This window comes from Ylistrum balloti, unplaced genomic scaffold (genome assembly GCF_031769215.1).
Source record: "Ylistrum balloti isolate Yb309-2 unplaced genomic scaffold, AGI_CSIRO_Ybal_v1 Utg369656, whole genome shotgun sequence".
NCBI classification, from domain to species: domain Eukaryota; kingdom Metazoa; phylum Mollusca; class Bivalvia; order Pectinida; family Pectinidae; genus Ylistrum; species Ylistrum balloti.
Window position 1 is genome coordinate 64,234 of NW_026781909.1, and position 72,089 is coordinate 136,322.

A 72,089-nucleotide genomic window follows, 5' to 3' on the forward strand; every position below is an offset into this window, starting at 1 on the left:
CTTGATGATGACTCGTGTTGACGTCATGGAACCCTGATAAAGGCCCGCTAGCAAAAACCTTTTTGTTGCCTACCATTCTGGAACTATTCCATTCTTTTGATTGTTTTATGACCTATTTAAGATTTATGTAGCATGTGTCTGAGGCGACGAAGTGGACCATGTTGAAAGTCAACATAAAACCCTTATAAAAGCAAGTTGGCCCAGTTATCGAAAACTTCTAGCGTCGGAAATGTTGGTAATTAAGTTAGAAATCCAAATTGGTTTTTGCTAAATAAATATTTAGCTTGCATTTGCCGCACAAAAGAACAAGTTACATCAAATCGCTGATAGATACTTAGAGCCCTATGGACTAGGTAATTCCCTGTGTCAGATTTAGATTTTTCTATAGATGGCATTAGTGTTTGCTTACGTCGATTTTTGCGGTAGTTTACCGTCTTCCCGATATTTCTTAGATAAGATTAACACGGATTTACCCAAAACATTTCGAAGTTTCTCAAATGATTTTGGGAGTATTTCATTAAGACTTGGTGATCTATTTCCGTCCAGTTTCAACAGACGTTTCCTGATTATATCTGCGTTGCAGAGTGCGTCCTCCAACGGTTGATTAATGAGTCTATCTCCGAAGAGCATTGTGTTTGGTCGCCATTCAGTCCTTTTTTTTTCAATTCGAAAAGCCTAATCATTCTTTCCTGTTTGCACTTACAAATTTCCGAACAACGATTAGGCTGGTGTTTATCATTCCCTGCAATTTCTTTATATATATCCTTCTTTACTTTCCTTAATTCCCATTTGACTTGGTGCCCTCATCTTGCATAAACCTTGTATAATGTTGATATTGTCCCCTTTGTGGTAATTACGTCAAGATCTGGGTATTCTCGATTCTTTCGCTGAAAATGCAAATCTAGAGAATAATACAAAGTGCTGATTCCAAAAGTTCATTCTTAGTTTATATAACTGGCAATCTCTTTTCCATCGCTTAAGATATTTGACTCGTTTACAGTGCTGAGTCGGTACACTTAATAACATAGTGATATGAATAATTATCTCTCCACGTTTATATAAAGCAGCCGACTTATCCCTCTTTCATGACTCTATATTCCATGTATTATTGTTACTACCTTCATTTTAGTATTGCCAAAGGGGGCATTAGGATGTTTATTACTGACAAAAGCAGAACAAGAATACTTTGATTTCTATCAATCTGTATGATAAGTATGACCATTTTATTTTAACTTTGCTTAGAAAGCAACATCCCTGCTTCTACACCTTATTGCATTTTCATAAAAAATGTTCGATATTCGATTATTTGACTCAATATAAAAATTCCGAGGAAGCGTGTCGACAGCTGACAGATAAAATCCGCGAAAGACACATAAGTGGATGGCACCTTTCAAGACATAACCAATATATGCCGACACGGTAGAGCCACATAACATTAAGATTGTATAACCAATATATGCCGACACGGTAGAGCCACATAACATTAAGATTATACCATACATTGGTTTCATGCTCCTTAGACTCGCTAGTGGTTGTAACGTATAATGCTACTTAGAAAAGTAACGATCGAGAGAAATGTCCAAACTTAGATGAGAAGATGAAGTCATAAAGTATATTTTTCAGAAGAATGTTTGTACATTTGTGCATTCTAATTCTGCCATTATTCGAATTAATAATTAAAATTCATTTGTCTACAGCGCCATTAATTTCGCAAGCTGCATCATGCAGTTGTACAAAATGCTGAGAGATCCATGTTGATGAAGACTATGGGTATTTTATGGTCGTAACCATGCTGATATTAACCGTAGTTGTGTCGGGTTACAGGATTAATGCACGGATAATGTCAGCAGGGCGATCAAATATCCTAGTTTGACAAGAAAATAAGGAGTTAATATTTACAATATATACACTCATCATCATCATGATCGATCACTATGTCGGTAGCTCATTGCCTGCGCGTCGTAACTGCAGATTATCATTTTTCATATATTGAAAAAATTAGCATTTGCAAATTCCGTTTCAAATAGTAGCGCTTTTTTGTTTTGAATAATTCAGTTTTCAAAAAAAGTTTTAGGGATAGCGCAACCCGCATCTAGAATTTGACATCTTTTTCAACCAATATTGAATATCCTCAGTCATCTCATAGGTAAAGGAGAATTTAGAGTATTTCTCGTTTGGAGCTGATGCCGACTTCACAGCTCTATAACAGATGTACTGCCAAAGGCCTTAGCAGGGTAACCCACACGATCACATTATTTATTATAACCAGTCGTTACAATACCGTAATGCTGAACATGAAGCAGAGAGTAGTAAATATAAAGAAAAAAGCAAAAACTTCCTAACAGGGGCGATCGACTAAAGACTAAACATACAGCAATACCAAAAGAGACATTAAGAAGAAGGAGAAAAAAAACAGTGGCGTAGAAATTATGTTTGATTGTATTCTGAAACATACACTCGAATTCAACTGAGATATTTTTCTTACGGTTATTTTTACTTTACTTCATCCCAGACCCAACACCGAGACGTTGCCCCCGGACCCTCTCTTGAAAGCGTACACTCCTAAAAGCATTTGCTACGCCACTGAAAGATTACATTCAAAGTCCATTCGCCCTTTTACTATCAGTCATTAGAGGTAGCAGAGCATTCGCAAACTATGGAAATCCGACTTTATCTTTACACGCTGGTAGGACAAATCCCCAACCGTTATATTATTGGAAGATTGATAAGTTTACTTGTTTACGTCTTTCCAACAACGGGGATCAAATGAAGGCTGATATTTAGGGAGACGCCAACGACCTGGGTCATGAGAAGGCGAATGTCTAGAAAGACACCAACAATCGGGGTCATATGAGGACGGATGTCAAGGGAGGCACCAACAGTTAAGGTCAAAGGTGAATAAGGTCTAAGGAGACATCAACAGCCAGGGTCAAATGAGGACAAATGTCTAGAGAGACAACAATAACCAGGAATATATGAGGATGAACGTCTAGTGGACACCAACAACCACGGTCGTGTAAGGACGAATGTCGAGGGAGACACCAGAAATCAGGAACATGTGAGGAGTCTAGGAGAAAAACAAGAGTAGACAAGTGGAATGGAAAGTATAAATTCCAAAAGGACCATCCAACAATTTTCGTTTCTTCAGCTCTCCACTTAAGAATTCAACGATTAATTGCAGCGGCGGTTGCGGAGTCAGTTGGCGCGCAATAGTGCTTGTTTAGCGGAGAAAGGAGCAACGGGTCGCAACAGCGTCACACCGTCACAAGAGCCTCCCGTTTCGAAGGGAGACGAAGATTATGGCAGACATCCAGGTATTACACTGTCCTCTGTCCCACGGCCAGTAACCTCTTTGTTACCACCTCGAGAAGTACTTTACGACCCAGGGGAGCTCTGCATTATCGGACGCCGACTAGGGATGTAGCCGTCCAGTACACTCTTATCCGTGACCGCGACTTCGTTGCCAGTGACTGGAGATCGAGATAACGAAAGTGCGAGTAGTGAACGACGACAAAACAGTAGCGGAAAGATCAAGACGATATGCATCGTGGATCGACATTAATGGCCGCAACGATGACGGCGACAGCGATAATAATACAAAGTGAAATGAGAAACTTGGTTGTAAACAGTGGGTACAAGGGGCATTTTGAAAAGAAACAGTGGGTACAAGGGGCATTTTGAAAAGAAACAGTGGGTACAAGGGACATTTTGAAAAGAAACAGTGGGTACAAGGGGCATTTTGAAAAGAAACAGTGGGTACAAGGGGCATTTTGAAAAGAAACAGTGGGAACAAGGGGCATTTTGAAAAGAAACAGTGGGTACAAGGGACATTTTGAAAAGAAACAGTGGGTACAAGGGACATTTTGAAAAGAAACAGAGGGTACAAGGGTCATTTTGAAAAGAAACAGTGGGTACAAGGGACATTTTGAAAAGAAACAGTGGGTACAAGGGACATTTTGAAAAGAAACAGTGGGTACAAGGGACATTTTGAAAAGAAACAGTGGGTACAAGGGACATTTTGAAAAGAAACAGTGGGTACAAGGGGCATTTTGAAAAGAAACAGTGGGTACAAGGGGCATTTTGAAAAGAAACAGTGGGTACAAGGGGCATTTTGAAAAGAAACAGTGGGTACAAGGGACATTTTGAAAAGAAACAGTGGGTACAACGGGCATTTTGAAAAGAAACAGTGGGTACAAGGGGCATTTTGAAAAGAAACAGTGGGTACAAGGGACATTTTGAAAAGAAACAGTGGGTATCAGGAACGTGTTGGATTTGTTATTGTAGGGACGACAACCTGAAAGGAGAGGACAATGTAGTCAATTTGTAATGTCTAATTACGATTTTTTATGAATATTGGGCTTACTATGGTGATATAATTTACCTACGATCCATTGATATAAAACGGAGAGTATTTGAATGATATTTGTTTAGGATTAAAATGAAAATATGCATGTGATACGATAACTATCCTGTAGTATAGAAGGTTCCCATGAGAAAAAAAAATATATATATATATATATATGACAGGACTCCTGCCTATTTTGTAATTTTTGTGTAGGCTGTGGTCATACCAGAAGTTTTTTTTAAAAAAAGTTATCTAAATTATATTTGGTGTCGACAACCATAAAATAACACAATGGTATTACATTTTATGAAGCATTAGTAATAAATTCACATTGCAATGATAATAAAACAGGGGAGTATTTGTATATAAATACATTATATTAGATACATTCTTGTTCTGTTTCATTTCACGTTTTGCCAAACCACACGATAACTGTATTGATAGTAGGTTTGGTAAAATATATTAATTTGAAAATAATCAAATACCTAGTCATCGGCGGAAAAGTATCAGTTTTGACGAAAACGGATAAAACAACATATGGAGTTTAACCTACATGTACGTTTATACTGTATTCAATATCAGGATTGTATTCAGTTTTGAAAGTATTGTTAAGGTTAATCCAAGCTACAGTTCAATATGGATACAGAGATAGAGGGTCAGGTTTCAACAAGACAATAGCTTCATCTAGTGATATCTAATGGACTTGCACGACTTTGATGATTTTGTGTTAGTGAAATCGGTACCAGGAAGGTTTGGAGGCATGAGACGATAGCCAATGATAGCCATACAGATAACATTATCGCTGACAAAAGGCCAGGATTCAGGTCAATTCTAAAGCTCTAGTGGACGTATATTTGTAAGGTCTTAGCTAGTGATAGTTTAAAGAATATGCCATAGTTAACAGTGGAGAATTTTGCTGAATAAGTACCCTTTTTACATTCTTTGGAAAGAAAAATGTTACCTTTGTCTATTTCAGGCAACGGAGGCAATTTACAGTTTATAACTGCACATTCGATTTTTGATGTAAGGAAAAAGTTTGTTTGAATAAACAATATGGAGAATCAGTTTGAATCAAAAGAGGAAATGTTTTCAGTTGAGGAGCTCTAGGGTAATCCTATCAAGAAAAGCATTTCCAGAAACAAAAAACTGGACTGAAGCCTCAGATGTATTTGTTCTACAGCTTCATGTGCTTCATGTATTCTCTATCTTACATAGTGTTCAATATGAACAGGATTTTTGTTTTGTAAAGTAAAAGTGAAGTAAACATAAAGTGAATTAAATGATTACATAGTGCTTGATGAAAATTATTGGTAAAAATTCACCTTGTACAAATTTTAACCATGACAACTGTACGTATGTATTATGTACATGTAGGTATATATATTATAACTGTGAATGCTGTCTTGCAGTGAAAACTTGGGAAAACGCAAAAATGCACCCCTCTCCCCTCCAAAAATTACTAAATCAATGAAAAATAAAAAAAATTCAATACAATCGTTACAATTCAAAATGGAGATGGATGAATCACATTGCTATTGTCATGAAGTGTGAATAGATTCGCGTCAACTGTTTCGCGAGATTTGGCTTTTCACGTGGACCATATGAACTGTTAGATATGTTTTGACTGTACATAAGCAATACCTAGACTATGTTTTTGTTTGTACTTTATGATCACGTGACATTGTACAGCATATATTTAGTATTGTCTATTGTTTGGAGACAATAGTATTGTTATAATAGCATTATCAGAGCACAGAAGTATACAAAGAGAGTCATTTCTAAACATTTCTAAAATGTTTCTAAACTCTGGATATCTTAACTTGTGTAGCTAATATTATGTTGTATTGTTAAACTGATTTTATTTTGTATTACATGTTATGTAACTATGTTGTTGACTTGCTAATAAAGTTGGAATAGTGTGGATTTTTCTCTTGTGCTATATTTCAATTTGCAGAAACTTTAAAGTTAAGTAGAAGCTTAGTTTAACCATTCTTTTGAACACGATATGAATGGAAAGCTGACTCACTGTAATTTTTTGCCGTAAAGGATCTATCGACTAGTTAAACGTATCCTAATTTAATAAGAACAAGGTATAAAACAACGGAACCAACAGGTAAACTAACAAGCATCAAACACATCCAGCTTCATATCACACAACGGAACCAACAAACAAACTAACATCAAACACATCCAGCTTCATATCACACAACGGAACCAACAGACAAACTAACGAGCATCAAATACATCCAGCTTCATATCTCACAACGGAACCAACAGGTAAGCAAACAAACATCAAACACATCCAGCTTCTTATCTCACAACGGAACCAACAGGTAAACTAACAAGCATCAAACACATCCAGTTTCATATCACACAACGGAACCAACAGACAAACTAACGAGCATCAAATACGTCCAGCTTCATATCTCACAACGGAACCAACAGGTAAACTAACAAACATCAAACACATCCAGTTTCATATCACACAACGGAACCAACAGACAAACTAACAAACATCAAACACATCCAGCTTCATATCACACAACGGAAACAACAAACAAACTAACAAACATCAAACACATCCAGCTTCATATCACACAACGGAACCAACAGGTAAACTAACGAGCATCAAACACATCCAGTTTCATATCACACAACGGAACCAACAGGTAAACTAACAAACATCAAACACATCCAGCTTCATATCTCACAACGGAACCAACAGGTAAACTAACAAGCATCAAACACATCCAGTTTCATATCACACAACGGAAACAACAAACAAACTAACAAACATCAAACACATCCAGCTTCATATCACACAACGGAACCAACAGGTAAACTAACAAACATCAAACACATCCAGCTTCATATCACACAACGGAAACAACAAACAAACTAACAAACATCAAACACATCCAGCTTCATATCACACAACGGAACCAACAGGTAAACTAACAAACATCAAACACATCCAGCTTCATATCACACAACGGAACCAACAGGTAAACTAACAAACATCAAACACATCCAGCTTCATATCACACAACGGAACCAACAGGTAAACTAACAAACATCAAACACATCCAGCTTCATATCTCACACAGAAATATACATTATTTATGGAAAAATCACAAAGACGACCTTAAAATTTCCTCATATTTTTCAACAACTTGCATCTTTTGAAACTTTGTGGTACGAGTTTGTCCGCCAGGTGACGACTTCTTGAAGTATAGTTTCTCCAAACAGATCATTGTAATAATCTTTTCCACTAACCTGTAATAGGTGAAACACGCTTGTCCTGTATTTCCCTCGGACTCTGTCGGGAATATCCGTGTCAAGAATTCTTTTGTTTACATTTTGCCCATGATTCATCGAATTTGAACTTGAATTAAAATTATGTTTACATGTTCAATTTGATATTTGAGTCTGTATATGAGCCACCATTTCGGATTTATTGTCGGATTTATTGTCAGATTTATTGACCGATTTATTTTACTAGCATTGCCTGAATAACAACATCAACAGATAAGCGATCTAGCAGAATGTCGGTCAACAATAACCTTGACACGTTCTAAATATATCTCTATATCTATTTATAACAAAACTTTTGTATACACACAACCGTGTACATGTATGACGTCATGAATGGGAAGAATACTGGGCCAGCCCGATGTATACGTTGCTCGGGGTTAAGTGGTCATTTGTACTTTGACGATTTATTTATAGACTATCCTGGTTGAGAGTGTGGTACAGGTGGTCGTGATTCTACTATTTCTCGGGAGTTTATAGGATTCGGAAGAATCATTTTGTCATCTGAATAATGTAAGTTAATTTTATTTGAAGGCTTTAGTTGAATGTTGAATAATACTACACAATTACATGTATGTAACCCATGTGTCCACATGTGGTATTTTAATAACAATGTAGCATAGATGCATACTCAGGTATCATATTGTAAATGTCCTTGTTACTGTTTTGTGAATGTGCACGTGACGTTACTAAGTATATGTACACGTGACATGTTGTTTACGTCTCATGTATTGTCCAGTGGAATGTGTGGTATGTGGCCGAACTAGTCCGACGTGACATGGACTTCAACGTGAACGCAACTCAGCACTTCTAACACCTGCATTTGTACTGCATGCTAATTGCGTTCTCCACACCTGTTTACGTCACTTCCTTTGGTTTTCTTTCTATCTGTCTCTCTCTGTCCTGGCACTCTACTGCTGGACGTCAGCGCGAGCGGTCCAGCAAGATCATATATCATACACATATACTATACGTATCACTTCGTATGGTGCGGGGCCAGTGAAGCCTGGTAAGTTGACAATGCTGTGGAAGTTGATTGTATCCGGCGCGTTCGTGATTGGTGAGTGTTTGTTTCGAAAGAAGCTTGGAGTCTAAATGTTTGTCTTGTCTTTTCAGGTTCTTTTTCCCTTCAGAAATAAATCATCGAACAAATTTGAAATCAGAGTGATTTGTATCTATATATATATACCCAACCACACCCCGGTGACATGTACAAATACACCTATTATAAGATCCTATAGTGTACAGTCAAGGATAGTTTACCTCCGACCTTTACTGAATCGTTAGATAAGCCATCTATTAAAGAGGGATATGCCTTTGAACTCATTATATCAGTTTATCTGGCAATTATTGTAAATACGTTTCAAAAATATATTATCAACTCAAAAACGTTCATAGCGTTGTCATAAGCGGGAAAATGTGCATATTTGACCACCGTAAACATGTCATAAACCGAACGTTGCGCAACCTTGATCTCCGTAAACATGTCATAAACCGAACGTTGTGCAGCTGCATTTGATCACCGTAAACATGTTATAAACCGAACGCTGTTCAGCTATACTTAACTACCGTAAACATGTAGCACTTGCCACACGACTATATATCCTTATTATACTGTATATTAGTCTATGCTTTATCATTGTAAAATTCATTTACGGCTGTTGAAAAAGACGATTAATAGTATTTATAGTAGATAAGGACAAATCGCCAACAAAAAACGTGTAATCTATAACATACCATTACGTGCCCACATTTATATCTCGCGCTCAGAGACTGCTTGCGCCGGGTGTAGATACCTGAGCGAGGAATACACGGGAAAAACATGATCTCGTGAGGTAACAATAGGAGCGTATGTGTAGCGTTACCTACTGCAAATATCTATATATTGAGCATTTCCTTGCAAACTACTGCTTGCATTATGTCCAGTGAGGACTAATAAAGCTTATATACCAGACATTAGTCTATGGACGATCTGGCGGCTCAAGACAATGGATAGGGATATGATGAGGTATTCTAATGTGTTAAAGAGTTCCATGGTGGACTGGTGGATCAGGAAAATGACCAGGATAGGGATATGATGAGGTATTCTGGTGTGTTAAGGAGTTCCATGGTGGACTGGTGGATCAGTAAAATGACCTGGATAGGGATGTGATGATGTATTCTGATGTGTTAAGGAGTTCCATGGTGGACTGGTGGATCAGGAAAATGACCAGGATAGGGATGTGATGAGGTATTCTGATGTGTCAAGGAGTTCCATGGTGGACTGGTGGATCAGGAAAATGACCAGGATAGGGATGTGATGAGGTATTCTGATGTGTCAAGGAGTTCCATGGTGGACTGGTGGATCAGGAAAATGACCAGGATAGGGATAGGATGATGTATTCTGATGTGTTAAGGAGTTCCATGGTGGACTGGTGGATCAGGAAAATGACCAGGATAGGGATAGGATGATGTATTCTGATGTGTTAAGGAGTTCCATGGTGAACTGGTGTAGATACTTAGTATTTAGACACAGCCAGACCGTTGATGGAGTGGAACTGTGTCCTTTGATATCCTTAGTGGTACCGACGATGTGGTATCAATGACGTGGTGTGGTGACATGGTGTTGTGACGTGGCGTTGTGACGTGGTGTTGTGACGTGGTGTTGTGACTTGCTCCGAGGTGGAATGCTGCCCGCCGATATTGACTATTTTAGAGTGTATTACTATAATGGAAGACAGCCCATTAATGAACTGTTATTACTTAGTGTGATGCTTATAACGTCTGTGTTGTATTCTTAGATTTATGTGTGAATGCGAGTGTAAATGGTGAAAATGTTTGTAACTATAGTTCATATTGTACATAGGAACTAAATGTTGTAAATAATGTGTTTTGCCTTGCTGACACTGCTGTCACACGGACAGCATGCTCATCCCGGTATATAAACCTGCAATGCTGACCTATTATACCAAAGAAGAGACTTGTTATCATATTCAAACTATATATATATATATGCCCCATAGATCTATACAACATAAGGCGGGGTATCAGATAATAGGTGGTACATCCGGTATTTCTACAAACAATGCAAATATTCTGTCTGTTTATAGTTTGTGTAGTTTATTCACAGGTAAGATATATGTAGTTGGGGGGTTAAATCCCAGGAAAATACACAGGAGTTTTAGTGTTGATCTGTTTCTTAATGCTAGGGAAGAGAGGCAACGGGTTGATCAATGCTAATTCTCGGTTGTGCGCATTTATACTCAGTCTGGGAAAAGCAGGACACGGCTAGATAAACATATGTGTTGTATCATTCAATGAAGTCTGAATGGTTAATTATATGTACTGTCTGCTGAGGACAATAGGGATACGTTGTACGAATGTGCTGATACATATTCATCGTTAATATTTTACATTACAGCTTCATTTTAAAATTCTGGACATTGGTAGTACGTGATGAATCCAGATTATCCTGAGGTATGTACTGAATATCATTAGTCAAAAACTTAACCTGCTCAAATTTGATGCGTTTTATTTGGGAATAGATGCCTTATTACATGACACAATAATTCGCTAATACATCAAACAAGATGATACTATGAAGCTATTGGTTCGTACATTTTATTTACTTTAATGTTACCTAAACAGACGACACAAACAAGAATGTTAAATAAATGTATTATATGTCATTAATAATGAACACATTGCAATGAATACATTCATAAATCATAGAACGACGGTCATCTTATTTATTTCGTTACAGCCATATGATATCTATAGCTACAACCTCGTGTGTTATGTCCTATTGTGACGTCATATTATAATGAAATTGACCGCTCCTTTTGAAGTAACTCCGTGGTATGTAATGACGTCAGAAAAGATGCAATTGACGTAGAACCAAGATGATGTCATGAATGGCATAGGAAGGCATTCAAAATGTTACTGTTAAACATCAGTTTTGCGAGAAGTATTTTGTGTTTTGTATTTTGTAATGTTTTTTTTTTCATTTCACATTTGCCTCATTAAGTTGTAAAAACCGGACTACTTTTTATAGATGTAACATACGAGGGCTGATTGATAAGTGGTGAGCTTCATAGTTACGGTTTTGACTTTTGGCGGTCATATTGCATTATTTTTCAACATAACCCCTTCCGTTTCTATACATGTTTTGACAGCGATGTTAAAGGATCTAAATGCCATTTTTAAAAAAGTCCTTCTCTTGACTGTTCAGAAAGTACTTCACTGCATGTTTGACGTCATCATCCGACCAAACTTGTGTACAGGAAAAGGCCTTTTTGCAATTTTGGAAATGCATGAAAGTCTGATTGACCGAGATCCAGCGGATAAGGCGGATGCTCAAAGCCACATTCCTTAATGACAGCCTTGGCAATGACAGACTTGTGAACAGAGGCATTTTCCGGATGGACTAACACACCTTTATTGAGTTTTCCGCGGCGCTTGAGCTTCATTTTCTCTTAGCGACCTAAGAAATGCATAAAATTCGTCATCGATTGCTTGCCCTTTCTCATTTCCGTAAGATTGGAATGTACTGTGAAATCCCAACTTTACTGGCTATATATCTCTCTGGAACTCGCCTGTCAGCCATAACAATGCCATGGGCATATTGGTAATTTTGCAACAGTGGCAGTCGTTCTAGGACGGGCGTCAAACACAAATCTCTGTCTGCCATTCTTAATTCCGCCAACCACCTTTTTTCACTGTAGCATATGGAAGGGGAATCGTCTCCTGGTGTTGTAACCATTTCTGTTTGGATACCCTTAGATGATAAACCTTTCTAATGCAAAGCGAATATGTTCATTTTACAAAATTCTCTTGCCTTGTTTACTTTTACCTTTTCGACATAAAGTCACCAAATGGTACCAGAAGTCGGATACACAGACTCAAATAGTTAGGAACTAGTAGGTCTGAAAAAAGACATCTCTGTTTAACTTCTTCAACAGAAGGCTCTAAACTTATCAATCACCTATCGTACCTGATAAATTTTCGTCATAATTTTTTTTTTAGCTTAATATAATGTAATTGTTAATCCTTATACAGTATAACATTTTTTTTTCATCATGCTATGTAATTATTTGTCATCATACAATGTGAGTATTTTTATTCATCATACCATGTAATTATTTGTCACCATACAATGTATTTTTATTCCTCATACCATTCACTTATGTATAATCATATAATACAAGGAATTATCAGACAATATTATTATTTATCAATATGTAATATCGCTACCCACTACCATACCATATCGCTACCCACTACCATACAATATCGCTACCCACTACCATACAATATCGTGTTGTATCACCATACAATGTCGTTATGTATCATCATACAATGTTGCTATGTATCATCATACAATGTCGTGTTGTATCATCATACAATGTCGAGTTGTATCACCATACAATGTCGTTATGTATCATCATACAATGTTGCTATGTATCATCATACAATGTCGTGTTGTATCATCATACAATGTATCATCATACAATGTATCATCATACAATGTTGTATCATCATATGTATCATCATACGTTATGTATCATCATACAATGTCGTTATGTATCATCATACAATGTCGTGTTGTATCATCAAACAATGTCGCTATGTATCATCATACAATGTCGTGTTGTATCATCATACAATGTCGTGTTGTATCATCATACAATGTCGTTATGTATCATCATACAATGTTGCTATGTATCATCATACAATGTCGTTATGTATCATCATACAATGTCGTTATGTATAGCATACAATGTCGTGTTGTATCATCATACAATGTTGTGTTGTACATCTTACAATGTCGTTATGTATCATCATACAATGTCGCTATGTATCATCATACAATGTCGTTATGTATCATCATACAATGTCGTTATGTATCATCATACAATGTCGTGTTGTATCATCATACAATGTCGTGTTGTATCATCATACAATGTCGTTATGTATAGCATACAATGTCGTGTTGTATCATCATACAATGTTGCTATGTATCATCATACAATGTGTTGTATCATCATACAATGTCGTTATGTATCATCATACAATGTCGTGTTGTATCATCATACAATGTCGTTATGTATCATTATACAATGTTATGTATAGCATACAATGTCGTGTTGTATCATACAATGTTGTGTTGTACATACAATGTCAATGTCGCTATGTATCATCATACAATGTCGTTATGTCATCATGTATCATCATACATACAATGTATCATCATACAATGTCTATGTATCATCATACAATGTCGTTATGTATCATCATACAATGTCGTTTTGTATCATCATACAATGTCGTTATGTATCAACATCATACAATGTCTTTTTGTATCATCATACAATGTCGTTATGTATCATCATACAATGTCGTTATGTATCATCATACAATGTCGTGTTGTATCATGTACAAGTATGTATCATCATACATCATACAATGTCGTGTTGTACAATGTCGTTATGTATCATCATACAATGTCTATGTATCATCATATGTATCATCATCAATGTTGTGTTGTACTACAATGTCGTTATGTATCATCATACAATGTCGTCATCATACAATGTATCATCATACAATGTCGTGTATGTATCATCATACAATGTTGTGTTGTATCATCATACAATGTCGTTATGTATCATCATACAATGTCGTGTTGTATCATCATACAATGTCGTTATGTATCATCATACAATGTCGTTATGTATCATCATACAATGTCGTTATGTATCATCATACAATGTCGTTATGTATCATCATACAATGTCGCTATGTATCATCATACAATGTCGTATGTATCATCATATGTATCATCATACAATGTCGTTATGTATCATCATACAATGTCGCGTTGTATCATCATACAATGTCGTTATGTATCATCATACAATGTCGCTATGTATCATCATACAATGTCGTTATGTATCATCATACAATGTCGTTATGTATCATCATACAATGTCGTTATGTATCATCATACAATGTCGTGTTGTATCATCATACAATGTCGTTATGTATCATCATACAATGTCGTGTTGTATCATCATACAATGTCGTGTTGTATAGCATACAATTCCGCTATGTACCCTCACACAATTTTAAGAAAATAAATAAAATAATGTAATTTGCCATGATGTCGTATAAGTTGATTGTTTATAATCACATTGTAATCACATAGATCATACATACTATGTTACCATGTAAATCATATATGGTCTACCTTTTATAGAATGTTCAGTGTGTTACTTTTTAGATATGAGTAAATCAAGTCATGTATACCTTCATAAAATGTAATTTACATGACACACCTTTTAGATATTTGTTAGTATCATGCAAAGAAAGTCTCATTATCACATGTTTATGGTATTACTTTATCGTCACAGGATATGAGGAGTCTTAATCATACCCAAGGGATAAAGAAACGCAGGGTGACATTATTTACAATATCTTATGAAGGTGTTGTTAAAAAAACAATGATTATCGGTCAAGCAACTCTCTAGGATACAGTGTACGTGGTCCTGTATCAAATGTTGCATTATTGTATTACATGACGATGTCTTCCAGGGAAAGCACGAAACAGGAAAATATCATGTACAGCAGTGTTGTGACATTGAGTTACACTGCTGGGTATACCATTACGTAGTCTTCATAGAGACATATTATTTTCCGATATTTTTATTAATTTCTAATAGCATTATAACAATGGTGGAAGTATAAAGGGGTCAAGCGATTATTATGCAAGGTCAAATGCCCTTCAATTACTCCTAAATCACTTACCAGATACAAATCGTTGATTTTGCAGTTTGTTCTGTATGGAATAATCTTCATTCTTACTTTAAAATATTGAACATTATACTCGACGTCTTGCCTAGAATCATCTTCAAAGTGTACCCTGCGTTTCTTTATCCCTTGAGTATATTACAAAACTGATTTCGTCGTCTTGCAATCTAAATTAGTTAAATGAAAATGACTAGTGTGTGTTTGTTACATCCGATATTTCCGTATCGCCTGATATCGAACTATAACCATTTGACCTTGTCCGACTTTTCTTAGACCTTAAAATCTCTTATCGACAATGACCCCGTAGTTCAAGGCCTTGGCGTTAATCTAAAGAGAGTATAGGGTGTAGCTGTATCATCAGATAGCACACATTCCTCATTTTGGAAGTGTTATCTTTAAAGCAGAATATAATATATAGTAATATATATAATATATAGTGGAAACTCTGGGAAGAAAATGATTTCATATATTGAATCATAAATACACATATATATATATTGAAGAGTTGTGACCAGGTAGAGAAGAAACCATTATGTTTGAACTTTCTTGTGTCACCGTAAATGGCTGATGTGTTAGACGCAAAAGACAATAAACAAATATAAAATGAGTTCGTTGCTGCTATAACAAGTACGTACCAAGTCATTTTCCTTACATTAAACAAGTTAAGGCGAGTATTGATTTATAATGTAACAAGTTTGTAATGTATTATAAATTGATTGCACTACTTTCCTGTCATGATTCTCATTATACATTTAAAGGATCACCCGCGGAATATCATTCCAGAGTTATGCCGTCTTTATTACAATAATGGGTGGATGCCAGGTTCCGGGGGCAGTCTCAGCATTAAATACGGGTACCTCACTTATCCTATTATTTACCCTTCTAATATTTTTTTGTTTTATTGTATTCTTGATTAAAGTAGAATAAACGTTGACATATGATACTGGGACAATAAATTTATTTCGATGAGTTTCACCGTCATTGATGGAATTCAACAACACGTCGACCTTTTTACATTTCTCAGAAAATCATTCATTACATATAAGTTACGAGATTAAATCAATAGAATCGTACACCGTTTTTTCCACATTTTGAACAATAGTATTGATATATCATTCCTTATTTCTATTCTCTACTGACAATAACTCACATGTATGTTTTTTTCTGTTGAAGAGAGGAAATTTACATCACACCTTCGGGCGTCCAAAAGGAACGTATCCAGGTATGAAACTGAATTCTTCTAATTTCTTCTAATTGTTTGAAGTCAATGGTGTGTGTCTTTATCCTATTACCAACCTTGTTTTGAAATGGCACGTTTTAAATGTATTTAAGAAATAACATGAGGAACCAGAAACCAGCCGGTCACCATATCTATATCTTATAATCTATAAACCTCATAATATCTTCAATGACCATGTATAACACATCTTAATTTACATGTAGTATTAACACATCACAATTTACATGTAGCATTAACACATTACGATTACCATGAAGTATTAAGACATCACAATTTACATGTTGTATTAACACATCACAACTTACATGTAGCATTAACACATGACAATTTACATGTAGCATTAACACATCACAATTTACATGTAGCATTAACACATCACAATTTACATGTAGTATTACCACATCACACTTAATATGTAGTATAAACACATCACAATTTACATGTAGTATTAACACATCACAATTTACATGTAGCATTAACACATGACAATTTACATGTAGCATGTTCACATCACAATTTACATGTAATATTAACACATGACAATTTACATGTAGCATGTTCACATCACAATTTACATGTAATATTAACACATGACAATTTACATGTAGCATGTTCACATCACAATTTACATGTAATATTAACACATGACAATTTACATGTAGCATTAACACATGACAATTTACATGTAGTATTAACACATGACAATTTACATGTAGTATTAACACATGACAATTTACATGTAGTATTAACACATGACAATTTACATGTAATATTAACACATGACAATTTACATGTAGCATTAACACATCACAGTTTACATGTAGCATTAACACATCACAGTTTACATGTAGTATTAACACATGACAATTTACATGTAGTATTAACACATGACAATTTACATGTAGAATTAACACATCACAATTTACATGTAGTATTAACACATGACAATTTACATGTAGTATTAACACATCACAATTTACATGTAGTATTAACACATCACAATTTACATGTAGTATAACACATCACAATTTACATGTAGCATTAACACATCACAATTTACATGTAGCATTAACACATCACAATTTACATGTAGTATTAACACATCACAATTTACATGTAGCATTAACACATCACAATTTACATGTAGCATTAACACATCACAATTTACATGTAGCATTAACACATCACAATTTACATGTAGCATTAACACATCACAATTTACATGTAGCATTAACACATCACAATTTACATGTAATATTAACACATGACAATTTACATGTAGCATGTTCACATCACAATTTACATGTAGTATAAACACATCATAATTTACAGGTAGTATTAACACATCACAACTTACATGTAGCATTAACACATGACAATTTACATGTAGCATTAACACATGACAATTTACATGTAGTATTAACACATCACAATTTACATGTAGCATTAACACATCACAATTTACATGTAGCATTAACACATCACAATTTACATGTAATATTAACACATGACAATTTACATGTAGCATGTTCACATCACAATTTACATGTAGTATAAACACATCATAATTTACAGGTAGTATTAACACATCACAATTTACATGTAGCATTAACACATCACAATTTACATGTAGTATTAACACATAATAATTTACATGTAGTAGTACTACATCACACTTAATATGTAGTATAAACACATCACAATTTACATGTGGTATTAAAAGCTTCAGATTGAAATCGCGATTAAACAAAAGATACCTCGAAATAAAAATTATAAAAAAAACTAGCTTTTATCCATTTCCAAATGCGGAAAAAAATTAATAAATCAATTTTAAAAGAAAGATATGAAAAATATCTTTTACAGTAGTTAGTTTTGTAAAATTTGACGAAGATGCTAAAGATAACGTGGAGGGAAGTATTTTTTGTGCTTTGTGTAGCTTTCCTTGGTTTTGTTTCTGTCATTGTATCATATGTGGACAATAGAAATTAGCGTGAAATAAACGCATCTTCTGAGGGAAAGCCGAATCTAAAAAGTCGGGCTAAATAAAACCCCGACGTTGGCAATGAACAGGTGCTTTATCCTCACAATTTTTGTCACAAAGTTAATATTTATCCTTTAATAATGAATGACTTATCCAGTGGACAATATCAGTTTAAGTCAAATCAGTCTATGTTGACTTTTATCATTACAGCCTGAAGACTTGTTTGTTCAGACATCCGAGGGCGAGGATATTTCCGGTCCACCGTCTAGCAAGGGATTAAGGAAATCACAATGTTCCCCAGTGTTTCTGAATATATACCGGCTCAAAGGTAATTGATGTTAAATTACATGGTTTAGTTTTTATATTGTTAAACGTTCCATCGACAGCTACGGTCATTCAAGGATTACTTCCCTTTGTAGCGAGTTGCATGAATGAGTAGTGTGCGCTTGTTTATGGGAGACTGCTATTTCTTATGTAAACTTTGTGATGGTGCGGATCTGAAACCACTTTATAGTGCTACCTCACTGAAGCATACTGCCAACGGCCTTGTCCTGCAGTTCTGTGGAGGCTAATTGATCTTATCGAGTGTTGCATATCGACACAATTCTGTTACCATTACTACTTGTGTTATTTTGTTACTTCTCTTTTCAGCTCAAGCTCATTCTTTCTTCTGTGAGCGCAGTTTTATCCTTAGACCTTTATATCTAGTTTGCCATTTTCAATGCACCATCATATTAGAGAATTCGCTGATGTCATACAAGGCGAAGAGTAATACCTTGTTTATTACAATGATATTTTTACATTAATTATTTATTGCCTATTATAGGTCCTGGAGCAGTATTTCATTTACATTCGAAGTCCTCTGTTCTGGCATCACTACTCACTGACGGCAACACTGTCCACCTCTCTAACTTACAAATGATTAAAGGAATTCGTAAATGGACAACAGGTAAGTTAGGTATCTTAAGGACATTTATACATGTAATATCATTTGTGTACCTTGATGGCAGTTTGAGAACCTATCCTGACCTATAAGGCGTCGATATCTGGTCCTCTTTTCAGGATTTATTTTGAGCTACTAAGCTCTATAACAACCGATGATATATTTTCAAATGTGGTCTTGTCTAAATATCTTCTGCCAAATGTATTTTTTTCTCGAAAATAGTTTAACGTTTCATATTAATATAGCCATGACAGTAACAAACTTTCATTTGAACTGAAAATCAATGCATTGAAGAATAAACCTATAAGTATTATATAGGTTTTAGCTTTAGAGAAAGTGTAAGCGGTTGACCTGATCACATAGCTGTAGATATATAAGAGACACTGATGCTTAGAATTCGTTTGGTACTTCAGATTTTATTCATTCGTTTGGTACTTCAGATTTTATTCATTCGTAAATATATTTTAAATGATTTGCAAACAGTATATCTTCCGAATTCGCTGAACCTACAAGTATTGTTAAATCCTCGCAACAGCTTGTGGTCAAATAATAATGGTGTCCATGGAGACAGCTGTAAAGCATATTTAAGATTGCCCAAAAGGTCCTCATCACCAGTTTTCTAAATTTAGATACAGTAAAGTCAAAACAATTAACATATCAGTTATATCAAATGCATTAGGGGAACAACATATCTGAAAATATCTTTTTTCTTCATATTCTCGCCTCGCTGGGGTCACGGACATAAAGATAAATCATATATATGAATGTTTAACAGTTTGAGAGCATTGCCTCAGTTATCATTCGTTATAACTACAAAACAAAATGAAAAATACCAACATGTCAACATAATCATAATCCAAACTCAAATTCAATAAAACTGTAGCAAAATATGAACCGAAGAAAGATTTACACGCATACTTCTGAAAAAAGTACATCTTTTGCTTCATCAACGACACCCGCCACTGTAAACCTTGGTAAATCCAGGTAGTAATGTCATATTCTCAAATGAGAACAGCGTATACAGCAATTGAACCAACATGCAAACACATAAAAACCAACAAAATAAGTGAATTTCATGAGGAAGATTACTCCAATAATGTTGTTATACGAAAGGATTGTGCATTTACAAGCTTTAGCAAATTTAGATACAAATCTAAAATTAGATGTAGGAAGTCCAGAGGATGAAGTGAACTGTATCATATTGCTATTTCCTCCTTCTAGGATACACCACTGATAGGTGATTGACGAAAATCTAAATCTGGTCTAAATAAATTCTATAATATTGATTGGAATATACACAAGTCTCAAAAATCAATAAACTCTCCGATATCAATATCGGATGCTGTCGAATGGACGTCCATTACATTTGTATAAACCGATACGTGCTATTTTTGTTATTATAATCAGTCATGCAGGGTTGAACTAAATTCATTAAATCGGTATATGTTTCCATTAATAGGAGGAAACCACAAATTTACAGACGATGTACAGATTCCTATAATTGACAACACACACACAGAGGATGGACTTGTAGTAAGAACTGCTTAAAATACTCCTATTGACTCTCAAACATATGAGACGATACCAAGGTTTTTAAAGAATTCCCTCTGACTTAACTTGCCCTCTTTTGCAGTCATGCAGGGTGTTTTCGATAACGATGGATTCGACGATCACACTTTTATATGTATATGTACTGTGTAGAGATTGATATCTTTGTAGTTCGAATTTTCTTGGATTTACAGGTAATGTAACGAGAAGTCTGTATAACCGTAAATCGATCAGAAAGTGGATATTCCATGAAATGAAGATTTTGTTTGAAATTCATGTTGTACACAAAAGCTGAGAACATTAATAAAATTTGTCATGGATATTCAAATATGAGACGTACTTCCATTGGAAAATGAGCAATTTTGTCAAGTCACAGATCTCGTAACGGAGTTCAAGAACATTAAATGGTATACATTTGCTACTATGTACCGGTGTACAATTTTTCTTTTGGTGACAGGACGGTATGGTGAAGGCTATGAACGATTATCCGGATACCTGCGCCATCATTGTCCGTGGCCATGGAATCTACGCTTGGGGACAGACGTGGCAACAGACGAAGCTGGTGTACGTAACTACAACAGAAATGATATTTCAAAAAATGAAAATATAGAGTGAAGAGATACATTTATGCGACGAAATCGGAAAATTATCCTGAGAGAGATAAATTGGCACCATACATATCTGCTTATTATGAACCAAGTTTCAATATAATTGCCTGAAAGCGGTAAATTTAATAATACATATTTATGTAGGTATATAATAATTATGTAACGGACAATGTTATTGTTTATATGAATGAAACTTGTCTTGGTTGTAGATGTGAGTCATACGATTACCTCTTCGACATCATGCTACAGCTTAGAGCTGCGGGGATACAGGAGATACGATAAAATCGAGAGAGGCCAGTAGGTGAACCGGAGGCATGTCCTGAGTACAGCAGATCAATTAAAGGAAGCTGGAGTCCGAGAAAGCTTAAAAAATTAAATTAAAAAACCATCCGGAGATTCAAATCGAGGAAACGAGGATCAAATCAGGGAAGGCGAGTCCTTGAAATCATATGATTGCCTCCGCAGAATGGAGGAATGTCTGGACCCGGAGTCCGGGAGATTAACTGTTTTCACGTCAGAACAGTTCCAGAAGTTGCCTCCCTTCAGTAATGATTAAGTTAGAAAAATTCTTCGCCTGCAATAACATACTATCATTTATTTCACTATAGTCCAGACGAATACAAACTTGTGATAGCAATGTGTGTGACAAAGATTATTTAGAAGTAAATTCGATGGTTATGTCCATATAACATATATGTTCAGGTGATTAAACAAGGGTTTCCAATTCATTGGAGATTTGTAAAATGAGCTTTCCTACTTATTGATTTACTAAGTTTATCAAATTCATCAAACTTGTCATAAATCGTTTTTGAAAAGGTTATTTTCCACGAAAAGGTCGCTCATCCTTGCGAATAATCCGGCTTCACAACATCGCTTTTAATAATTAATAATTGACCAATTTTATGCAATATTTTGAAACGCAAGCATTATCATTTCAACGTTTCATATGATAAGAATTGATTTAAACATATATAAATGATATTACAAATAATCAATATACTGCACGTGACACACATTTATATTGTAATTCGTAGACGTACAATTGTAAGTTTCTATAATTTTGTCAAAAGAAGGAAAAGATGAGATGATAGGATTGAAAGAAAAGAAGAGAAAAAGAGATAGTATAGATTTTATATCAATTTTATATCAATTCTATATCAATTCAGTGCCGACTACAAACAGTTCATAATTAGGTAGTGTTAACACGCTTTGTTTGTTTTATAAACTTTTGAACAGATTTATCAATATTACAATTAGTTTCATATGAGTAAACATCACTGTCGCCCTATATGATAGTTTCTATATTAAAATCTACGTCCACATCATACAAAGTATCAAACAATATGCCTCTACCATTAGAAAATAATGAACATGTAATGAAATAATGACTTGTGTCTTCAATTCCATTACCACACGAACACTAATAATAATATAATAAATTATAATAATTCTTACACAGAAAATATATATTACTTCACTTACTAGCACTAACATACTGTACAAATACAAATAACACATTTGTTTACCGTTATTTCAGATGATGACACCAGTAATCTGAAATCAAGTTTTATTGTACATGTGATGTATGTGAAGACACAAAAGTGTTTATGTAATAGATGCTCCTCCCATTGTGAAGTGTTTTACTTGATGAATATGTTTGTAACTCATGTATACAAGTGCGCGCGTATGATGGTTGAATGGGGTCAGCGGTGTGAACGGAATGCACGGGTGGCCGGAGCCCTGTCATGTCCCCAACCCAGAACTCACCATTCATTCATCTACTTGACACTGATGAGGTCACGTCAAAACACATCTTTATGTATCTCTGTGTCCTGGTAAGTGTACTTTACATTGTCGTGTAACAATTATATGTTATTGTTACGTCGTGTGTAATTGTTCTGGTCAATGTACATGTGAAATATATGCGTCGTCTACACCTAATTTCTGTATACGTGTGTATTGCAGGTTTTACCGCGATGTATTAAATCATTGTCTGCAACAAGACGTTTGGTTATTACTTAAACCGCCAGCGGTCTACATGTTTTATAATCAGTGACTACAAATCTAAACTGGACTGATAATGGTCACTTCTGACCTCGACCGATCCCGGTATGTGGTAAATGAGACATAAGAAATGAGGAATGTATGCAAAACTAGATATCGACTTTTTGGTTTAAAACCTCTGATTTGGGAAATAAAAACATGCGTTTAGCAACTCATTTAAAATATTAAAGAATGGAACTATAATTTTATTTTCCCAGATGTCTTCCTTGACCAACGTCTTTAGTGTCTGACGGACTAATTATGGAATGTATATTTTAAGAACACTTTTAAATCTGTGTCGTCTACAAAACTAATTTTAAAAGACATGTTAAAGTCGTAATGGCTGTATTTGATTTTGATTAATTAAAAAAAAATAATTTCTATAATTTCATTGATGATAGAAATTTATACTTTTTGCTTCTCTTGTTCAACCTCCCTAAGTCAGCATTGCTGATTCTTCGCGTGACATGAAGAACAACAGCCTATTTGTTAAGTACACTATTAAACTCTATGTTTTGGTAAATATCTACTCTCTGTTCTCTGTACGACCTGAGAGTCGATGTATTGTTTTGTATTTCAGTCATAAGGTACTAATCCTAGCAAGATTCCCTGACAAACTTAAGCATGATCCTTTGAATTACTAAAACATTCTCATCGTCTCGATTACATCCTGTAATATCTCGAATGCTCGTCCAAAGTAGTTTACTTACTCTGTATAAATTGCGATTTCTCTCCCCCACCATTTCCCTCCCCCCCTCCCCCTCTCTCTCTCTCTCTCTCTCTCTCTCTCTCTCTCTCTCTCTCTCTCTCTCTCTCTCTCTCTCTCTCTCTCTCTCTCTCTCTCTCTCTCTCTCTCTCTCTCTCTCTCTCTCTCTCTCTCTCTCTCTCTCTCTCTCTCCACATAAGATATATCATTTACTATTATCATTTACGTTAATTGCTAATTTGATTTACTGCTTGTACTTATGTATTTTGAAGGTAAAATAATTGATCAGTTGTTAAAATGATTTATTATATTGTAACTATTTATTTGCATTAACACATGCTTAAATAAAACAAATATTTTAAAAAAAACGTTATAATATTTTGCTAAGTGTGTTAGCAGAATGCAAATACCTGTCATGATCGCCAGTTTCTCGAGGTTATATTGAATATGCCTATATCAATCAATCTCAATGACATAACCCTGACATTCACACTTAGGGATCTTAGATCATACAGACAGTATTATTATTGTCTTTATTTCCTTCAAAGATGAAGAGCATACATACAAATTACAAAATAAATCAACTTGAAAAGCATACAATTAAGGTGGAAATTAATGTAGACAAATTATGATTATACATACAATATGTTAGTTTTATGTAATTCATACTCCGTCAAGAATTATCTTGCAAGTTATAATGTTATGAAATAATTACATACCAAGTATATATATCACAACAATAGGTTTTAAGTGTATATAACACAGAAGGACTCCTGGCGCACTATACATAGCCATATAGTTCGAGCATCCTTTTTATAGAACATGCTGACTTCAGTCTAAATTGTTCAAAATCATGTTTGTCTAACTGATATGCCAGAGGACCTCCTAGTGGAATCGCACATCTTATATATTTTATCTTCATGCACAGAAAATAACGGACATGCATTATTAGATACCAAATAAGGACACTTTCACCATGCGTTCATTAGGATTACCTATGGTGTACAAAACCACAGCAGACCGTAACGGACATACCACGGCCACATCTATATAGGCGATTAGTAATAGGTATAAGTAGAACACTATTACCGTGAGCTTTGTTCACGTGACAATCCAGACTTGCTAGGAAAGTCACACTTGGACTTCTATTTGAAGACGTGTTTTCATCCCGCTTTTGTGTTCTATATATACAGTTGAAAAAATCTTAAACGCAGTGTTTCAAATCTATTCATTTCAAAAAACACTAATTTACGAATAGCAACCGAAATCAGACACAGCACTAATGTCGATAATTACATTTTATAAATTGTGAAATTAACTTTCGATCTTTACCTATGTTTAACTTATTGTATTCAATTATTTTAACATGCTATCATTGTGTATCACAGGAAAGGTAACGTATATTGAACGTATGTAAAACAGATCCGCTACACCAAAATCCAATAACTTCAAAATCTCACCATACTTCAGTTTTTTCGTGAAAATATTGCTATGTAGTTTGTTATTCTAAACATGAATACCTCTCGATATGGTTGTTTTATTTGTTGCATTGAATCATGTATGCATATGAGCATATACCTATACAGACGACTTTATGAACCAATATTAGATATACACCAAAGTGTGGATGGTGGGCGTGTCTTTGCCTCAACAAGAGTTCTTCTAAACGTCACTATATATCCGTTTTCACGTTATCAGTTTTACCGGTTTATCCCGAAAGAAAAGCGTCAGGTACTATCATCAGTGAAATGATCGGGTTTTATGCTTGACAGGAAATTACGAAACTGTCGAGCAGTTCAAGCATCACATATGTGTGCGTTCGTGTATTGTGGGATAATCCCAGACCACATGAATGCTTCAACCGGGGTACGCGAAAGTAGCCTCGGGCCAATTCCGAAAACTCTATGTATGACAAGGAACTATATGTTATAAAAGTAATCAACAAGGACTAGAAAGGCTAGGTTTTAATTTGCGGATGATTGACACATCGAGAAAAGTATATTTACTTATTACATTTTCACTTTCTGTTCAAAATTTTGATGTATCTAATCAGTAATTGTTGTTTTATCCTGTCACGAAGTAGTGACAATATAATACAATTGTTGGTTAAGTGAGTTATTTTTATTTATAAAACTGTTTAATGGTATATTTGTATGGATAGGAAAATGTAAGGTTATTTACGGTAATTTAACTTTGAGACAAAATTATGTATAACATAGTTGTTTACTACATGCATTACGGTATGTTATGGGGTTCAAGTATATTACAGCAGGGCAGTCTACTTATATATGATTGGTCAGTGCTCAGAATGTTAACCAATCAGAGCACACCTTACACTGGGTTTGGGAAGCACATGGAGAGATCATGGCGAGAGAAGGACGGCCAGATTTGGGGGCCAAAAAGTCCAAAATAATGCAGGGCTAAAGGGGTAACGGGACATTCACAGGGATGAGTCCGGATCTTTTAATCATGTGTTCTTCATTGATAATAGTTGCTCAAGCTGTCATTCCATATTTTTGTATATTTTGAATAATTCGACTTTATTAGGATTTTTATTAGGATATTTAATGGACGCAGGCACACAGTGCCTCTATATCCATATCAATAATAATCATACAATTAAATTATATAGTCACTTCCGATTAGTGAATTGCAACGAGCCAGATAGTTAAATTTCAGTTCGAGAATTTTCCAATGATTGTCCAAATTAATTTCAAAGTCTCTGATTGTTGATGATTGGATTACTTTTTCTGGTAGACTGTTCCATAGGTCTGTATTCTTAGTCCAAATGAGTATTTCCGAATGTCCAGATTACATGATTTCTTTTTCAGTTTCTTTGAGTGGCCTCTTGTTTTAGAATTTTCGTCTCGATCAAACATGCCTTTGGTGACTTTTTCATCGTGAAATTTATCCATAATTTTGAAAACGTTTATCATATCTCCCCTCAATCTACGGTATGCCAATGTCGGGAGTCCGAGTTTCTTGAGACGGTCGCTGTAGGATAGTTCTTTCAGCCCCGGTATAAGCTTAGTTGCCCGTCTCTGCACGCGCTCTATTGATTCAATATCCTTTATTTTGTATGGGTTCCAGACGCTTGCGGCATATTCTAAGTGTGGGCGGATTAATGCCTTGAACAGTTGTTTAAAAGACACTTCATCTAAGTATACAAAGGACCTTCTAATAAGACCAACAATACTGTTGGCTTTGTTTACAGCTTGTTGCATATGCATAGAGAAATTTAGATCTTTATCCACCGTTACGCCAATATCTTTTTCTGAAGTTATGTTTTCCAACGCCACGTTGTCCTCTGCTCCTGCCATATGGTATGTCCATGTTTCTTTCCTTTTTTGTTTTATTGTTAATACTTTGCATTTTAGTGGATGGAATTTTAGAAGCCATTTGTTAGACCATTCTTGCAGTTTATCCAAGTCTTGTTGCATTGCCTTCCTGTCCTCATCACTTTTTATTTCTCTATAAATCTTAGTGTCATCAGCAAATAGGTAGGTGTTCGAAGAAGTATAATCTGGCAGATCATTTATATAGATTACAAATAGAATTGGGCCAAGTACGCTGCCCTGGGGGATCCCACTTAATACCGGGTGGTCTTTGGATGCTTTTCCATTAACTAGTACTCTCTGCTTCCTTTCGTGTAGAAAGTTTTCTACCCAGTTGACGACTTGGTCTGCTATTCCGTAGCTTCTTAATTTTTCAATTAACCTGCGATGTGGTACCTTGTCAAAGGCCTTCATAAAGTCCATATATATAACATCAATTTCCCCACCGTGATCTAGCATATCCGTCCAATCCTCAAGCACCATAAGGAGCTGGAGAACTGTGGACCGTTTCGCGATAAATCCAAATTGCTTGTTGCTAAAAAGATCATTGTTTTCCATATGATTAACGATGGAATTTCGCACAATTTTTTCCATGGTTTTTCCAACTATGCTGGTGAGGCTTACGGGACGATAATTCCCTGGGTCCGATTTTGATCCTTTCTTGAATATTGCTGTGATGTTGGCCTCTTTCCATGCAGATGGAACTTGACTATCCTCCAATGATTTGTTGAAAATAATACTTAGCGGTTTGTTTATGATCGATTTTAGTTCCTTCATAACCTTTGGGTGCATTTGGTCAGGTCCTTGAGACTTACTGCCATCCAAGTCTGAGAGGAGTTTTCCGACACTTTCTTCAGTGCATATGATATCTCGAAATGGGTATTTTATTATTTTATTATGCATTTTTGGTGTGTCGCCTGGTGGTTCCTCTGTGAATACACTACTGAAAAATGTAGCCAAAACATCTGCTTTATCCTTGTCTTGTGTGGCAATTTTTGATATGTTATCATCTAGTCCCTTCAAGTCCGAAATTCCTGTTTTTACTTTTCGTTTGGAGTTGATGTATTTCCAGAATTGTTTGGGGTTTTCCTTAACCTTTCCGGCGATCTCTCTCTCCATTTCACGACGTGCTTTTCTTAGCATACTTTTTACTTGATTTCTTAACCTTGTGTAGTCCTTGTATTTGGCTTCTGTTCTTGTTTCCATATATCTTTGCCATGCCCTATATTTTTTTTAAATCTTAATTCTCACAGCATCGTTCAGCGGAAGATGATTTTTGTCCTTAGATATACGTTGTTTGTTTTCTTTTCTTACTGGGATATTTTTGTCGGCGCTCTCATGTGTCCGGATCACCTTTCAAAACTTCGTCCCATTTGATCTCATCCAATTCGTTTTTTATCCTTTCATAGTCTCCTTTGTTGTACAATTTACGGGATATAGAACTTTCTGGATAATGTTTGTAACATATATAATCAAACTTCATCACAAAGTGATCGCTGTGACCAAGGGGACTTTGGTAGTTGATATCTTTCACCATCTCATCCTCGTTTGTTATTATCAGGTCCAAAATACTTGGTTCATGACCTTTCCTCATTCTTGTAAAATTTCTGGTATGTTGCGTGAGAAAATTATCCCTTAGGCATTCTATGAAGTTATCGCTTTCTTCATCATTCTTCGCCGAGATTAAATTCAATCAATTTTTGGCAAATTAAAGTCTCCCATTATTAGTATATGTGAATATTTATTATTTAGTGTAGATATTGAGTTTATAAGTTTATAAAGTTCTTCAACATTTTCTTTCTTACTATTGGGGCTTTTATATACACACACAATCAGAAGACAGTCTTTCTCGTTTAGCTTGACTTTTACCCAGATACTTTCCTTGAATGATGTGTTCATGTTTACCTCTACCCCCTTAAGTTCTTCTTTGACATAAATTGCAGCCCCCCTATGGAGCGAGTTCAATGACTTGGTGAAACAGCGGTGTAAATTTCAGGCTATTGAACTGTGTTTTGCAGTAATGTAATGGCTACTAAGTGGCAATAGGAGAAAATGATAGTACTAAGAAAATGTTTCTTTTGCTTGACAAGGTATGTTAGAAGCTATTTTTCTGTAGTGTAAGTGGCAAAAGTGAGTTTAATGCTTGACTGCCGAACTGTGGTGTGCTGTATTGTCTTTGGTCACGGCACAGTAGTGAGAAATTGTATTGTTTCATTTATATAGTTCAATGACATGACCAGTTAGACAGTAGTGGGCTCAGGCTGATGCTGCAGCCTCGACGCCTGGATATGGGAGGACACATACCCGTCCGGTGACCAGCGGCGTTCCGGAGTGCCTCACTCGTGAAATTCCTCGTCGTCAGCTTGTATCGCACATGACTCGTCCTCGGACGGCTGGACAGCTTCGGGACAGACGTCGACGCATACCAACGCATTAGACAGCTGTTGTGTAGAGCACTTTCGGGCTGTGTCAACCTGTTAGAACTTGGTGTTTCGTACGGTAATGTAATGTGTGATGCCGAACTGTGAACCGTCTGTGTTTAGTCGCATACAGTAAGCCGAACTGTGAACTGTCTGTGTACAAGTGTACCGGAAGTAGCGGTGTTGCCGAACTTTGGCAATGTTTACATTATCAGCTGATTAGTGACATTTTAGTACTTCTCAGTGGTTTAAGAGTCATTGATGAGTTAGGATGAACTGTACTGTATATTTACATTAACAGCAATGATGAATTTGCTTACGTTTAGAGAATTTCAAGCTGTATGAAATGTATAAGTGAACTTTAAATATACTTCAAATAGTGTAAATTTGAATCGACTTCTGAGACCTTGAAATTACTTGAAAATTATTCTTCTAGTCAAATACCTGGTGTAGTGTGTAGTAGTGTGAGGGATCCCTACCAAACTGTAATATGTTAGTGTTGAACTTGTGTGCTATGTCTCTAATTGTTATTGTGTAAATAAATTGTTAAGTTTACACATTTCTTCTTAGTTGTCTGTTGGTAGCTTCCAGGTCAATAAGGTGTTCGCCCTCGGGCATGTGACAAATCCCATAAGCTTTTGTAACGATTATGATTCATAGAAAACGATCACAATTCATAGAAAAACCTCCCTTCATTTTTTTTATATTTTATTTTTAATTCAGTTTTATCATCACAAACACATAACAATACATTGTACATCATAAATCTTCAAACTACAGCAAATTTGTTGACCTTATGTTCTTCAAAGCAGATAACTCATTTTTCACCACACACATACCAACAGACAACCCAAGTGCACACTGGTATTGAATATACCACACATATGATACTAACCACACATACAGCAAGATGCTTACATGTACATACACACTTGTATTAGCCAGATGTCGCACATACAACACAAACCACCACTAGTACTGATTAAAACAATAATGTATGTACTTGGTATGAGACCATGCATCCTCTGAACAGTATTGGGTTATTAATAAAACATATATATAGATCTATAGGAGAATAGTGAATGTACATGTATAATGTATATCTTACATACCCATTGTGTCAAAAATGTATCACCTTGCGTTCATACTTCAGCCATAATCAGAAGACATACATACCTTTTACATGTAAACTTACTTACAGAAATAGTTTATAAACATTTTCATACAATTGTGTTGTGACTTATGAGAGAGATGGGAGAGAGAAAGAGAAAGGGGAGGGGGTTGAAGGATAAAGATTGGAGGGATGGATAACTGTTAATGTTATATGAAGATAAACATAGGATTAACTGGATTCGGTCAAACTTTTCCTTGGAGTTATCTCCCTTGCTTATTGCAATAAATTTTTGTATATTATAATAATCTTTGATTGTGTTTACTAAGGCGTTAATATCAAGGGAGTTATGAAAACAACGCATTATATATATATATAATGCTTATAACAAATAGTATTTCATTATCAATTTTATTATTCAATTTTTGTGTTAAGAAACCAAATAAGTAGGATTCTTTATTGAAGTTAAATGGGATAATAAGTGCATCTAATAGAACTTCCAAGCTACTAAGATTTTGAACCTCATTGCATTCCCATGAATACATAGCGGCGATATAACTAATCGAGTTTTAAAATAGTGGTCACATGATTGTCATCTTTGGTTTTCTTTGTATAGGTTTTACGTTTGACACACGTATACAAACACAGAATGTGTTCGATATTTATAGGGAATTACGTATGTATTAAGATTTCAAAATTTTCACTTCATCATTTGTAACGTATCGGTAGCACGGTGATGAACTCTCCTCTCTCTACTCCACAGGTCCCTTGATCGAAGATCGAATGCTACATTGCCATCGTTTTTTGTTTGTTTGTCGTTTGTTTTTTTGTTTGTTTTATCAGAAAAGCAAATAAGACTGTGTGATATTGAATCGTTCATGAAACCAACTTCATTATAAATTAGTGTAGAAAATGAGCCATCTTTAAAATATGTCATATATCATCTAGTATTGGTTTGATTTAGTTTTTATGTCTTCACCTCCGTTTAACCAATGTTATCTAATTATTTTTACATATTGTGAATCAAGGGATAGGCAACGTATATTGAATGTATGTAAAGCAGATCAGCTACACAGGACCCATTAACTTCAAAATCTAACCAAAGTTTAGGTTTTGCGCGGAAATATTGTCACATAGTTGGTTATTTTAAACATGAATACCTCTCAATAAGTTGGTTTTATTAGTTGCATTGCATATTAAATGAAGCAGCGCCATGTATGCAAATAAATGCACACCTACACAGACAACTTGATGAAATTCAAAGGAAAGACAGTGGGCGTGTCTTTGCCTCAGAAGGAGGCAACCAAACATCACAATGTTCAAAGAGCTAAGATCGACTTTTTACAAAGGTTTCCTTTTATTTAAAATCATTATATTGAGGCGACAGAAGGGCCGTACTTATCCCGAACCATAATAATGTAGTATGGAAAAAATAGCGCCATATAAACAGCGACGTCTGAAACTATGAGAGTAACTGTGTTACATCTTGATATTTACACGAGGTAGGAAAGGAAATGTCCCGAATTTACAGTAACAAAGATATGATGTAACATGTAACCGATCATACTTAAATGACACGTGCAGGCGAACACTACTTTCGCTATTTTTACATTACATTGACGTCACCGACCTCCTAATTTGATCACCTGCCCGAAAATGGATACTCAAGGTCACGCATGGATTCAATGTGTTTTCTTTCATTTCCACCTGTGTCAGATAGGCCTATCCAGGGCAATAAACATGGTCATGATAGACGTTTATTACACAGGCGCCTGTGTAATAAAGCCTCGCGCGCGGAGTAATTCATAGTTTTTTCCCGCGCACTCATCGACTATGTCCTCGTCAACCGCTTCATCCACAAACACGCATAGTCGATTGGAGTCATTGTTTGCAGGCTCGTATTAACAAAACTGTTCTATAAATATCAACATCACCAAACTGGGACTCAGCCTTTCCGCCGTCGTCCACGTGTGATTGAAAGTGACAGTGACTAACTTTCCTCCTGTCTGTGTGGCGCGAAATGTGTGACGTAAGTGACGTCATCTCACAAGCAAACCAATAATTCCATTCATAAATGTGTAAGATTTGTAAGATTACTATTGACAGTGAAGTAGTATTAATAACTTGACCAACATGTTCAAAGATGTAAAAAATGTTTATGATACATTATAAAGTGAGCAATAGTACATATTAAAAAGAAAATTGTTGTTTTATTGCGTGTTTTAAGGCACTATATTTGAACGCGTACGCATGTCTCTGGGTGACATATTTGACAGGGTATTTGACCCAGCCCGCTTGAAGAAAAAACAGTTAAACACTGACGTTGGATGTTTACATTCAAAGTCCATATTATGTTTTCGACCGCAAACTTAGTTTGCAAAATTCGGAGATGGAGAATCCATTTCAGCATTTCTTTTTATGTATATGGCCCAAGGCAAAAAAAAATAGAAATCTGCAAAATGGCGGCGTCCAGCGATGGCTACCGCGAGGTGAGTGCAAATATTTAATAATATGAGATTAGAAATGAGAGAAAAAAACTCTTTTCTATATGGGTATGTAGGATAGGGATATTCCACCCTCGGGATCACAAAATGTGGTAAAAACCCTCGGCAAGCCTCGGGTTTTACCATATTTTGTGACCCCTAGGGTGGAATATCCCTATCCTACATACCCATATAGAAAAGAGTCTTATATTCTTTTATTTCTATTTTTAGAGCTAGTAACACTACTTTTTAAAACATACCACTAAAAAAACTTAAAACTCAGAAACATAAAGAGAAATATATAAATCATGATACGGTTTGTTCCTCGTGCGAAAACACAATTATGTTTACCGTACATGTTTATCCTACATATCTCGTCTTAATTCAATGTTTTAACATCACTTACATACACCTATTATGCTTTTATCTGTGTTATCTTCGTCTTCAGAACCAGAACGATTCGCCAGCCTATAAGGTCACTTGTACACGTACAATGGACATATATCTATAACGATATCAGAAAATCTCTTGATAATGATACAAAGTTTTACAGGTAGAAGTAAATCGGTGTGTTACCTCGTTCCCCTTTATCAAACATTTTTTTTCTCAACTGCCAACGTATACATTCTACTTTCCCACGAGCAACAGGACTAGTAACAACCTGCTATTTGAACACCAGTTCGAAATGTCGCCACGCCGTCAACATGTAGACTTGCCTACCGTATGAGTCATACTAAATACATGAACAGGCCTGAACAGAAGAAATGCCACTGACAATATCATGTACAAATGCACGTCATGTTTGATGCAAAATTAATGTTTCAGTTCTTATTTAATCATATAAGTAAATCCTGATTTAGAACAAAGGTAATATAAAACTGACCAAATGACTTGTGACGTAACACGGTAGGTCTATACGTCCCGGTCTAAGCGTTACAATAGTCTAGAGTAAATAATTAGAGTTTAACTTGATCTATTAGAATCCCAATGTGATATTTGAATAAAAAATACAAAAACAGAAATCTCTCTTTTTCAAAATGAGATGTATTTCAGCTTATCTGTATGTATGAAATCAGTGTTTCCAAACGATCATACAGGAAGCACGGACGGACCGATGGACGGACCTGAATGAGATTGGTCATGACTTGACTATGTGCGTTTCATTTATCAATATTAGATCAATGTAAATGGTACAGGCTTATGAACATACAATTCAATACCTTAGAAGCTGGAGAAGCTAGATAACATTTGGCAGTGAATGGGTTTTGGTTATTACAGAGATGATCTTGTTGATATCAACTGTTATTTCAACAAAATCTTTCAAATGTTTTAACATAGTACATGCTATCTATCACAGATTATACACAGTTCATTAATATTGAAGGTAGATTTGTATATTTTATTCCTCTGACTCGCGTAAACACTTTTGATAATTTACCAGCCCTTTATGTATTACGAAACCTCAATTCCTATGCCACGTTACAGAACCGCAAAAGACGGCACAAGCATTCATCGTTTATTGTTTATTTAACTTGAAATCTTACGGCTCATCAGCATTCATAACAACATATACTCAATACATAAGGTCAAGTCTTTGTTAGCAGTACGTAGTTAGTAGTACAAAAGTGTCGATCCTGGATGTAGGTCGGAGAGCCATCCCACACCCATCCCTACAATCATTTATTGAACGAGTTTGATAAATTCCATAATACATTGACACGAGTGTAAGAATCTATTTATCACATAACCAATTAATATGGAAAAATCGCCAGAAAGCTACGATTTACTTCCACTATGCAATCAGCTGTTTTTATATAGGTCAAAACCAACGCACAACAATCATAGATTTATCCATCCGTGTTGCAAATAGTACCTTTTTCAATGATTGAATAAGATATTGTTAGGTTCCAAAATAATATCGACAAAGTAAAGCATTTAAATTCTGTTTAATGACAAAATAACTTTTAAAAATCACAAAAAAAAATCATCTGGAAATTCACTTGATATTGGTAACATGACGTCACCTCGCCTCGTCATCACGGGTCATCAAGTTCGGCCTAACTGCTCCAGTTACTGCGAGTCACTGTCACTTTCAATGATAGTTTTTCAGTCATTTCTGGTAACTCAAAAAAATATACAAAAGTTTCATGTAATACAAAGTTTTGCTCAACGTATTCTTGTTTGATTGATCCTGTATAAAATTCCCCACCTCATCTTCTCTGACTGAAACGAAACGACTTGGTTCAGGGGCAACAGGACCGCCATCCGGAGCGGTCGTCTGCTGTTGGGAGGGATCTACCACCTTTTCAATAAGATCGCGCTCAAGCTCAATTTGAAAGTAAATCCCATACAATTCAACATTATAAGATACAGCAAAACTCCGTGGGATTGTCTCCTTCACCACACCAGTCCCCTTCTTATCAATAAAAACTGTGTCGCCAATGTTGATCTGGTCAGCCACATTTTACTATAGTTTGTTGTCGTAATAAGTAAAAGTAGTACGCGCATGGGCGTATGAATACGTTCACACGGTTTAGACCAATCAGCAGACCCCAAACCTTTATTACACATGTGTATTACCATTATCATGACATGGGCGTATGACATGGGAAAACGGGTCGGTTATGTGATAAATCGAATTAAGAAATTATAACTATAAGAGAGACATCTACCATCCTTGTTATAGTAATAGAACGATATGTGTTTATGTACGTTCTCTTCCATTATACGGGGTCCTGATATTAGGCCTTTCTAGAATACTTCACTCCCCTAACTTGCTATTCTCCAACGACCGTAAGAGTAGCTAGTGGTCCCATCATCGAGCAAATATCGCTTGTCGTCGTATGGTATGCAGGTATCATAGAATAATCAACAAGGTCTAGGGAGGTTAGTTTTTAATTTGTGATTGGAGTATCGAGAAATACGGATTTAATCATTAAATTTTTCACTTTCTATTGAAATTGTTATCATCGCAGGGCGATAAAATGTTGAAATGAACTCGTTTGTATACCAACAAATTATATGTGATTAGTCTGTAATTTATTTCCAATTTATTCTCAGGATGAGCTTTTATGTATCTATCCAGTAATTAGTGTTTAAACTTTTGTAACAAGAATCCATAATTCATAGAAAATGTTAAACTCATACTGAAGGTGTCGTCTCAACACACTGTAATACAAATTATCTTATACAATTTCATGTCAACTAAAAGAAAACACAGCTAATTCTGTATTAACATATAGAAAACGGTCAGCCTTCTGGAACATCTGGTTTTAATTTTCTGTTAAGTTTTTAGGAGTCTATTTGTAATTCCTTTTTTGTTCATATTTTGCCCTCGTTTCATTGACTTTCAGCTTGAATCAAAATCAATGTTTTTCCTTGTTGAAAGAGAATATTTCTCAGTCTCATCACTGGGGATAGAACACCATAGTTTCGGAATAGATGAGTGTTGCTATCCAGAAATGGAATATTCATAATATGAAAATCGAAATCCTATAGCTCGGTAGGAAATTCTCGATATTGGTTGTAGGAAAATATTAATTACTATAAGCGGCTGAAGTAGAAGAGTCTGGCAGGTCAAAAAACATTTCTTCTAAATGATACAATATCACGCTTTGAAAATCACAGTATTACAACAAATATTTTGTGATAACCATACACAGCACAGAAAATCTGTGATAATATGCTAAAAAGTAAAGCTTACTTGTAACTCAATGTGTATGCAGTGAAACACACCATTCTGCTATATTACATGAACAGGCCTTATGGCTAATACTCAATCATTGTCTGCTCACTTGTCAAAACTCCTCACGGGTAAAAGTAGTTCTGCTGCGCTCGTCTCAAATGATGGATCAAAAAGTGGATATACAGTATATATTCACTGCTATTTTCAGCTGAATGTCTTTTAATCTAAATAAAATGTTATTTGATGTTTTTCACACTAAATCTAAATACGTTCCTCTAGCACTCCATAAGTGCGAAAACAGAACAAAATGCCAATATACCATCAGATTGAAGCATCCCATTATCGGACTGAGATTAATAGAATGTTTCACTTCCCTTGGGGATGAGAAAACGGGATCTTAGCCCAAGGGCAAAGCTGATTAGGTCAGGAAACATGAACCTTGCGGAGTGATTGCATCGTTTGCCTAGGATTGAGATCCCCCATCTCACCAACAAGGGGGTGAACGATATTTCTTCTTATCCCGCTAACTTTTCTAGGTACTAGTATGTTTTTTTGTTGTTTCAGTGCTTCGTTATGATTGAATTGTTGACATGACACAGTGAATGGTTAATTTTACAGGAGGATCCCATCGTTTCAACCCATGTTTGAGACATGGAAATCTCAAACCGGTAAAAACATAGATATATTTGCCCGGTTTAAGGGAAATCCTATACCTTCATCGGACAGATACGGTACAAAACATCGCGAAGTATAAAAATGCATGCCTTCAGGGACACGTAAGCTCTTGATTCAGATATTAAACTGCATCCGGTGTCAAACTGGTTCTGTCAGAGCAAAGGCAAATTAGATAGTTGTTAATGTGTTAAATTCCGTAGTAAATCTGAATGATTGGAGATATTTATCAAATTTGACATTAGGATATGAAATGTCGGAAGTAGCAATCTGAATTATGACAATGTTCAGGAATTTGTAATGCGAGCATCGTGAATTCGTAGCTCTCCCATTACTTAAAGAGGACTTAATAGACATCTGTGTGTCGACTTCCGGTTGTATTGTAACTAATCTTAAAGAAATGTGTATGTTAAAGGACGATATCTGTGGATATCACAATTAATATCCTTTTATATGCCATAGATAATATAACAATTTGTCATTCTCAAAACCGACATGTTTTGTCATTAATTTATGAAATAATATACCATTCTAACACATTAATTAAATAAAGTTATGAATGAAATCACACCGAACACTCTTTATGATAATTATTACTTTCTATAAATTTCAAATCACCTTCGTAAGTTCAAATGCGAATTTCTGAAGTTTTAATCTTTAGGGCTGATACTTCACGTACATATATGTACATGTTTATTGTGCAAGCATTCTTACTGTCATAATAATGTCGCTGAAAGAATGCTTGCACAATAAACCTGTTGCTACTCTGTACCAGCACCTTGTGCAGGCACAGCTTTAGACATTGATGTAGGAATAGGTGTTAAGATGTGTAATTCTGATGTGCTCTCCGACCTGGACGGAAAGCTACGACACTTATCTGACACCGAGAGGAATGCACTGAAAGAGTTGATTCAGGAGTATAGACATTTGTTTCCCGATGTACCGGGGAAGAACTGATGTTGTCTATCACAATGTCGATATAGGAGATGTAAAACCTATAAAGCAGCAGCCATATCGGGTGAATCCACTGAAAGCTACACACATGGAGAAAGAACTGAAATACATGTTAGAAAATGACATTATTGAACCAAGCAGCAGTGAGTGGAGTTCTCCATGCATTCTTGTTCCGGACAAGTCATTCAGATTTTGTACGGACTTCAGAAAAGTGAATTCGCTGACCATAAGTTAATTCGCTGACCAAAGGTGACTCTTACCCGAGACCCAGAATCGATGATTGTATCGATAAAGTGGGCAAAGCAAAGTATGTCAGTAAATTTGACTTACTGAAAGGGTATTAGCAAGTTCTACTCACAGAGAGAGCTAAAGAAGTTTCAGCATTCGTCACTCCAAAGGGCTTATTCCAGTTCAAAGCCATGGCTTTTGGCATGAAAAATGCCCCAACAACGTTTCAGAGACTTTTGAACAATGTCATCAGAAATCTGGATGGATGTGATGGGTACATCGATGATGTGATCATATACAGCGACACCTGGGAGGAACATGTTCAACGCATTCGGGATTTCGTCGACAGACTCACAACTATGAAACTGACTGTTAACTTGATAAAGTGTGAATTTTGTCATGAAACTGTTGAATTTTTAGGTCACACTGTAGGTCAGGGACAGATAAGACTTGTAAAGGCCAAAGTAGAAACAATCTTAGATGTTTCTGTTCCTCACAACAGGAGAGAACTGATGAGATTTCTTGGTATGGCTGGCTTTTACCGCAAATTTTGTCAAAATTTTTCTGTTATCAATGCCAATGTACATTTGAAAAAGTAAAAGCCATACTGTCAAACTCGCCAGTTCTTAGTGCACCCGATTTCAGAATACAGTTCAAACTGTATGTAGATTCTAGTGATGTCGAGGTTGGTGCTGTACTCATGCAGGAAGATAATTCACAAGTTGATCACCCTATATGTTTCTTTTCAAAGAAATTTGACAGACACCAAAGGAACTATTCTACTATTGAAAAAGAATGTTTGGCTTTGATCTTGGCTCTGAACCAATTTGAAGTCTATTTGTCAACTACTGCTTCTCCTGTGTTAGTATACAAAGACCACAACCATTGTCATTCATCGGCAAAATAAAAAAAAAAAAAAACCCAGAGAATTCTGAGATGGAGTTTAACTATCCAAGGGTACAACCTTGACATCCGGCATATCAAAGATAAAGACAATGTTATCGCAGATGCTTTATCTAGAGTTTAGGAATTTCAGGTCAAAAGAAAGTTTTCCTAAAAAGAAAAACTTTCTTTTTCTTTAAGGAGGGGTATGTTATGTATAAATGTTGTGCATTAATCCAAATTTATATGTGCCATGTTGACATGCCTTGTATCATAGTGATTGTTTAAAAATATTTTTATAATTGTTTGTCACAATATGTGTAGATAGTGCTAGGCAGATTTTTCTAGAAAGCTCGGTTACTAGAATGACCTGTGTGTTTCCTGAAGTTTCTAAATCAAGAAAGTTCGGTTATCATAATTACCCGGGTGTTCCGGAAGTTTCTAGTGACACACGTAAACAAGCTAGGTACCTGCTAGTCTAGAATCATCTAGAAAAGAACCTTCTAGAAACCTTTATTGTATATAAACATGATGGAACTGAGTCTGAGCAGCCTTTTTGAAGTATAAACGCATTGAGTGAGTTTACTTTGAGACTTCAGTTTGTGAAATGTGGACTTTTACAGCGATTTAGTGATAGTGCCTTGTGGACTTGCACTTATACATACCCAGCGAGGAGACGATTCTTGGATTAGTCTTCGGTTACCCTGTTTTCGGGACAATCTTTTGTGAATTCTGCTGGATTTGGAGGACTTCCATCACAAGATAAGTTCTGACTTTTGATTAATTAGTAGCCAGCTCTACACCATCGCAATATTTGTAATTGTACTGCATAGAATTTATTTGTTGTTATTAAATTGTTGAATTGTAAACCTAGCTGTTGGGTTTCAACGCTGTACGTTAATTCCGTAACGTAACATTATCAATTCTAACACATGTTGCTGGTACATTGTACTTATGTACTTCAGACGTTCGTTTAGTGACAACACTTTATAAAACTGATTACGGAAATCTTAACCACATACTCCACTCAACTTCCGCAAAATTTGTAACACGTAAGCTGACGCAGGAGAAGTTTTCATTGAACATGTGACGACACGTAATGCTGTTATTTCTGGATGGCTACCTACTTATAGAGATGACACAACTATAACTGTTGGATATTCCAAACAGTGTTCCTGTTTACCTACATTCAAGACGAGGTATTGAAATGTAAGTAGAATGCTTTCATGTTTTATTGATCATTGTTAAATTGTCAAATTTATTTGTTAGATTAAGACTTTGTGTTAATCGATATCAATAAAACGAGTTCTACAGCTGTAATAAATAAATAATCGTGTTGCATCATATCAATTCTAAAGGTTAGGAATTATCTCAAATGTTTGATTGTGATTGTCTTTTCTGATCTGAACGTTGATAATTAATAAACGTTGGAGAGATATCGCGGAATTGGCCAAGTATGTAACCAGTGACAAGTAGTTGCTGATTGGAATGTCAGATAAATCAGTGCGGAGTTATCAGGCCCAACATTCTGTATGACAGCACTAGAAAATGGTCATGTTTATCGCATCATTAGTGATCCATAACATTGGCCCCCTTTCAGTGAGTGTTATAAAGTCGCAAACACACAAAGAAGCAAACAACCTTTTTCGTTCTGTATAACGGCACATCGGACAATCCCACGTTTTGGGAAATTTTGAAATGAATACCCATGTTTGTTTTCTCTAGCGTATCAAGAATGGTAGGACCGTGCAAGTTTAAACAGGTTATAAACAGTTGTACAGATATTTCACAACGTCTATATATAGCATCTTAACCTTCATCTATATTCAGATGTATGTAATCTGTCATGTTTACGGATTCACAACACCGGTGTTGAAATAATTTTGGCTCCCTTTCATTGAGGCTAGTAGTGAGATTTATTAAAATCTTTTTAGTTTGCGAGGTTTGTCTTTACTATGCATGGCTTAACTCCGATAAAATTCGTTTTGGAATACTTATTGAGGTTTTTTGTCTCTATTCAAAGCATACAAGATCCTAAAGTGACTGATGCTTAATTTTGCACATATTTGATACAGCTGTACATCATGTAGTGTCGTTTATTGTTAAATCCGAATGAATCCACCAGTCAATTCATATAAGAAGGAGAATTACATACTTTATGCAAAAATACCTAATATTGCCAGAACACCACCAATGTCAATAAAAGTTCTAATTTCATTTTCCTAGAAACAACGGATTTCGAAATTGGCGATAAAGAAACCATGTGTACGACGTCCTCCTTTGATAACAAACACCGGGACGTATCTCGATACAAACTGAACAAAAGTAATCTACTGCAGGGACAGCGTGCCCGTGTCCCAGTGCACGACATCATTCAACTGAAGGAGGGTGACCACATAGCATTCCAACGACCTTGTGTAATATGGCACCACTGTATAGTAATCCATGTCGACACAAACAAAAACATTATGATCGTGATCCACTGGCAGATTGAAAACGGCTCGATAAGTATCCGAGAAGAGGAAGTGGACATGCCTATGGAGTACGGAAATCTTTACAAGATTGAATACCCTCCACATGTCACCTTATCCAATCCTCCATATATCGTGATTGCCAGAGCCAAGTTAAGACTGGGGGAAACAGGTTACAATATAATCAATGACAATTGTGAATCATTTGCTACATTTTGTAAAACTGGTAGCCCTATAAGTTATCAGTTCCGTTGGCTGGTCTGTATGGTATTGGAATGTTGGATACTACTCTTTGTGATGTCATTCATGGTCGAAATTACTTGTTTTTGTACATTAACTAATATTTCCGCAAATGCTGAAGAAAGTTTGGTAACAACAGCTATGACTGTCATTATAGGTCTTAAGCTTGGTTTGGATCAAGTGAAGGCTTGCATGGAGCTTCGAAATGGTAGTCTGTCCTGTAACGAGTATGCACAAATTGTTATCCAAAACATCGTTACAACAATCTCCTTGAAAGTCGGACTAGCTGCTAATGTATCTTTTTCCGTCACCGGGCAATTGGACCAACGTCGCTTCTGTGCAAAAAGCGGTCCGATGTTTGAACCCATCGTGGGAATGGTTGTGGGAATATTGATTGGAAGCTTAATCGGAAGGGCAATAACCAAACGCTTTAAGACGGATGGAAAAGTGGTAGGCAAAATTAACGATCTGGTCCGAGGGGATCACGTTGTCTTTGAAAGGTCTGTTTTACGTCGACGTTGCCACGGTATTCTAACTGAGCACGACAGTGAGTCGAAAATCAAAGTGAAATGGAACGAAAACAAATGTGAATTTGGTGAATGGCTGCCTTTTGAAAAACTGCGATATGTTGTAATTCACAAGGAGGCAGAATGTCAGACTTGCAAAACGTTTACACACTTGCGTAAAAAGGGTGACTTTTCATAAACATCCGAACTGTTGCATGAAGCGTGAAATCAGTGACATATGACATTATATTTATGTGTGAGAGGGTAGGTCTGTGTGTATTCAGTCATAATGATTGTAAGTTGTAAGTTTAGTAAACTGTTGCTAAGCTCGCTAGATATATTATTCGTACTCACTATAGGTTCTCTAAAATTCACATTGTCGTCGGGTATAGGAAATCATTAATTGTATTATTAGAATATATCTTCGTATGGACTATGCTCCCTAAGACATCATTCCAATATCACCAACAAACAAATGTCATAAAACTCAGGGCACCTGCCCCGATAACATTATGGTAATCTTACTGTCTATTTAGCTGTATACAGGTTGCGGTATCGGACACACTTCCAGCTGTATACCATCTAACTATTGGGACCTTGTACAGTGAAAAGAAGACGTGTCGTCTGCATGAATTGGTGCAAAAAGGGAAAGACTAAGGAAGGGAAGCGATAAGATAGCAGAATAAGATATACAGAAGTTTTAAACTAAGCTGTCGACATGTTAGTTTTTTTCTTTATTTTGAGTGTGTTTCTTTTTAGTTAAGGTGATACGAATTACAGACCAATGTACCTATTCGAAATCACCCTTGAAGCCAAATATTTTTCTTATTACTGACATATGATGCTGCTGAAATCTTACCCTTATTTACAATTTTGCTCATGTATAACAATGAACACAGCGCAGTAATTTATAGCGCGTGACGCTGGTATTTTATTCAAGGCATTGACAAGGAGGAGGTCATGTACTCACAACAATGATCATCCCTGTAAAATACAATATTAAACAACATTTAACATGACCAATCACAACATTGGCCATGTATAAATAAGTATAAAATAAGTATGCAATGGACAAAATATGTTAAGGGTCATACATTATTACAATCTTATATCTTAATTTCAATATCTTTTCCTTTTTCGTTCATTATGTATAAGCAACTATGCGATATAGTTGATACATATTGTCATCCTGCCTGTAACGACTTTGCTCCCGATAAGTAATAGTGTTGATTTATTATGGTCACATCTTCAACGGAATAATATATCAACAGATATGAGATATCATGCCGTTATTTGTAACGCCATGTGCAATTGACATATATAACAATATGTATATTTCCTTCAGCACACGTCAAGAAAACGCCTAGGTAAATTTATTGTTAATACGTCACTCGGAGTTTAGTTATCAATTTAGATGCAAAGAAGATGTTACCTTGTCCATTTTTGGTCAAATAGATACCTCTAGTTTTGCTCTGACTAATGAAAAGGTTTCTGCTTCTATGAGATATCAATCCTGTCTTTGGTCTTGTTTAAAATATAAGCAGTTTCGGAGGCGTATCGGATTCAAGTAACATTAAACAGATGGGACAAAAGTTTACCTAGTCAGATAGGAGAAACTACGCATAACTACGCATGACTTTCTGTGTTTTACATATAACAGGAGTAACTGAATATCTAGATAAATCAAATTAAAAAAAAAAACCGTTTTCTGTGTTTGAAAAGAAAGTTGTTGATAATCAATTCCTACATCAGTTTGTATTCAGTATTTTGATACATTTGATAATGAATGTGTGGTGACTCTATCTATATATGACATATATGAAGCAATAATGTATAAAATAAATAGTCCAATTTCGAAGACAATCAGCTCGTTTATATTATAGATATATAAATGTTTGTTAAATTTCATCTGTTATTTTGAAAACGTTGGCACTTTCCTAAACAAATAATGTTATTGGAGAAAATGAATAGCAATGTTAAGACATAAGATTTTAACATTTTGAAATGTATATGAAAGTTACAATTAAAATGTATGCAGAGATGTCATTACTACCGTGACACATGAACACTTGACCTAGATATACATACATCATTGGTTAAATAATGCTGCAAATATAAAGTGTCGGTATGTTATAACAGACTTTATTATGTACACCAGCTAATCAAACCGAAACCGAAACAAATCAAAGAAACAATTAAAGTGTTCAGTACATCTACACTTCTTAATACTTTAATGGGGAAATAAAACGCTGCTGCAGTTTCATCTCTCTGAATCCCGATGATATTTGTGAATTTGCACGGCATGAATTTTGCAAATTAAAAAAATATATAAACCCAGGTTTAGAATAGATAAATTTGAATTATTACTGTTTGATTTTCGAGTAATCTGACTCTTTACAGAAATAACTGTATTAAATGTATACCGAAAAGTTTAATTTCTAATGTTGACGTGTTTTTCATTTTCAATTTTAAATTAGTATCTAAGCTTGAAGAAAAGGGATAATTTTTCCCGTTGCTTTTACTAAGATTATTTGAATCATTATGGAGTTGATTCGATAGGAGTTTTAATGCGGCTATATACTATAAATAGAATCAAGAATTATGTAAATGAGTATAAATTAGAATCATTGATGGATGTAAATTTGAAGGCATATAAGAAAAAACGCAACAAAAACTAAATAGAGTTTGGACCTCTGAAAAGTTTGACTGGAAACTTGAAAATATAGACAGCGAGTAAGTAGAATTACTGTGGGCGGAAACAATTGCCAGTAAACAGACCGGAAAGTGAACAAACCTAAAACTTCTAATCAAGAGAAATATTGTACATACACACGTGTCTGGAAGTAGTGACTCACTAACGACGATGTTAGTTATTAAAACTAACATGAATCATTAATTGAAGTAATACCAAAAATATGGAATGAGGAAATTTTATCACATTTTAATCGATATATTAACATTTGTATTTTATATGTTGGGTTGTTAGTATATCATGAAGTGATAGTAAGAATAATACATTCAGTAGTGGTTGTCTACTGCCTTAAAAACTAATCACGTGGCATTACCAGTGATGCAACATGTTTCAACAGGGTCTAGTTTAGCATCGAAAGCTAACACAAATTTGATATGATTTCATAAATAATTGAATGAAACAATTATTTCTGTTCTAATTCAGAGAATATTATTTAGACTTAGATCTCGATAATAAAAACACTCCTTTAAAAGTTTTTTTTCGTATCGTCAGTATTAGTTGTTATATCACATTAAATAATGTTGAAATAAAACCAATCCCCTGCTCTCGCTCAGGTATGGAAAAATGTGCCATAAAATTAAGACAAATTGGTACGTTTGGAAAGCAAATCATTGGTATTTAGAAAGAAAAAATAAAACAAAAATGAAAATAATCTCCTGCGTTTATAGAAAAAAACTTCGTTTATCGAAAAGATTAAAGAAAGAGTGTCTCATAGTTGTAATATTACCCTTGTTAGTTTCTAGGCGTTGGGCTTTAACTGAACGTTATGATCATCCTAAAGTGAAGGAAAATTGTAGTTCCTTATAATATTGCTTTTAATTGGATAGTTAAACGATACTCTAGGATATGAATGAGTCCATTTAAGAAGAGCGAAATTTCTTTTATTTATATATTAAATCACAATAGTCTAACTCAATCTACCAATGGTAAGAGTATGAATCCTTGTTAGTCGAACTTCCAAATATCTAGGTGGAAATATTACAATTTGTTGAATGATAAAATTTATCTCCTTAAAATGTTTTTTATCATGAGCATCGTTATGAGAAAGTCTAATAGAGACACCTTATTATAGTTTAATAAATGAGATTGATTTGATGCTGCAGTGACATTTCGCGTTAGTCGTTGTTAAAAATGTTTAAGTGTTAAAAATCGAACTAACTTATTATCTCCTATCACTTAGTGCATGGTTGTATCTTCCAGTACTGAACTCAAGGAACTAAAGGAAATACATATTTGATACCGTACAATCGATGGCGTGTTCGGCAATATGTATGGCCAAATTTGTAAATTTACAGGAAACCAATGGAAAATCCCCAAGAAAATACCAATGTGTCAACACAATCATAATCAAAATTCAAACGAATATGGAAAAACAAAAGATTTACACGAAGACTCCTGAAAAAGTACGGAGATTATAAGACCAGTTGTTCCGAATAGGTAAACATCTTCAGTTTCATCGACGACACCAGCCACATAAACTAGGTCAATTCAAGTATGTAATATCACGTTCACAAATGAAATCACGCAAAAATACAAAATCAATTTGTTTTTCTTTTCTATGTGATAAGTTTTCTTTCAAATACGAAAATCGAATAAAAATATCGAATAACAACAAAGCACACATTTTGAATTATTGCAAAAATGTGAAATGATTTCTTACAAACCTGTGAATGCTAGCTTGGGAACCATTAACATTTTATTGCCATAGATATTGATGTTTTAATGCAGTAGCTTCTGCCATTATTCCGTTAATCGAAAATATGAATCCGTGTGACAATAAGGTATCTGTTTATATTTCTGATGAATTTTATTAATTCAAAATTTGTGAAATAATACTTTTTCTTTATATGTGTGGTGTGCCGGTGACTCAAACGTTTAAAAAGATATAACATGATATTAATTAAATTGGAAACAAAAGTTGTTTAAAATGCAGGAAAATCATTTACATAGAGACCGATGAAAACTTGCAAAAGCAAAACTGTCTACCTATGATCTTTAATCCACATTTCACTGAATTTTCAAAATGCAATGTCGTTGAAAAATTTCTCACAACCTCCACAAAATCAGAGAAGATGTTTAAACGTAGAAAAAACGTCACTTTTTGCTGGTAACGTGCACACACAATTAACAAACACCATTGAGGCCAATTAGAAAATACAAGACATGGGACAAGGTTACCAAAAATACAATGATATTATACAAAAGACACACAAGTAAAAGAACCTTTCAATACAAGTTTAGATTTAGATACAAGAGATTAAAATGAATAGCACTGCATCATACAGCTGTTTCGTCCTTCTATGACTCGTCAGTGATGCTACATCATACAGCTGTTTCGTTCTTCTAGGACTCGTCAGTGATGCTACATCATACAGCTGTTTCGTTCTTCTAGGACTCGTCAGCGATGCTACATCATACAGTTGTTTCGTTCTTCTAGGACTCGTCAGTGATGCTACATCATACAGCTGTTTCGTTCTTTTAGGACTCGTCACTGATGCTAAAGGTCTAAATTTTGAAACCTGGAAGGTGACTAAGGAAAATCCAAAGCGATATTGAAAATGTTAAAATCTAAATGGGAAGGTGCACTCCCACAACATTTCAATAAATTTTGTAAAATTCAGAAATCGGGTAACTTCAAAAGAACGTCAAGTACATGTGTGTAATCTGAACCTTAAAACTCACTGCGTGAAAATGAAGGTAGACAAATTATAAAAATTCAAGGTCATAAAGTTAACACTAAAATAATCTAAACCCAATTTATGTTATTTCATTATGAACAAGAAATAGATAACATTAACCATCTTCATTTTTTAGTGAACGATGCGGCGTGAAATATAAGATATAATTAACGGCCTTTAATAAATAGAAGAATTACTAACATTCCTTCAAAGTTATTGGCTCGGCTAGAATTATTAAACATCACAACCATTAAAAGATACATTAGTATGCTAAGGTTAGTACCGAATAGAATGGAAGGTTCGAGGAATGTGAAAACAGTATATAGTTTCCTTCCTTTATCAGGAATGTTCATATTGTCTATGCATCACCGTCTCAATTATGATTACGGAATGACCACAACATTATTTCAATTATTCCCGTTGACTCGTGCAACAAAAAAACGTATTGGAGTCATCGAAACTGAACAGGTTAATAGGTTTCTATAAACTTTTCCCGTCATTATTCCCACTTCTGTGCTTGACAGGTAAAGGGTGCGTGCGAGTTATACGTTGTTATGGTGATGGTGGTGATGATGAATATGGTCGTTATTATTACTGCTATGAGAATCTAATTTCGCCATCCTGTCGGTGAGAGTGTATCCATTCTCTCGCGGTTTTCGCACCAGATGACATGAACAACAATATAAATGGACAAAAGTCTCTCGGAACTTTGTACTCATCGAACAATACAATATAAAATTAACTGCGTTATTTACAAGTGCAACAATATCCATGACGTCACCCAAGGGAATATAAACTGTGTCAAAGAAATTTTCTACGCATGCGCTACAAACTATTAGAACTCCCTGGGGAAGTTCTGTAACTAGGAACAATACAATCACTGCCACTAACATCTTAGTGGTTCTGGAATGTTCGGAAAGACGTAGAGAACTGGCACCAGATATTTGGAGAACTTTTCTTCGTTGTTTAAGTTTTACATGAATGTTATAGATAAGCAGGGAACCAAAAATAGACATTAATAGACAAGGAATTAGCTTTGCTGTGAAGGCATACATCCAAACATTCACTAGGACAAGGATTTCGGTATCATTTTTGCCAAGTTTCAAATCTCTTAGAACATATATCGTCTCATTTTCATTCGGTAGCGTATCCTGTAGAAGTTCGTTGCTCATGTAATTAGGTATTAGGATGATAGCACTAGCAATGTAAGCAATTAAAATCATCACATTTGATTGGTTAATCCTCTTGAGCCGTGCTGCATTTGCTTTTGTTGGTGACCTAATATGGAGATACCTCACAATAGCCAATAATACACACATCCATATCGACACTGTGTGGGTGGTGGCTGTTAAATTTATATGGAATATCATAAACGTCATCCAGGCTTTGCTATTCTTTGCAGCCGATTTACTTCCAGATGGATGGATACAATAAAAATGGAATGCAAACGGAACGTAGGATATCATCGTACTTATATCTGAAACTGCTAACCACGTCAAGATCTGATTTACCGGAGTGCGCATGTGCCTTCTTGTCAGGACCGATATGTTGAAAATGTTTGTGACAATTCCAAACACACAAACACATATGCTGACATAGCCATGGAAAGATGCGTAGCCCTTGGCAAAGGTAAAGAGCTCTTTCCCCATTACCGTCTGATTCTCCCTCATGGTTGTGTATTCGCAATAGGCATTGGCCGCCGAGAACCTGCAATGGACATTATCACATATGAGACAATGTAATGTAGAAATTTGAAAAACAATTAATGCTGATACACTTTTATTTATCATTGTTAAGAATAGTTCGTCTTTTGATGATGGTGTTTTGAAACTGTGTACATCCTTGAATAACTATTCGAATAAAGTGCAATGTTAGAATCATTGTTTTATTTATCTGAGGAATAATGTAACGGAGTATCACAAATTTGTAATCTTGTTTGTAGTAGGAAAAACTCAAGTCTTATTCTTTACTCAGAATGCGAGAATGAGTTCACATAGTCAGTTTTTATCTTTTAGAGCGGTAAAACACGGAAATTAGAATCCTAACCCATTTCGATATCTATGAAGCAACATCTCTATGTCACAGTGCCCGACTTAATGAAGTAATCACTGGAGTATGTCATATGAATGTATTCCAAATGTATATTACAAAATTAGCTTGATTCATTTCTGTTGTATTATAAGGAAAACACCAGTCGTAAGCTAATGACACAACGTACATGCATTATTTGTATATATGATCGGATGTTGAATATGTTTACATGACACAAATGAGATGAATTTAAAAGTCAATACAAGTACATAATTTCAATATTAAAAATATATATCATTTGGTATCTATCAACATTTTTACGAAATACTGTTCCCTTGAAACAACTTAATAAACTTATGACCAGGGTAAATCATACAGATCAAAGACGGATGAAAATTGTCGATTCTGTTGTCATTGAATATAAAGCTTGTCTTATACAAGGACAACAAGTTCAGCTATTTACTAGACACTTAGAATCGATTACAATTAGAATAACATATGAATATATTTGTACGATGTTGATATCGGTTTTCGTAACATGAGATATAGAAAGATAAAGGCAATAAGAGTTACATAAAGATAATAAAAACAATTGATGATAAAATGAGAAACAAGTTTATTTTCCGTTTTTAGTATTGTTTCAACACATGTACATCTTCGATTTTGTGTTTGCCTCCTCATATCAACGATTGCCATATGAAGACCGTCGAAGGATAATGGGGCCATTGACGGACGCTTTTACAGTGTCATCATACTGAAATGTCAAAACAAGGACAAGGTAAACCTCGCCCGGTCGCGTTAAAGAACTGAATCTACTTACAAATTATGTGTAAAAAACAAGGAAATACTAACATGATAATGAACTTTCATTATAACTGAAGCTAGATAAAATATAGAAAACAAACAGACATATTTCACATTTTTATCTTACCCAACATCAGGTGTAAAATGTGTGCCACAATAATACGGACGCTTCTGTTTAAACTTTTGAGATTCGTTGTGTCTTTTAAGTCGTAACTGACGAAAAAAGTCCAGCTAAATGTTTCAATGGCTCCTATGATTGATTTGTAAACGAATCTAACTATGACATTTCTGTTGTAGGACAGGAATTGAAGTTGTGAATCGTCAGCTACAACATTACAAGGCTTGGGAATGCGGCAGGGGACTTTCAGATGTGTGCTTTTCCTAAGCGGGACAAGGTGATGTGATACTTTGAAGTTACATTTTTGTATATGGAAACTTCCGCTCTATGATTGTTTTCATTTTATTGCATAATACTGCAGATGTTGCCTTGTATCGATTATTATCGATGGGTGGTTTATGTATCGTCCGTTAGTTGATGTATTGTATATATGTAACAATTCCGTAGTTCTGATTATAGTTTCTAACAGCGTATTTGTGATCTTAATTGAAAATATTGAGAAATGAAATAGATTATGGACGGATGAGGAACGGAGTAGTACATAATGGTGCATTTCATGTTGAAAGTGATCATTGAAGTTCATTTGCATTCGCGGTCGTCATAGTGATCGCATTGAGACGCAGTCTATTTCTTTGTGTGATATGAAGTTGGACGTGTTTGATGCTCTTTAATTTGCGCGTTTATTCCGTTGTTATATACCTTGTTCTCATTTGAGAACGTGACATTACTTACTTGTAATGACCAAGTTTACATGGCAGGTGTCGTCGATGAAGCAGAAGACTCTTACTCTTCCGGAGCATATGGTCTAATTATCATTTTACTTTTTAAGTAGTCTCAACACAAAAATTGTATAAGGTTACATTTCATGAAGGTGATCGTTGGGGTGATTTCGCCTTGTTTGAAACGTCTTATGAGCTTGATTACTTTACAAAAATAAGCCTTTCAGTACATTTCTTTCATGACATCACTGAAAGGGCCTTTTGGTACGGTAATGTATACCCTTAAGTCTGAAACCACTCAGTAACATGGTAGGTCATCATTCAATATTACTTCTCGGATGAGACGTTACTTACAGGAATCAATTATCATCCTCCAACAGACAGTCTGATGCTACATACACTTTAATTAACCAAAGGGATGGATATGTAACGATTGCTGTTTCCTGCGAGTAATTTCAATTTCAATTTGAGTGTACAAAACTGGTCAATATCTTGCTGAACCCCACTTGAGACCATTGCCAATCGATGTGGCCTTTACTTACCATTACGCATAAATGACTTCAAAACCTCTTCAGGACTAAAGATTCCAAATTTTCTAGAAAAGATTGTTTGGTTCTTATTCAATTTCGTGTGGTGAGGTATTTACATTGGCCATCTATCAACGACGCTGCTTTATTCATTGACCAGTCCAGACGTATCATCGCAAAACCAACCACAGACACTTTTCTATTTTCAGGAAATCTAGAATACCATTTACAATTAAGCAAGATAAATGCTGGTTTAAATTGTTCTGTTCGGTTTCGTTACAACCTAAAATAACCTCACACATGGTATCATACGAATTTTGTGGTGTGAAGCAAAACGCATATTTTCTTTCTGGAAAAAGATTATATTTTCTCTTTTGATTTTATTCCTAAGGATACTATATTTTTACAAATCATGCCATCGTTGACCACAAAGTGCAGTGCATGTCCTTGAAAATAATTTTTACATTTGTTTGCTTAAGTACAGGGATAAACTGATATATTGAAATAATCTGCAAGTCATTGAACGAACTGGACTGCAGTCAATATTTTTTGCAAAAGTAACGAAAGCGAAAGTGATGAAACATGAAAATGCATGTAACTTAATACAACATTGTCATCAACCTTACTACATGGGCAATTAAATCACATCTGGTTCCTCTGTATTTTAAAATCACAATGCTTTTGCAGCTTTTCAATGTTTCAAGTGTTCCCATTTTCTTCATTGTGTAAGATTCTCAAACTGATATCAATGATACTGCCCAAAATGCAGGTTTTGTATATTGAAATGATAAAAGTATTTTCTGAATATAATTACAGTCTATATAATTGCCAGATGACCTTCTAGGAAATCTTCTACGGAAGTGCCATATTAATTCACATTATATTGCGATTATCTGAAGTATTTGTATTCAGTGATAGATATGCTTAAGACAATAACTATAACGCATATATGTAAAAAGAATCAAGAAAATACCAGCATGGCAACATAATTATAAGTCAAACTCAATTTCCATAAAACTAAGACAAAATAGGAACAAATGAAAATTTACATAGAAACAAGGAGAACAAGACAAGGTATTCCGGAAGAGTAAGCGTCTTCTGCTTTCATTGACGACATCCGCTATGTAAATCTCAGTCAATCCAAGGAAGTTATGTCACATGCTAATATTAGAACAAGGTATACAACAACGAAACTAACAGGCAAACTAACGAGTAACAAATACGTCCAGCTTCATGCCGCATAACGAAATAGAATATTTCTCCATGAGATCACTTTGGCGACCATATATATAACTCTATCGGAAATCGACTAAATCCGGGAAACTGAATATGACGAACCATAGGAGTGATATTTTATTTGCTTTTCTATCTATTTTGTTACTCCAAGAACTTTCACCATCACCATGGCAACAAATGACGGTAGAGAACAATGGTGTGCTGAAGATTGTCGGATCCTGTCAACTCAACAGGATATTTGATCGAACTGCATTTCTATTACTTACGTCTATTTAATAGATATACAATTTACATAAATATATCAAAACGTGCATTAAGAAAAATCCTATATACAAATGACATGTCTGAGAATCATTGTCCGTCAAAACTAATGCTAATGCTTGATTGTCCTTACAATTGTTACAACAATGGACTTTTTATGAGTACATGAATGAGCAGCAGACCAGTGAGAAAAGTTGTCTATCATGCCTGCTAGTTACCGTCTACTACTTATTATCTATTGTCTACTTGTTGCGCGTTTTTTCCGGTCAAATGCCCACTGTTTCCTGTCTACTGAGTGCTGTATACAGTTGGTTACAGTTCGGTGCTAACTGTTATCTGAGTGAGTACTAACCACTGTTACAAGTAAATAACACTTAAAAACGTGATTAGTTGAACATGATCAGTGTTAAGTTTGGGTTTGATAAATATTTAATATAAATAGTGGTACGTAAGTCAAATGGTGGTTTTTTCTTTCCAAATCGCAAGTGTTACTCTGGTGTATGCAGCTAAACTTATAATTCACCTTCAAATAAATTACTGTCTGTAGTTTAAGTACGCGTACAACTATTCCTCTCAATAGTCATCTTAAGAAAGATGTAGATGGAAGTGGACTTTACAAATAGTACGAGATGGCTGTATACACTTAGTACGAGATGGATGTAACCTTGCGAAATAGTCAGAGATGGACCAAGACTTGATAAGTAACCAAAGAAAGATGAAGTCTTGACCAATATTCAGAGATAGATGTAGACGACTTGGCAAGTATTTAGAGATGGATTTAGACTCGATCACTACTAAGAGATGACTTTAGACTTAATTATAGCCAGAGATGACTTGAGATTTGATTAATAGGCAGAGATGGATTGCTTATCAGAAACAGAAGTAGACTTTATCAATCGTCAGAGGCAATTGGAAATTGCATATAAGTATTGCGGTATGGTCAGACAAGCACTGTAAAAACACCCAAGGGAATAACACCTTGCATTAGAATTTTGAATTAGATACAGAAACGACGAATAATGAATTAATATAACTGCCCCATTTAGCAGTTTTGTCCCTCTAGGGTTCGTCAGTGCTAGGAGTTGATTTAAGAGAATCAAAATCGATTGATGGCGTCTAAAGTGATGTAGTGATATAGCGCAGAAAGTGTACTTTCGTCAAAATTAAAGAAAATAAACTCTTACTTTCAATATTTGATGAAAGAAATGATGAATGTTTCCCTGATCTATAACTTAACAATTTGAATTGGAACTCCAGACTAACGAGTTGCCAATAGACATTTTCCAGGACAGTTAGAATTAACCACAACACCAAAGCTAGTCACATGAAAGGAATTAAAGTATCTAAACGAACTCTCAAAATATGTAAGAAATATAGAATTTTCAAAAGAATGAAGATATAAAAAAGGACAAATTTCAAGTTCATGTGATAAACGATATACATACATGAAAAAGTTTAACGATGTGGTGTTTTTGACCATATCAAGTAAAAATAAAACATAATAAAACAAAAATATAAAAATGCGTTGCGTGTATGGTTGGGTCAATGTATATCAGTTACACTATTACATTTGTTGGTAGAAATCTCAATATGTGTCTTTCAACGTCTAAGTGTGTGATGTTTCATTTATACGTAACCATGAAGACAGTAACATTTTAAATAAAAACGAAATTTTGCAGTACTTGAAAGTAAAAGACAAAACAAAATTGCCCGGAAAAATGGCAGATACATACCGTTGCTGACAGGTTATAAGTGGCATGGCGACTATTCCTATCTGTTTACAAATCGATAACAAATTTCTCCAGCGAAACAACTTCGCAGTTTCCGCAAAAAAACGTATATTTCGTTAATCCATTAAAGGTAATCACAGTTTTAGCAGCTTTTCACCTTAGTACATTCAGCGTCGACGCACATTGATCCAAATTTACAACATCAAATAACTACAGGATGTGATTGAATTAATATTGTTTATATCTCTTGATATGTAATTGAACATCTTCAAACGACAGGTCGTTTGATTTTGTCTTCTTTTTGAGGATTCTTTTTACATATTGCTTGATGTTATTTCGAGTGTCATGCTATTCCAATTTCAATTACTGTCCATTCCTAACATATGTTCCGGCGCACTGGAGAGCAAACAAACGTGTCACAGATTCTATCAGCTTAAATAGAATGAAATACAGTAAAGTCTTATTTATATAACTGATAAAATCACAATAGCACAGTCCATTTCCCAGGTTTTATGTTATTACACGTACGAAACGTCACAAAACAGTTGTCAGATTCCATCTGAATAAGCGGTTTCACATAAGCAATGTACGATATGCAAGTTAAATGTCTACATGATGTCGTTGACAATCAACGTCACTCTGGATAGCCATTTCCTAAAAAATCCCATGTTGTTCTCTGTTATCATTGTTATGGTTAATCAAACCAAGATAATCTTAATTCATAACATGCGGGTGAGGTTGTTCTTCACATGCCTTAGCGGATTAAAACCCTATCAAACAAATATCACTGCTTCGTAAGTGGACGTTACGCGAAGAGTGGCCAGAGGTTGTCCGTGAATGTGGCATTCTTACAACAAAACACGAGTGATTACATGAGAAGGACATGACATGTAATGGACGTCTACAGCGATATGTAGTTAGATATGACCAATTAGCAGAGCAAGAGCAATGAGATCGATATTCATTATAATTGTTTTGTCTAAATTGAGGGATTGTGCCCATACATGATGCAGACTGAATTCTATGGGGAAAGTAGTTTCCGCCAAGGCGTCACTTTGTAAAAGCATAATTCATACGAATCTGATGGCTTCCGACACGACGTGGCTCCCATCCAAGTTTTACTGTCCCCTGCGTGTCAACTTGTTAGTAGTTATAGAACAAATGTCGTGTACATGGTATATCGTTAAAGTGAAACCATCACGAACATATATCGTATTGTTTTCTCTCTATATACCATATCTAAATCCTGATAATGCTTTGCCAAACGGAAGTCATCACAGCATGGAGTTCTCTAATCATGCATTATGTCTTTAGCTGTAGAGATGTATTGTTTTTCTGCAGATGTATTTTTATTTGTTGTGGGGTCAACCTAACAATGCAGATCATATGTATGTCCAGGATGGTGTCCGGTGTGGTGCGATTAACCATATTCCTTTCCCTAGACGTATTAAAGCGTGTTAACCTTATCGCAATGCCGAGACGAGGCCTCAAACTGGCATTCCTTAATTGTTACAATATCTACGCTAGCTAATCAGACACGGTACAGCGACGAAAACACGACTTCTCGCACAGCATGATATCTAACTATGCTCGTAATTTTACTTAGAGGATGTGAACATTTTAGACTTGACGTATATCGCGCTGGATCCCATTAAAATCTCATTAAACCCACGCGCTTCCATTTCATAATATTCCTCTACTGATTGCGTCTTATACTAATGCATTATACTCCAGGACTCTATTTAAGTAGATATTTAAAATTGTCCATCTCTTTTATAAGAAAATTGTTATTCAATTTTAAATACATTAATTATAACTTGATAATTTCAGTAAAACATAGAGTTGAGCAAGACTGATGTTCATTTGTTTTTTATCAACTGTATGTTGCCTATCTCATACCAGTGGGATATATCCAGCTGACTGATCTTTAAATGCAATATGGATTACTTATCGAGACTGAACGAACAATGTATAACATTGTACTTGCGCCATATGTTTGTATCTTCAGACGAGTAATTACTATTAACATCATCACAGTATCTAAACAAGTATTATTACTCTGCCAAGAAATGTAACCATGAAAGACTATCAGGGGGCACCAAGGAAGTACTAAGTACTACGATATGAGATGATTTGATGCAAAGGTCTTTAATATCCATTAATCTGTAGTTGACATTACGAAATCAACCATTTTTCCTGCTGATCTTTACTATTTGGTTCGAATGTTGAAATACTTCTTTTATCTTATACACGATACAACATTACAACATGCTTGAAACAAACATTTTACCAACATTTCATTATTGTAACACATTTGTTATTCGACGTGGGTATAGCTTGAAACAGGAACGATTATTGAGGAATGATTGTTGCTTTCTAAGTGGAACAAGTATAATAAGATTACACTTTGCCTGCGCACAACCTATCTTTAAACATGGTCGCTGTCATATATACATATTAGTATCCAGACGTTATTAGTAAACAAAACAGCCAACTTAGAACATGTCGCCTTGTGTTGGTTTTCACGCTAAACCTCTGATTACGTCGTAGGGTGAGAAATTCAATAGTGAAACTTTTTTTCTGTTGTCAACACGTGCCGCAGTGCCAGTTTATTTGTTTACATCATCCTGACATCCAAAGCCATATTTATATAACAGTGAAGATGGCGCCATCTATGGACATTTAGCGTCATGCCACTGATAGGTGTTTGATCTTGTAATTCAAGTCGTTAAAGCTGTTATATAGAGGATCTTATACGGAATTTACTATAGCGTGAAATGTCACGCGCCTTTAAACATCAAATCATTTTACAAGATCTGTAAATTAGGGTCTAATGTTTGAAGCTTTGGAGGGGCCTGAAATGGCCTGGACCTATGCCATCAGACCTACTTGCATATCACTTTTTTGTGTGTTATGCTTTGATTACCGATAAGGCTAGGCGGCTTCAAACCTTTTTCAGGAGTACCACATTGTGTGTAAATTGCACTATGTCAATGGGTCTACAGAATCAAGATTCAACCGACCTTATTGGGAAGAGATACATCCTGCTACGATGCCGTTTGTGGATGGATCTCAGCCACTGTGTGGATAGCCAAATGTTAGGGCGAATCCATGATTAAACTTAATATATGTCCGTTTATACAGAACCAACAATTTATTTTTAGAGATAAAAAACTGTCAACATGATGAAATGTGATTGAAAGGGATAACTCTTAGAAATATATGTGTTGATGGGCGATACGTCTTGACAGTCACGGTCACTTTAACGCTTGTTCTTTATTCGTTTAAGAGTGAGTGCAAATTGGCTAGCGTTTTATGATCTACGTGCAAGAATAGGGTACACACAGAGTTCAAGATGTTAGGTCTGGTAGCTCGAGAGACTTCGCAACAAATATATCAGCATTTCTCCGCAGAATAGCGTAAATGCTTCTATCGCTCCTTGTTTATTGTAGACTTAAGCCTCTCCGTGACCACTTGTTCACCTTGGACAAGACATCATTTTCAAAGAAGTGTCTAGGGCATTGTATTCTAAAAGAGAAGACGGTAGTTACATATGGATACCGCTGACAAACTTAATTACCCACGGCTAAACGGCGGAGGATTGCTACCAGACCCTACTAAACATTTTAGTTTTTCACTGCATGAACGCGTACCAATTAATCAGTAGGAAAGAGACACAAGCCAAGGTCCATAATTAAAGCAATTCTCTTGATAGCATGAATGGAATTGAGTTTCTAAATAATCACCACAGTTAAATGCTGTTTCTGATACAAATTAGATGTATCACTGTATCATCGCTATCACGGGCGTGAACAGTAAAATGATTTCGTATTTGGACTGTATCAATTGTGATTTCAACCTTCAGCTTTGCTTGGTAAATCCAGTTTCACTCCGATTAACTACATGCCACGTTCTGATTGATTTAAAAATTGATTTTATTTAATTAATGACTCGGCTCTACTGTAAATATGTATTGAATGGCACTATCGCTATTCACTTGTAACTTATAAGTGAAAAAGTGTCCTTTTATTATCTGTGTATTTACTTTCTTATGAATGCAGTCACCAAATAACATCAGAGCTACAAAACATCACTGTAGACATTGAGTAAAGTTGAATCAGTATTGTGATAACAAATTACAAAATGTCAGATGACCTAATGGTTTTGCTAGAAATGGCCTGAAAATATTTATGCTTTCGTGCAATAAATATAACTAACCATAAACGGAACCTCGTGATTTTATTTCAAATTACATATACCCCAATGTATTTATTTAAGGTACTATCGGAAGGAAAGAACTGTTTCATGATTTATTTGAATAAGTAACAAATATCACATACAAGAAAACTCCTCTTAATCGTTAGAATAATTCTATAATGATTATTAATAATCGGATAAAACAATATATATACATTTTTTGTTGTCTGAAATGGTGGCTTCGCCAAATGGTTCATCGGTTCATACAGATTTGCATAAGGTGGGAATTGCAGCAACCTGACTCAATGAATTGTATTCCGAAATTCTTTACGAAATGGTATATTTGAATTGCATGAGCTTTTACAAATTCGATGTTGATAATATTAAAGTGTTTGTTGCTGTTTGATCACATCTTCCCAATGACAAATATTATATGCCTTTGTCCGATATGAAACTGGGCTTGTTTGACACTCATTTGTTTGGCTGTTGGTTCCGTTGTTGCAGACCTTGTTATCATTTGAGAACACGCCATTACTTACTTGGATTGACTAATATTCACACGGTGGCGAAAAAGCAGAAGACGCTTACTCTTCCGGTTCACCTGGTTTTATTCTAATTGTACTTTTTAGACGTCTCCGTGCAAATCTTGGTCGCAGTAATGATCTCATTGTGATATCAATATGACACTGGACGTGTTTACCTGTTGTTAGTTTTATACATTGTTGTCGATGAAGCAGAAGACGCTTACTTTACCGGAGTACCTGGACTTACTCTCCTGGTACTTTTTCAGTATAATTCTTGTGTAATTGTGTAATTCTTTCTTTTGTTCATGTGATATCCTACTTTTGTTGAGTTCGGATTATGATTATTTTGACTTGTTGATATTTTCTATTCTTTACATCCACAAATATACGCTGTTTCCTTAGATCATCTACGAACATCATTTTTAGCACACGAAAACCGAGGATCACTGTCGAAGCCACTTTTATAATTGAATGGTAGCCTTATAACTCTATCATATGTTGTCTAGGCCTATATTTTGTACAAATGTTTCAATTGCAGCAATTCCCAATGCCCTGTGATAGATTCCCATTTCTATTAGAAATGTAAGCTAGTTTCATTTAAAATGGATGATAAAATGCCTAAAACAATCGTTCTTGTGCATGTTTAGGTATATTTTCTCGTTGAATTATATGGATTTTCAAACTGTTGACGATGTCTGGAAGTACTTCAAATAGCTTGACGAGACAATATTATGACTTCCTTAAGTAAAATTTGGCTAATCATTTTGTAAATTATACTTATTCATGACAAAGGTTTTGCCTTTCTTCAGATAATGGAGTCAAATAATGAACGGAATTTTCGATAGTTCAATTCTTTGCTGTTTTATCAAAAGTGTGTTGCAAAAAAGAATGTATTTTTCGCAGAAGTCATGCAATGGACTACCATTTTATTTACTTATTTTGCAGCGCATCTATTTTCATATGTATTCTATATAAAAAAAAATAGTGAAAATAAAAATATGCACTGTAATTACGAGAAATCATCACGTTAAATGCTGGTTCGTTCATGTATACACTACATTTCACTTTTGTGCAACAAGATAGAAGCGCGTGATGGGTCTAAATGAACCCTATGCGTCCAGATGAAAGGCGAGTGCTTTACAACTGTTCATCCTATTTTCCCCTGCAAATCTGGCTCGTGTCTACTAATAAGAGTGCATTTCTAAGGCGCTAAAACGTAGCTCTCCAACTCTTCAAATATGGGGAAATACTACATTAAGTAGAGTTTCATCACATATATGTTACAAATGGTCGTATGGTCCTTAAAGCGAAAGCAGTAGTACTCTAATGGAGAACATTTTACAAAGAGATCGAGCGACTGGGTGACCGATGTTAGAGTGACCTCCCTTTCATGAAAAGGTATATCCGGCTTTTACTTGATAATGAGATATGTCTTTTCATTGATTCCAGATTATATGTCTTTAACCCTTTAAATCACATCTGACGTTCAAGTGTAGTTTGTAAAATATATGTAAATTTGGAATTAAATGTTTTATACATGCAAATATTCTAGTGCCAGAAAAGAAATTTCGCATTTAAATTCATAAAACCACTTTACGGACATACGGTATAAAATATCAATATTTAGATTCAACTTTATTTTTCAGCAACGAGACATGGCACCAAATTGATCTTTGCTTTAATCAAAATGAAGTTTTAATAATTATATGTTTGATATATTACAGTACACTGTATTGATCCCTTGTTTCTGTAACATTCCTCTAACTTGGTCAACAAATGATACGTTCTTTTAAAGCATTGGTTTTTCATATCTTTCATTGACTGTTATATATATTTTCCAATTTGTAGCGTGGGATTTCTAGAATCCTTTGGCTTTGATTTATATATCGATGACCCTGTTATGAGAATATCGTTCGTGAATATTTGTTAATTTACAATGATATTAAAACATATCAAGGGAACTGAATACCCTACCTTGTTTTTAAAATATGACAATGGGATCATATTTATATGTAAACGGAGCTAATTGGCTTTCCCGAAACCAGACATCTGTATGGAAGTATAAGACATGATATGTGATATCCATTAAACACAACGAGTTTGTTACAGACACAAGTGAACAGCACATTTCAATATTTTTTTTTCAAATCAGAATACGGTAATCGGTATTGTTAAATAATTAATTAAACTTTATCAAAATTAAGTTATATGACAGTTCAATATTCTTATCTCGGTCAGAGGCGAGTGTGTTACCATTTCGCCACCAGATCGCCCTTTTATCTCTTTGAGAAACAAAGCACGTGAACAATGAATCTATTCTTGAAATTCCGTAGTGGATGAAATTTGGATTCCAAGAGAGACTTTGCAAAAATATACCATATAATGTCGTGTCTCAGGAACATTCTACATTAGTTAGTTATTTTGAGGTTTCAAGCATAGATTCTCTCAGTTAACCACTGTATCACTACAGATTGCATATCTGCCCTTGCAGAAGAATAGGAGATACTGAAAGTTTATAAAACATTAAAATGCTTGCTGTGGCCTACATAAATCGTTAACACAACTTACTGACTTTGTGACCATAATCAATAGACGCCCCTCATTCTTGATATATTGAATGGTGTTTATATTGTTGAGTCATTGAATATTTCTTCAACACTAGATAATTTAAGTAACAGATAGATTGCAAATATTTCTCGTCCTCTAGGAGGACAATGAATTGACTGAAATTGAGCTGAATTGCAACATATCTAACTTTGCTCCTGTCTAATCTCTTTTTCTGTGTGTTTTTATTCTTTCTAAGATATGACATTGGCTATCGGTAGGATGTAGAACCCTAAAAATAAATCAGATAAAAGAATTTCTACTGTAATGATAATTTACAACTGCAGCATTTGAATTGACGCAAGCTTGTTAAAGGCCTATTTCAAACGTGTGAGACACCAATCCACACTAATCTTTTTCTATTATTTAGCCATAAACATTCAACTTCTGCATGTATTCTACATCACCAAGAGAGCGTGTTGAAAACCATTATCGTTTGATAGAGATCCGTGCTGATAACCTATTTCACTTTCATCGATACATTCGACGTCTTGTAAGCCAATGGTAATTCTGTCTCGACCTAACACTGTAGACAATGAATAAATCACAGTTTCCCTTCTCCAATCATGACTATTGATGGAGTGATATATATTCTGTCCTCATGGTCGGATTTTATTACACGTCAACCACCAGTACGTATATAGTGTGCACCCTAGTGGGGTGTAAAGGTAATTTATCATGTCTTGTGGTTATTTGAATAAAGAGATATATCAATTCACTGGCAATACATCTATCAACAAGTGCTATATATCAATTACACTTAAAGTGGAAAATGCACGTTAAGGTGTAGCGAACCCATCTATTCGACGGCAATTACCAGTATTCTTACAAAATTATTTAAATTTGATTCATTTGTGCATTTTGTTAAAAAAAATCGGCGCTGCCAAAATGAGCGCTTAAAAATATTGATGTTAGTTAATGTTTTCATATTCTTGGAATGCCGATACGTCTGAATTAACCGACTTTACAGTGTTGCTGATGGCTCTCCTATGCAATAGATCATTTCTCCGGATTCCTGTGATTGTCTGGGATTAGACATCTTGGTAAAATCTTTTATATGAAGGCATTGCATATTTAGGATGTTAAAGAGAGACTTACGAACACCTGCGTTTAAGAGTCCTGTCTCCCCGCCATTATAATATAATATCGACATTATTCATTAACATAACGTTGGCACTGATAAAATCTTCTGTCACCCTTTCTTTCAGTTATCGAAGATATATCTTAAATGAAATTATACGGAAGCGATAAGAAGGATGGCTTTCCGTCTAATCTGATAAAAGACGGACGGCTCGAACTTTATAATGATTGTTATCGAATTACTGTGTTGGTGGCCTCAATATTGACAAAATCAGAAAACAAGAAAATACCAATGTTTCGTAATGTACAGACTCATAAAAGGGGCTTTCTGAAAAATCGTAATCTGTTTTTTTATTATTTTTTTTTTAAATTTTGCATGTTCTGCTGTTCTAAAATAAGACTGATATTGATAGGTGGAAAGCAGTGATTCCTAACCCTTATAAAACGTATGTTAAAATACATCATTATATGATATTTTGAAAGCTCTCCATAAAATGCGTTAAGATGATTACGTGAAATCGTTCAAACTTTTGTTGAATTTTGCAACAATAAATGAATGTTTATGAGACATTACCACCTTCACGCTGGTATCACAATATGATCACCTTGAACGTTGATTGATTCGCTATCAGGCAGAATGCCAATCATTTCCTTAACAGATCGTTTTCTGAAATTATTTCTTAATGGTTTTATACTCATTGCAATTTGCGATATTGAATTCCAGGGACAAAAACGGCAATTCCAAGAATATCAAGACCAGGTGTTACGGAAGAGTACGGGTTTTCTGCTTCATCGACGACATCTGCCATATAAATGTTGGTCAGCACATGTAATTAATATCAAGTCCCAATTTGTAACAAGAACTAACAGGAATACTTAACAGCTTCATATCTCACAAAGAAATAGAATATTTATCAACGAGCAATAGATCTTTCTCAGCGAGATCACAAGGACAACAGTAAAACGTCTACAAAATATGTATTAACTTCTTTGCTCGAAACCCATTGGATGTATTTTTGTCATTTGTCGACATCGTAGCCAAACCCGTGATTTGGGGAAGATGCCATAGAGTATCGATTTAATTGCGATATGTTAACACTACAGGATGTCTTCAACTTTACTTTTTAGGGAAATGAGCATTGGAAAATATATACTATCGGCCATAATTTAGGGACTTTATCTTAGATTGTGCTTAATTTTGTTAACTGGTTTTAGAATCAATATTCAATGTCAACTCATAAGGTTGTTTAGGCATCTACGAAAAATTACAAAATCGATAGAAAAAAAATCACAGTTCTGTATCAATACGAAAAAGACGTGTTCAAAAAAGGTATTCCGAAAGCCTAGAAAAATGTTTGACTTGAACTGTTTCTTATTCGGCATTAAACCACCAAGGTATTTGACCTGATCAAGGTTAACTAATCAACGAGTTCTACTGGATGTGAAAATGTCATTATACCATATTACATGGTATCCAAACACAAACTCTGCCGCCTGTCGGATTGAGTTAAAAGCAACTCTCATCGTTTTACTGGTCGGTGAAAGTGAAGTCGCCTACTGTCTCTATTGTGGATTGTACGCTTGATAACACGAAAATTGACTTTCCACTTTCCTCTGAGCCTGTTGGGAGTCTTACTCGCCTAACAGAGAAGTCCATATATCGTCTATGGCTGTAGTCTCTCGAGCTCTGCCCGACCTTAGACGCTCATTAACATGCCCGTTTTGGTAGAGACGCTACATTAGGCAAGAAATAACTAAATGGCTGACATTTAAGATGTACTCCTCTGTTTTGACCGGAAGTAAGACATAATTCAATATGAATTCCAATTAAACATCTCGGGCATTTGTCTTTTTTATACTTTGCAATCTATAGTTGTACGTTGAAAACGGGTTATTCATATGACGTTTTGACGAAATTCTCTCATGAACTATATTTTTGCGTAGTTGACGGCGTGATTCGGTTAATAGCGTCAACAATTTCAACGTTTTCGGATTGCTAAGGTATTTCTCCTGAGTATAGCTTTGGAAGTTGTGGATATATTTCAGCAAAGTTTTGTTTAAATTATCACAACAAATCACAGATTCCTGTATGTGTAACAATTGGAGACGCTTGCCATCATTTAGCGGTGTGCCTTTTTAAAATACAATATGAGCACGTGTATGATTTATCAAAAATATACATGGAAACACTGGTGTAGGTGGCAAAGCAAACTTGTGTTTTATTTGAGTACGGGGTAACCCAGTATAATCCAGATTACAGCCAAGTTGGATGTATCCCGTGGTGGCATCAGGCACCAAAAATCAAATGTGATAATGGAAAGGAGTACGACAAGGTTTATATGTAAAAAGGATAAATCAGTTTTGAAGAGAATGTTCTTACTGAAATGGTCGCTAACGTATGACCACGTGTATCTAGGAAACATTTTGAAACAAAGTCAGCTTCAAACGGTAACGCAACTATAATAAAATTTAATGAGATCTTTTGTTCTTTTTGCTTCTTAAATACCGCTGAATGATTACACAACAAGCCGATGGAGTTGTTTTTGTAATTAGAAAAGAAAAAAAACAACCTGATAATTCAGTCGACTTTTGCAGTAACAATATAGAGTTTTCTATGAATACAATATCCGTTTATTAGCAATATCAATCGGAAGTCAATCGAAAATTTCTATCCTGGTTTGATTGTGATGTTACGTCACAACTGAGTGTGTCACTGACTCCTAATATATACAATTGCACGTCTCTTTTGTTTCTCTCTCTGCTTTTATGAGAATAAACAAATTCAATAATACCGATTATTCAGCTTATGCTGTACTTGAGTATGTACAGTATGAGTACTTGAAAACATTGTCCACAGAATATTTGAATTAGGATAAGGTGTTTAAGAATACACGTAGGTCGCATTTTATGAATGTGTTCTAGGCACAACAGGTACAATTCCTAAACCCTTACAACAGGTAGTCGATGCTTGAAATGGAGCCACAATCGATCAATGAGGCAATCACATTTAGAAATAAGACATTTTCTGTTGTTGTTCGTGCTGTTGTTGTTTTCTATATTCAGTAAACAGAAATATCAACACTTGCGTTGTGTATAACCTAGAAGACTACACCAATCAAAATGTTGGGATTTTTCGATAAATGCGCTCGGCGATTAGATTCGCGTATGAATGTACGATCTTGTTACTTTTTCTGGGTGTAAATGTGCAACATTTGATACAATTTTAATGTGTAGAGACATGTAACACATCCAGGTGATAAAATATACATGTGTTTGTGTTTGCAAATAGCAATCAATAACATGAATATGATAATTCTGTTGCTGTAAGCGTTGTCAATAGTGCACAAGTGGCGCCCATTATTGCTCCAGGTGAGTACAACTGTCCCACAAAACACACCCAACGATGTGTATAAAAAAGAGAAAAAAATACCGACATATTAACGGAATATTAATTTACATAACAAACATATTCATATAACAAAAAATTAACAAAACAAATATTTCAAATGGCGTATCCTGAATCATGTTTAATGAAAATCTTATCAAACGTGAGTTTCAACTATATATTTTACTATGTGCTTACCTAGTTATTTGTGGTTACTCCAATATAAAAAATTGATGTAACTACAGAAAAAAACTCATTACAACTTATACCCATTAAACGTTATTTCATAACTTTGTTAACTTTTAATGAAATAACAGTACGGGAATACATGATGGATAGTAACTGCAATTCTTCATCTTCTGCGCTTCAGATGAAGATAAATTTAATCCAAAATCCGTTAATACCGTCAATCAACACAAAGAGAGAAATGATAACATTGATTATATTTAATTCAATCCAGCAATTGCTGAAAAGAAAGATAAGTCTGTGGTAGAAGAAGATACGTAATCAGGTTGAAAAGGACAATGTTTAGAAATGAAAATTCGAATAAAACCGATATATATATATATATAGAATTAACATTGCAAACTTCAAATTTAATTACATAATGTGATCGACAATTACAGTCAACTACAAGTATAAAACTGCGCAATAACATGTTTATTGATGGAGCAATAACATAAAATTTCTATCTCAAGTTAGAATAACATCATCATCATTCACATAATATTGGAGACTCTCAAAAAGACCTCTTCGTGATGCAAAGTAATGGTTCAATCAACTTTTTAAATTTTAAGTATTCAATGCGCTCTCACAACAATATGCAACAGAACTGAACTCGCTTTTCGACAAACTATAAATGAAAATGATTTTAACAACACACACACGTTAGTGTTAAAACTGTAAAACCTGTCGTAAAGTTGGAAAAATATCTTTTACAGCTGCGTGTAGATAGGCAACCAGTATGTATGTTTACGACATTGAATGGATATATAACGCTTCAGTACAGGCAAAAATACAATCATGTTTTCATTTATTTCGATACATTTTTGTTTAGATGCAGACAGCTTTGCCCGATGTTTCAGGGAGTAGACTTGAAATGATATCTCAAAGCACACGGAATTTTAATTCACAAACATCGGAATGATATTAGAATGAACATGCATCAATTTTCTACTGAAGCTCGCAGATGTCAGCACGATACAACGCCCATCCCTGTTGTTTGTTGACATTAAGAACTTGACACTCTATTTACAGTTTGTGTGACCGGTTTGGGCGACATGATGTCCTACTTAAGTTGTTTCTACATTTCAGAGCATGTAAATATGAACGTTAGTGACGTATCATGCATGTTTCTAATTTCCTAAGGTCTTCTCGTTTAGGACATAACGTCCCACCGGGGTACAAACGCCATCAACAGAGCCAATGTTTACATAAAAATGAATGACTTAAGAATCACCAAAACAAACCAATTAACTACCAATATCCCAAGATCTTAAATGGATGAAACAGATAACATCCATATCAGGACACTGAAGGAAGTGCCCTCTTCACAGAACATTATGAAGGAAGTACCGATTCTACCGCACCATTTAACATTACGTAGGTATAATTTAATTTCTTTACGGCAAATGTTGATTTACAAATAGTTCACAACCTACTTTCAACAATTATTGTCTTCCTGGATAATCATGGTCCATCAGTGTGAGTATATGATGTGTTTTAGGCTCCAGACTTTGTAAGGGTCGTAAAGTTATATAACGTTTTCATCGTTAACAAGACACGGATACAGGGTCGGGTTGTTATTCCTTTGATCCGACATGGGTAGTTAACGATGTTAGTATGGTCGTTCAGAGATTCCAAGATACACTTTTATGCTGTATAAAACAACGTAAATATACAGTGACAAGATAAAACTGTTGCATACGTTATTGAGAAAACATAGCATAACTTGACAAGAAACAAATATGACACGGTCACTCAGTGCTGAACATTTCATGATGAAATTATTGAATGTGATGTAGATCAGTGTTATGTTCTGCTGTTCGTTGTTTTAGAACTCGAAGTTAGTTATATATAAAAGTTTTAGACAGTGACGTATTCAAAAATAAATCATATTTTTATTTAAGTGTAATATCATAACAATTTTAATTGTCTTTAAATACTTTGACTTTAATATCAAAGGTAGAATACTCCTGATTCTGCAGATCGCCTACTTTTGTATAAAATGACTAATCAAATATTATAAGCATCCTTGTACTTTATCAAACAATATTTCTATGCGGCTTGTCGCAAGATGAAAAGGTGAACGAAGTAAAGGTTAACTAGTTACAGGGGGTAATGACAGTCCACAGACTTTGTCGATGTGTGTTGTGGACAGAACTTCTCTTTGGTACAATGACCGTTGGTTCCATTACAATGGAGTCCCTTGTGACGTATGTAACACCAAGTTAATTGTTATCTCTAAGCCTTCTGTTGCCGGCATTGCTACCTATAGACTGGCACAACACCGAGACGCGATCTGACAAATGAACAGTAATCTTAGACATCACCAACAATACTGAAATGTTACAAAATATAGCGAGATTCCCTTAGAGAGGATACTCAGACAATGTACTTTTCATTTAACGTAGACGGACGGCTCATTAGTACAGCCTAGCACGAAACAAGAACAAATATGTAAAAACAACACACGTTTGCAAAATATCTCCGGGAAAAAAGACATCCAGATTGTATCCCCATACATGCAACAAGAGTACCACGGAAATGTACAATACAGTTAAATAAAATACCTAACTGTAATACATTAGTGTATCTATATAGTTACATAAAACACATCAAGATAAAAACAACATCGCAACATAATCATAATTCAAACTCATATTCCATAACATTGGACAAAATAGGAAAGATTTAAACGGATATTCCTGAAAAAAGTACAAGGAGAATAAGACCAGATGTTCCGGAAGAGAAAGCGTTTTCTTTTTAAAGACGACACCGCGATGTAAACTTTAGTCAATGCATGTAATGGCACATTCTCAAATGAAACAATGTATACAAATATAAACATACTAAAGGGTCACCGATACACATGTCGCCCTAAAAGTTTAACTTTAACTTAAAATTTGAGGAAGGGTATTTCATAACAAAAACAATATTATCAAAAAATGTCATTTTCCCGAACGCTACTGTCGGAGCAAAATGTTGTTTAGGAAATTATCTGGTGAAGGAAAGAGAGCTAGAAAAGGTTTACAGAAAATCGTTATAACCTAGAACAAGTTTATTCCTCAAATATAATTGATTGAGTAGCAAACGGACAACGTGATATACCAAATCACCGTGACCTATCCTGTCAAATATTATGAGGTGCGTATGAATTCATCGAAAAAATTTCTGACAGACAAAAAATTCCTTTCTGTAAAATCTTCAGAAAGAAAATCGATTCGGTGGAAATGCAGGAATTATTCACTTAAATTAGATCTGTGAAAAATTTAAAAAAAAAAAACACGTCAATGTGAACCGGAAGATAATTGGTTTGGAAATGGGATTTAATAACAGTGGTTGAACTGCGCTGGAATTTTCATAATATATGTAGAAGATGAAGAGTACATACAATTAACGTATAAAAATACTTTTTAAATGAATCAAGTCGGAGAAAGTGAATTGCAATTATCATTCTAATGAACAACGTAAAAGAGAGAATGCGGTTCTTGGACTAAGTGGTTTGTCGACCAGGAAATAAAGGCGTTCTGTTTCATACCGATTCTTTACAACTAAGTTCAGGGAGTAAAGAGAGCACGTGCTTGATTCCATATCTAATACCAACATTTCGTCTTGTTATAATTTTAGGTGATAATTTTATTCCCAGGAAACAATGTATAATAATTAACCGTTGACGTTGGTATTGCGAGCATTCTCAGTGACACCAAAGTGCCACCACCA

The 72,089-nt window shown here is 35.1% G+C and overlaps 2 protein-coding genes across 3 annotated transcripts; one reads left to right on the forward strand and one right to left on the reverse strand.

Moving 5' to 3' along the window:
* The first annotated feature begins 8,005 nt into the window (after positions 1 to 8,005).
* LOC132557499 (methylthioribulose-1-phosphate dehydratase-like) lies at positions 8,006 to 23,767 on the forward strand. 2 transcript variants are annotated; one of them, XM_060221993.1, is made up of 9 exons: positions 8,006 to 8,170; positions 11,058 to 11,113; positions 16,204 to 16,298; positions 16,619 to 16,667; positions 18,877 to 18,994; positions 19,493 to 19,615; positions 21,069 to 21,142; positions 21,615 to 21,721; positions 21,975 to 23,767. In XM_060221993.1, the coding sequence occupies exons 2-9, from the start codon at positions 11,093 to 11,095 to the stop codon at positions 22,045 to 22,047; spliced, it is 660 nt and encodes a 219-aa protein (XP_060077976.1). In that variant the 5' UTR covers positions 8,006 to 8,170; positions 11,058 to 11,092; the 3' UTR covers positions 22,048 to 23,767. The 2 variants fall into 2 exon arrangements, with proteins under 2 accessions (XP_060077976.1, XP_060077985.1); XM_060222002.1 differs by lacking the exon at positions 8,006 to 8,170 and adding an exon at positions 8,571 to 8,666.
* A 25,706-nt stretch (positions 23,768 to 49,473) lies between these two features.
* On the reverse strand, positions 49,474 to 56,386 carry LOC132557775 (G-protein coupled receptor dmsr-1-like). The gene is made up of 2 exons (XM_060222304.1): positions 56,361 to 56,386; positions 49,474 to 50,638 (listed from the first exon to the last, which is right to left on the reverse strand). Exons 1-2 carry the CDS (start codon positions 56,384 to 56,386, stop codon positions 49,474 to 49,476), a joined length of 1,191 nt encoding a protein of 396 aa, XP_060078287.1.
* Between the last annotated feature and the right edge of the window lie 15,703 nt (positions 56,387 to 72,089).

Coding starts and splice junctions, on each gene's coding strand:
- LOC132557499 (XM_060221993.1), top strand. CDS start 11,093: ATGAATCCAGATTATCCTGAG. Junction 11,114..16,203: donor TGAATCCAGATTATCCTGAG/GTATGTACTGAA, acceptor ATACATTTAAAG/GATCACCCGCGGAATATCAT. Junction 19,616..21,068: donor AATTCGTAAATGGACAACAG/GTAAGTTAGGTA, acceptor TTCCATTAATAG/GAGGAAACCACAAATTTACA.
- LOC132557775 (XM_060222304.1), bottom strand. CDS start 56,386: ATGCCACTTATAACCTGTCAGCAACG. Junction 50,639..56,360: donor CTTATAACCTGTCAGCAACG/GTATGTATCTGC, acceptor TGTCCATTGCAG/GTTCTCGGCGGCCAATGCCT.